A 72,089-nucleotide genomic window follows, 5' to 3' on the forward strand; every position below is an offset into this window, starting at 1 on the left:
ACCCTTATATGTATTTGTTTGTGTGTATGTGTGCGTGTTTATATATATATATATATATATATATATATATATATATATATATATATATATATATATATAGAGAGAGAGAGAGAGAGAGAGAGAGGTTGTAAAAAACATTCAATGTTATATAATTGATGGATTGGGATTAAAGGATTAACCGGTTATGCGGGTTTAATCGGGGGCCATTAATTGCTATTTTTTGAATTTTTAAAAAATTTAATATGAATAATATCATATGAAAGTTTGTATATACCACCAATATCATAATTAAAAAAGTTAATATGACCAATACAATACTAATAATAGCTCAACTAGTTTTTATTGAGATATAGCTTCTTTAAAGTATTAAAATTTCATCGTTTTCTACTGTTTCACTTATTTTTTATGCATGAATTAATCGTTATGCGCCCTCTAGTCGGTTGAGTAGCGCCTAGGGATTAATGGGGACATAGTCGAGATTTTTACAACACTAATATATATATATATATATATATATATATATATATGTGTGTGTGTGTGTGTGTGTGTGTTTGTGTGTATTCTAAGATTAATTACTATATGTATAAAAAAAGGCAGTCGAATCAATAGTAGACCTCTTTCAGAAAGCCATGCTATAACAGGGTATAATGAAACGACCTATAAAATGACCGTTGAATTGGGTGTCCTTTGCACTCACCGCTCCCTTGTATGGTGGATGATCGCTAGCCGAACGGATTCGATAGAAAATAATCTCATTAAAAGTACATTGATATAAAGTGATAGAAAATTCATTAAAATCCCAATCTACTTACTTTAGAAAAAATATGAAATTGTGTGCTAACCCATAAAAATTCATAACATTTGTTTATTAATCATTAGTGAAGCGTGTGTGTAACATTTCGTTTTAAAAGTCAATAAATAAGTAATAAACCCTAGAACCATGAGGCGTATTTTTTTATGTATTGTATTTTAGCCCTAAGTCGTACTAATTAACAGGGTGTACACTTTGGAGTGTTAAAAGCTACAATTTTTATTATTGAGTGTTAAATGGTAACTGTTGCACTTAAATTGTAATAAATTATTAAAGATGGGGGTTGTTTGGTAAATATGGGACTTAAGTTGAAAAGATTTTGTGGAGGAGGGGCCAAACTTGGAAAATGAGTAAATTTTGAAAGAAGGCACGGGAACAAACCCGATACTCCTTCCCTTCTCGTTTGAAGCTACATTACTAAGAAACCCTAACCCTAGATGGTCATTCTCCAACCGCCACCCTGACCTCTACCATCTCCGGCTCTGCCATCCCTATGTTTGCTGCCATAGCTGAGCATCACACCTGCCTCCTTCCAACGAGAGCAAATCGATGATGTGATTGTCGGGTGTGATCGTTGCTGTTATACCTCCACCTTTCTTCTTATCCTTCTTATTTGTCACCATCTGTAGCCGTTCATGGTAGTCGTCAGTATTGTTCCACCTGCCCTCGCCTCTAACTTTATACTGTAGCAGCTAGTCACCGCCATTGCCGCCTTTCAAACAAATTTCCATTTCAGTGCTCCGGTCGAGGTTCACCACCATTAAGAGCGACCAACTGCATTCGTATTGTGTTTTGGCTCACGGTAAGGTGTGTTGTTGCTTCACCATGAAGTGTATGTGGGTATTGTTGGCCAAAAACTGAGAAAAAAACCACCATGGCCACCAACCATGGTGACTGCCTTGTAACATCCCAAGAATGAGACCCTTTTTTTTTTTTTGCTTAATTGTATTATTTATGAAAACTGTTTACTGAAAACATCATTGTTATCATTTCAAACATCAAGTCACAAATCACAAGTCTCAAAAACCATATCATCAAATAGTAAAATACCAGAGTACAATCACAGGGTTCTCAATGCAGAAATCAGAAAATGCAATGCACTACTACCCTTCCGGCTCCTTCCCCTTAGCTGAAGAGGTACCTTAAACCAAAACTAAAAACTGTAAGAACGAATCTTAGCGCGTTCCCCCAACATACCACATACCATACAATCATACATATTGCTGGGAAATTCTGGGGTGCCCGACCTACCCATGTCAAGCCATTCTAGGATGCTGACCTACCCATGTCAAGCCATATTGGGGTGCTGACCTACCCATGTCAGCCTATTCTGGGGTGCCTGCCTACTCTTCGATCTATCTCACCCGGCCATGGGGACTATTTCACCCCTTCTACTATCACATAATAACATATCATAAACAAGCTGTCAGACATATCTAGGGTGTCCAACCTACCCTTCGGTCCTAACAACATAATCGGGGGACTATTCCCTTCCTACTACCTCTATTACATAGAACATTTCATACTGGCACATAGAATTCAACAAGTAACAACAAACCAGACAACTATCACAAAGACAATCATCTCAACTGTAATCAATTACTAGTGGGTCGGCCTTGGTGCCTTAGACCCACGTCTACTGAAGGGTAACTCACCTCAACGTCGTGTAGTGTCTGCACTGCCCTCAGTGTGAAAATCGACTTTCCCCAACTCCTCAATCCCTACACGATAACTTTTATAAATTATCAACTCATACTTACAACCCTTACAAGAGTTACTCATATCCAAGTCAAAGTCAAAGTCAAATCCTTCGTCAAAGCCAACTTTTGGTCAAAGTCAACATCTGGTTGACTCGACTCGCCGAGTTAGCCTGCCAACTTGTCGAGTCCTCGTATGCACAAAATGCCATAATTCCGTTAATACTCGTCGCGTTTAGCAAGAGCTCGCTGAGTTCGCCTTCAACAACACATCAAACTATCTTCAACCGACTCGTTGAGTTCGTCCTTGAACTCGCTGAGTTCATCTTCATCCATAAGAAGGTGTTCAACCTATGACTCGCCGACTTCCCTTTGAACTCGTCGAGCCCGCTTTCATGTGGCTAGGACATTGCGTTGAACTGTAAGGGTCGAAATTATGTTGTAATGAGTCGAAGTCTGTAGCCTTCGTATATTTTGTTATGTATTTACTAAGGTGTCTATTATTTGAAGCTTAATGTCTAAGCCTTACTATTTTTGGTATACTTCCATGTCACCTATAAATAGGGACATTACTAAGAGTTAGATAAGTGTCTTTTACAGAACTTGTCTTTTTACTCTTTGTAAAACTTTAGAAGTATAATTGAGCTAAAACAAGATTGTATTTATTCCCCGTGTTCATTTCATATTGATATTACTCTGATTTGATTTTATATACTCGATTATCACTTCATCAATTGGTATCAGAGCAGGAATCAGTTCTCTGATCTGATTTTCAGTTGAATCTTTTGTTTATGAATCATAAAATTTGGTTCAAAAGTTTCCACACTGTTAGATTCAGAAAATCATCTCTGATCAATAGGTTCAAAAATATTCTCGTAATTTTTTTATGAGGTATGGAAGTACCTCAATGAGTCTTTTCTGTTTTCATTTTTCGAAAAATGAGTTATATTTTTGTTTGTTTTGTAAAACGAACGGATCATTTATATACGATCTTTGTTTTCGACGTTCAGTTTATCCACAAATTCATGAGAGTATGACCTATCCAATTCTAGTGTCAAATGTTCACAAGTATACTTAATGCTCAACTTTTATTTTTATTGCATCAACTAATATTTATTTTTAAGAATATCGTTTTGTTTTCTACTGCTTCACACTAATTGGAGATATGAGAAGTATTCCTGATGCAATTTTGAGTAAAATAACTTCAATTGCATTCGACATCATATAGTACTAAACAATAGGTCATATTACATTTGTGTTCGTAATGGTTGGTCGACGAACTTTAACCTAATTTGACCGTTGTGTGACAATCCTTTCCTTTCTAATCAAAACCATATTATCGAAAGAGACTAAACAGACAAAAACGAAACATGGCACCAAACCAGAAGGTCTACGCTCCACTAGCTCCTTAATAACCTTTTCGATTCTCCTGATCCCCGTACGGATCATTTGCATTCAGTAGTAAGGGTTCATACTACCTTCCACACCTATTCGTACTCCTCCCAAAAATTGCCACCAAGTTACCAAGTCACTACCCATGACGACTTCTAAACCTTTTAATCTCGTGTACACGTGCTCATACGAGCGCATACCACTAATCTTCCTAGATTCTTCACCCATAATTCTTCTTACACATAAAGCCACGTTAACACATTCTAAATTGGTTTAAGATGTTCAAAACAAATAATTAGCCGTTATATGAGGACATGGTAGTATCTCCCCTGTTTCTTCTCATTTGAGTAATGTACTTTACTCTCCAACTTCAGATAACCATAACGTCTTTATATAAACTCAGATTTTATTGAACTTTATATCCACGTGTTGTATTCAAGTCAACTAAAACTTTCATTTAGAATTTTATGGCTGAAAATTTCTATATCTCAAATAATAATTCCATGATCATAGGGTGGTCCTACTTCCATTAACAACAACTAAACAAGATACCATTTTTGAATTGCCATAATTTCTTCACACAACTCCAAATGTGTTGATTCCTTTTTCTATTTTCTCATTTTTGTCTTGACTTCATACAAGGATCAATAAACACTGGATTTCGTATATTGGAATCACACTTTCACTAATAACACTCATACATCTTACTATAGAAGCTGAATACAAGTATATGTGTTTTGGTTTTGTGTTCCTAACACGTTTATATGTATTGTACCGTACACAAACAATATTTTTTTTGTTGTTTACACCATAATCCATCTACAAGTTTCTTCAACTTTATCTTGTTTTACACACCATAGCAACTCACTTTGTCCCATTTGCAAACCATAGCCACTCAATCTGCTATTTCTATGTATTTATGCCGAAGTGATTATATTGTTGTACAATTCGTTCCTTATAAATATGATAACATCTCTCAATATAGTTTCCCCCATAATATATACGTTTTGTCCAATTTTTACATACCTTAACGGCCTTGGCCTTTCCGTTCCTACAAGATACAAACATGTATCATTCGGTATAACATATACCAACATCCTAAACTAAAATTTTTTGGGGTGAAAATATTTATACGAAAAAAAAACAAAAATAAAAGATATAAATATAAAATATGAAATATACATAAATTACTGTTGAAACTAATTTGATAATACATATATAAGATTTGAAAACACAAAATATAAAAATCGATGCCCAAATCAAAACTATGTCACTCTTATTTTTATTATAATGGATCGAAGTTCTTAATATATTATTTTATCGGTTGTGGCAATACAATGGTCGTAAATATATTTATGGTGTATCATGGAAAGACTTACGGATGCATAATTAAGAATATATATTTAAGGAAAAAAACATCATACTTCTTTGACAAAACAAGATATAGCGTGTTATAAGTGTAAACACGAAAAATGTAAAAATTTATCTGTTTATATATATAGATAGCGTTTTCCATTAGTTTTACAAAGACATGGAAGCTATACCAACGAAAATACAATTTAATTGTTTATAGATATAATCATCTAGGAAAATCTTTATAAGTCATTATATTTTTAGTTTTTAATACAAAAATATTTTAGGATTTATTTTTCATGAAAAATGCTTTTTTTTTTCTCATGATTTACCAAAAATGAAAATTAACCATGTAATGTCCGAAATACTAAACCAAAAATTTTTATTTTTAAAACGGAATAAACAATATCATTAAATCATAAAAAGTAATATTCAATTATTTAATAACATAATATATCATAGTAATAAATTTATAACTGTGAAACATCTCAAAATCATAACAGCATATGCGATCAAGAACAAAACCAAAAATTTACAATAACGGGAGCTTAGATGATTTCATAATAATAAGACATTCTAATAATGTGTTGGTTATTAACTTTAATTTTAGATGCAAAAGAAAAAGGTTAATTTTGTTTAAGTGTTAATGTAAGCAAGCCAATGTATCATCCTTAAACAAGATGTATATTTGAAAATAACATGGTACGCATAAGGAAAATTGTTCTAATGGAGCAAAATAGATTTTCTACAATGAAATAACTAATTTATTTAAATATTATAAACGATATAAAGATTTTATAACTAAAAGTTTAATAATTATATCTAAAAACTTATAATCACGGTAGCAAACAAATTTGGTCTCCTAATGCGTAGTTATGACACCATTTGATTTATACAACATATCTTAAAAAATGATAAAGTGCAATTTATATATATATTTTTTATGTCAATCTATATAAAGCTAAACATTTAAACTAGAGAAATTTACAAAAATAGCCATTTACATTAATGATATTACAAAAATAGCCAAAAAAAATCGAAATTACAAAAATAACCACCCATTTCGCAGATGAGAAGGTCCCATCTGCGAAATGGGTTTCTCATCTGCGAAGGTACAAGTGCCTAAAGCACAACTGTGCTTTAGGCACTTGTACTTTCGCAGATGAGAATCCCATTTCGCAGATGGGACCTTCTCATCTGCGAAATGGGTGGTTATTTTTGTAATTTCGATTTTTTTTGGCTATTTTTGTAATATCATTAGTGTAAATGATTATTTTTGTAAATTTCTCTTTAAACTAAAGATAATTATAATAAAATAATATTACCATGAAAAAACTCCCAGCACATCAACACATGTAGGGCTAATACACACCAACACATGTAGGGCTCATATATAAAAAAATGGTGTTGGAACTAAAAGCAATCACATTTATCAAAAACTAAAAATATCATTTACCAAACGTATATTTCTTTTTTACCTCAAAGGGAGAAAGAGAGAGGCTTAATGCTCACTCTAATTGACTTTCTGAAGGCGAGCTAGCAAGAAGAACAACGATAGTCTTTTTGAAATGGAAGTTAATGGCAAGACGAGGTCGTGGCGAGACGAGGTCCGTGGCAACGGCGAATGTGTGATGACGAGGGCAGCGCAAACGGCTGGTAGAGACGTTATGATCCAAGGCTACGGCGGGAGGATATAAACGAATTATTTCTTTAAATTTTCTTCTTTTAATTTCTATCTTTCGCAATTTTTTCCATTCTTTTACCTTTTGCTTGCTACATTTTCTCTTATTTTATCTCTTCACAAGCTATAGTTTGTTAATTTCTTTTTTAATTCTTTTCGGAGTACAATCCACAAATATAACAAAAAAAAAAAAAAAAAAAAAAAAAAAAAACAAAAAAACAAAAAAAAAACTTCTCAAATTTGCTTGGTGAAAGGTTGTCTAACTCACCAGAGTAATGGTATGGAATGTTTGGATGGTTACACTTAACCAGTATGCAATCGCCTAAATTTCTTACAAATTCAAAAAAAAAAAAAAAAAAAAAAAAAAGTCAAGAACAACCAAAAAAATCCATGACTAAAATACTAGAATTAGACAAGTTCAAGGGGGTTGAGCACCGACCAACCCCCTATTGCCTCCATCACTGGGTACGATACAATCACGTCGTGCACTTCCTTTACTACTACAAGTACTTGAAACATTTAAATTTAAAAGCATAAACACAAAGCTTAGTGAGTTCCTCAAGATACCACATGCGAAACGTAATGAGGTGCCCTGCCATATAGGTATATTTCAACATTTGTGAATGCTATGGTCCACACATTGTCTTACAATCACTTTCGTTGTTTTCGTTGTTGTAGTCCATCTACAGTCTTTCCTACTATAGTCTCCCGTAGTCTTTCATATAATTTTTATGCCCCCCCATAGTCTTTCATACCATTACCACGGTCTTCCATATTCTTTCATACAATTATTATGGTTCCCCCATAGTCTTTCATGCAGAAGTCACAAAGACAATCTTGCATACAATAACACCTAGTGTCCTGCATTGTATAATGAAAAGACTCATATGAAACAAGAGCTAAATCCATGACCAATCATCTTTCTTCAACTCTTCTACCTACTCCTCATGTGACTCTCTCAACGTCACGTTTTCGTCAAGTTGAAAGATATGAAACAATTCAAGCCCTATTGGAATGTAAACAAGAAAATGGAAATTTTGTGTATACATGTTCGGAATGAAGTCGTACATTGACAATTTGGAAAGGATGGGTGTCATATTCCCAAATGAGCAAGCCAATGACTTGGTTCTTCTTTCGCTTCCAACGTGGTATGTTCAGTTCATTAAGAACTTTCATATTAGGAATCTAAATGTGATCCTAATTGATTTGACCCAAATGGCGATGGTTATTGAAGTAGAAATGCTTAAGAACACAACTGAAGTAGAAATTCTTAAGAGGTCTAATCCCAAGAATTCCATGGACTTTGATAGAGAAAATTTAGATGATCTAGAAAATATTTTTCTTCCCAATTGAAAAGGATCGGCCAAGATCAACCGTTTGATCGTATTGTAAAGGGAATTGTCCGTTCTAAGATCATTCCACATGAGTACATTTGTTTCTACTTCCAATTGAAGGGGAATTAGAAATGAAGATGCCTAACATACCTGAAGGGTCTTGAAGATGGTAAAGTCAATTCGTATGAATGTACTTCAGGTACATCCATTATCTAACTCCATAAATTCCTATTCTTAGACTCTTAATACATAATGTGATGATCACATTTCGGTGGTATTGCAGGATCTAAAAGAACAAAGGAAGCTGGAGTCGAGTGAGCTAAATCCGATCGTGGGAAACTGACTTTGGTCACATAACTCAATGGTCAGAATTTGGAGCTACTTTAAAGGAGTTACAATAGCTCTAAGAGATTTCTATTACTTTTCAAAGTTGTCTAGGAATATAGTCTTTCATTTTATGCATACAAGGGCAAGTTTCAATTTTCTTTTTATTTCAATAAAAATGATGTTTTGGTTTATCTAGTTTCCTAATTTTATATTTCCTTGCAAATGCATTTATGAAAGTGTTGCTTATGTTTCTATTAATAGTAATATTAATAATGGATATTAATTCTTCTTGAACATACTTGTAGTACTATCATAATTAACCAAGTGAAAAAAAAAAACTCATTAGTAAGTTTCAATTGAAAAAAAAAAACTTGGAGTCACGTAATTCGAATTGCATGATGCATGAGAATCTTGTTTATTTGAAAGTTATGACTAAATCATTGTGCAAATGTTTATGTGAGGCAAGTGAAGGACTTATCGATCTAGTACATGTTGATATGGAATCTTTAGGTCCACCTACGAGAATTCCATTCATCATAATTTACTAATGCTTCAGTAAATATGATTATGTTTATAAGATTAAGCATAATTTTAATGCTTTTGAAAAATTCATAAGTAGCAGAATAGATAGATGAATCTCTTAGGCAGAATGATAAAACATTCTTTAATTTGAAAAGAAAAGAGAGTACTTTAGTTTCATCTTTATGATCATCTTAGTAATTGTGGAATTGTATCACAATTAATCCTCTAATAACATCTTAGTTCATCTGTATGACTAATAAGAGGAATCGGACATTTTTTTGAAATGCTTCGATTATATATGAGTCACGCTTCCTTCCAAATCAAGTTTTAGATCCATGCTATATTAACTATAAATCGTATCTTGAAACTCATTTCAAACTAAGAAGGATGATAATACCTTGTAAAATGTGGAGTGAAGAATGCTTTCCTTACTCTAGCACATTTAGAATTGGAGTTGTATTGTTTTTCGTTGGTCGATAAACAAAAGATAAACTGATTACTATTCTATGAAGTGTTTTCTTGTTGGAAATCCACACAAACTTTTGAATATTTGTTTTAGCTCGTTAAGGAATGTTCCTTAAGAGAAAACTCATATATCAAGAAGTTAGTGGGAGTCGTGTTGACCTTGATCTTGCAAGATTCTACCAACAAAGATTCTTTTAGTTATCACTAGCACGTGACCTGAGTTTGAATAACTATTGTGTATGATTGACATATTCGGATTTCTATGCACTTCTAGTTGGTTTGGAAATAGTTATTAGTTCTATGTTCTTCATCTAACCACAAAATCAAAGCATGTTGGTTAGTGAACCTAAACTAGTCAACATTGGTAAGCTACTAATAAAATGGAAGCAATGGTATCCCCTTGAGCTGCCAGAAGACAAGAAATAAAAAAAAAATAGTGAAGTTCAGTCCATGAAGGAAAACTGAATTTGGTTTTGGTTTGTTCGAAACCTTATCTTATTACTGTAGGTTGGTAATGATAGATCCACATGGACATGAACTTATGCACCTTTAAATCTGCATGGCAAAAGGTTTCACTCTAATTCATGAAAATGATTATTAGGTAATATTTTCTATGATAGATTTTAAAGATTTAATAAAGATTAATATGGATATTGGTTGTGTTAATTGTGTTATAAAATTTAAAATATGATTACAACATTCCTCTTCACATTTCAAATTGTGAGGAATGGCAAGGAATTGGTTGAACTTTTGAAAGATAGATCTATCAGTCTTGAAGGGTTCAAACATACACACTATCCAACTAAGGTTTATACACTTAAGAAGTCGAGTTGGAGACTTATCGAAGCATCACATAATAGAAATCTACACTTTTGTAAGAAAGTCAAAGGGTGTTGATTTCTAGAAGTCCAATTGATTTTTGGGTACATGTAAAAGCTAGAGGGAGTATAATTTTTATGCTAGGATTTCATGTTGAGAATACTGTTTCTAGGAAACTATGTCTCTACTTTTGCAAATTGCAAAGTTTGGGAACTGTTTCACTATAGTGGACTTAAGGGATACGGCACTAATATTTCGTTTCGAATTTAAAGGTTTAGATTGTATATTTTAATAGATCTAGTCAAAGACATATATGAATAGAATGTTGAAATGTTTGAACATTTAAGATGCTATATATGGAAATATTATAGCAAAAAATTGAGCATGTATTAGACCTTTGTAATAATGAGTCGATTCTCATATGCTTCGAATATAGGATCGATTACATATGTTATAATATTTGATTATTCTGTTTTTCAAATGCTTCTATCATTGTATGAAAAGGATTAGAATTTTATGTCACTAACGTTGTTAAAAAATTTCAAGAACATTTTAAGGTTTATGGAAGACTGGTTGTTTCTGGACAGTGGGTGTATGGTATTGTTACGATAGACCATAGTGACACGTTCTGGATTGAGATGATTCTTGGTCAAATGTTGGTCATATATGAATACAAAAATGTTTCCATAATGGGAGATGTTTGTAAAATCTACATGTGAGTTGGAAACTTTACTGTAAGAGAATTGTTCAAGGAGTGTACCTTAAACTTGAAACTTAATTGCCATGGAATTGTTTCAAGAAACAAGTTCTAGTGGAACATTTTATAATATCGGAGGCTCAATCTCTATGACTTAAGAACCTCGACATCACAAAAGGTTAGTGCATGTAAAGATGAAATTCCACTACATCTTAGACAAGGATAAGAATTTGGAATTGTGAAATGAGCATTAGTGGAGTAATATCTAGTTGATCTATTCACAAAGGAAGGACCATAGAGAGGCATTGTATGCATGTTTATAATATGGCATGACTGATGTTATCTAATTCAAGTGGTTCGTTGATTACTTGAAACATTATACAATAAATAAATTTGTAATTGTTATGGTGATTAAATAATAGATATTTATTTATATTCAGTGGGTTTGATACTATAGTTAATTAATTTATTATTTTGTTTCACTTTGCATGTTTTACTTCCCTTAGTAATTTAAATATTATTCAAAATTCCACAGTCGATCATACTTTTGGAAGTAAGTAGTGAATTAAAACTATCATGAATCTAGTGTAGATCGTTCATAGATATTGGACATTGTGTGGGTTTGCTAAAATATTCATGAGGACTTCGAAAATAGGGATTTCAAGTATCAAATAAATCCATGCTTAGATATTACTTTATGGATTTAATCACAAGGAATTCTAAGACGCCAATATCTTCTATTCTTCAAACGAAGATACGTAAGTTGCAATTTACAAGCCAGTTGTGCACTGGTATTACAAAAATACATTTTTAACATGATGTTATAAAGCATAGTGACATGTATGATTTGCTAAGTAAAGGGTATAGTTATGTAGTAGATGTTTATTCGTTCCTTTTACCTTATCAGGTAAAGTAATATCTAGGCTACTCGGTGATTTAAGTTGATCTACGAAAACCAAGCGTCTGGTCCGGAGTAAATTGATGTGTTTGATTTTGAAGTCTAGATTGATCACAAATTAGGAAATTAGAAAAAAAATAATAAATGAACATGAGGTTGATCATTTAATCCATGACTCTATTGATACAATATTTTTTAGAACGAAGGAATAACTGATCACTTATCTTCGGGCCAACGTTTGATTTGAATGATAGTTCAGTAGTGGCTTTGGAAAGCATACTTTGCTATTTGGTTCAAGGTTATACTTACAGTTGTAGTTAGAGACTTATCCAATTGGGAGACTATTGGATTAATGTGTCTAAGCTCATAACTAAATTGGTATATTCTTGTAATTATAAGCAAAATCCTTTTTTTTGGTTTCCCTCTTAATAAACTAATAGGAAACTATAACAAAATGATTTGTGAATATATTATATGATTAATATATTTTTTTCAAATAGGTAGTTGATTTTTTTAACTTATTATGTGATTAAAAAATTAATGAGCGATCAATTGTTAAATAATTGGTTTGTTCATTTATATGAATAATAAATTAATATGAAATAAATTATAATGAATTGATTATTAATCATAATTAATTTGGAATTAATTAGAGTTAATTAAAGGTGCAAGGGGTGAATTCTAATTGTTTAATAGTTGAACAAAAAAGGCAATTTAAGAACCATCCAAGGGTGGACGGTTGTAGGAGGTCTTCTAGGGTTTCTAAAAGCCTCTTGGTTGTTAATTGGGAAATGATTCAAATTAAGATTAAATTCATTAATTAATTCAAATTTTGTTTTGCCTGCAAGTAACCTAAACTACAAATAGGACCCCTTTGCTAGCTGTTTTCGTTCATGACATTACCTACAAGAATATGAACGAAATTTCCCTCATATCTCTTCTCTCCTCCTCATTCTAGGGTTTCTGGTTTTAGGTGTGAGCCATTAGAGGCGTCATCCTTTTAGTGATAGGTTTCCAAGCTCCTCAAAAGAAAGATTGAAGTAACTTGTTTTCTCTAACAAGTTTAAGTTATGTGTCTCTACTTTATGATTTTTGAAATTGCTAGGATGCACATTAGTTTTGTTACTCAAAGTATGTTGTCGTAATGTGATGACATAAATCCTTTTAAGTTGCATGTTCCCTTCTTAATTGTTATGTGTTTTTCAGCATTGTGCATATTATTGTAACCTAATGAACCCATCAAAAAGTTATACCACAAATTAATTATTTCCCACATATACAATGGATGGAGCCTATATCTACGACAAACTACCTTGTGAAATCTTGTACATAAATATTCTTCTCGTATACATGTGTTGCCTCGCATGTATAGCCTTATTAATCCCCCTTTCAATCATCGTCGGAATATTAGGGTTGAGGACACTAAACATCCCCATACACATAAATTGTAACACCCATTTTTCATCTTACAATAGAAGCGACGAGTTATGTAAATTGGAAATTTTGATATAGGACTGTTTAAGATAAAGAGTCTTGATGAAAGTCATAGTAATTGTAAAAATGGGAGCGTCCAATAAAGAACGTAGAAATCTAACTTTATATGAGGAAGCTATGATTTTCAAACTAGCAGTGTGTGGCACAAAAACTGAAATTAACATCAGTTCATTATTGGGAATAACAATTTAAACGAGAGTTGAAGATGTCGTAAATACCTTTCTATCGATATAAAGACAGACAAGAATGGATGTTGAACAAAAGGGATATGATTTTTAAAAGGAGTTTAGTAGTCAAAGATTTCTAAAATAATAAATTAAAAATATATGATAATTAGCCGATGGAGTCTAAATGAAAGTTGTAGTACTTGTCGACCATTATGCATTAAAAAAAGTTCGAAAACGGAGGTCGTGTGAAGAAGTTACAAAATTTTCAAAATCAGCAATTTGCGAAGCGCACGAAATGTGCTTCTAGAACTTGTAACGTAGACCATATAGATTTTAACATGTGGCGAGCATCTAATGGAGATTCGTCACCCTAGTGCATGGCACGCTTCATACATGGCATGACACATGTACCCTTATTTTTGCTTGTAAATAGCTCATTTGCTCCTTTTACTTTCCACACCAAACTCTCTCTCATATCTTGCTCTAAGATCCGAATTTTGGAGTATTTTCAGGTGTCAGAAGAACCCCACTTTAGTGAAACTCTAAGATAGAGGGCGGAAAAATAAAATGCTCGACATTGAAGCTCCGTCTTCGATCTTCCCAATTTTTGCTTGAAACTCTCTTTAAGTTAGGTTACACTTACTACGCTTTACGTGTAACTTATATTTATGTTCATAGTCATTATTATGAATGTATAAATAATATTAATCAATGATTCCAATCATAATACTTATTGATCTACTTACGAGAGAGGTGCCTAGAATGGTCATGTTGGCTTGGTTGTTGGATATCAAAAAGGGTATATACCGAAATGGTCATACCTCTTAATTTTCAAGTCTGGCTGATCCATATTTGATATAACTCTCGGTATTCATTAAGATTAGTAAAATATCTATCTTTCATTACCATATGGTCATAGATATTAGTAAGTTATAGTATTATTGGTTAATACTTGTTAGGCATGTTACTCAATAGTTAGATCTCTAGTAGGATCATCCAAATGGTTTTCAATTGTCTAAATAATTGTCCAAGTGAGTTAATTCACTATACATGCATTACAATATATTTCCATGTATGTTAGGATAGAGAGCTAGTAGAGTAGACTTGGTAGTATAATCTATATGCCTTAAGTGTAAAAGTACTTGAAACTGGTAGAGTAGAAAGTATGAATGTGCATATACTAGTAGAGTCTAAATTGCAGTCTCAACGTGCGTAATTGTTGTGATATTAGATTTAGGGATGATGGCAGAACGAAAAAGAGGTGGGGAGCCTATAGGCCTGCATTTTAAAAAAATGGAATGTAGGCCATAAGTATAGATCCATGTTGATGAAGTGGCATGTAGGCCGTAAGTAAACGTACACCCGTGTTGAAGACAAAATCGTTGGGCCGTAAGTCTAAAATACACATATTATTGGTAAATCATGAGTCATTGTATGTATGCATGTATATGTATCGTGGTATATGGCATTTTGTGGAACTCACTAAGTTTTGTGCTTACCCCATTGATTATAAATGTTGCTCAGGTGCTTCATTGATTAGTGAGAAGGGCAAGGTTTGACCATCCACATGCATATTTGCAACATGTTTCCATATAATTTACCTATATTGTAATATGTTGGAATAAATAAAATAAAATTTTTGTATCGAAAACTGAGATGTAACAAGTTGGTATAGAAGACTTGGTTTGTGAGAACTAGATGAACACTCATGTGATTCCAGACTAAAAATAAGGATCCAAGTAATTAATAAATATTTTCAAAAAAAGAGAATAATACAAAAAGGAAAGAATGTGATGTGTATAGTCAGCCAAAGCTTAGAAAGGAAAGAGATTCCCAAAATATCCATATTTGTTTTGATTACTGATATGTGAAATGTTAGAAATATGTGATAGTATGTTAGCTAGAGATCATTTTTGGAATTGATGGTTAGGATTGCCTGATATTTAAGATACCTTATAGCGTTGGGTTTTTCTTTTTATTTTCTACTCAACACCTATACCAAAATTAATTCGTTATTTGAAAATTAAGTTTGGTTGCTTGTTTCCAAAATTAAATATTTTTAGACAGCTTGACTTGGCACTATTACATAGCTCTCGTTTGAGTCCAACCATTCTATTGTCAAATCTTTCAGTCAACAGACTATTTGATTTTAGTGGCATGCAATCGTATTTTTCTGGTAATTAGTTAATATTGGTAATATTTCTTCCTCAACCGATCCTAGAATGGAGTGGAAGTATAATTTGTACTTGATAGGGAAAATACCCACAAAGAAGGGCAATGGTTGAGATGCAAGATCCTAATAAATTCTAGGAACATGAAGGATTAGGCCCTTATAAAACAAGGTATGTGAAAAGGCCTATCGGCACATGAGGATTTGAATATCATTTTTAACCTATTCATGTTACACCTTCAGTATGGTGATGATCACTAGAGCAATCGGTTCGGGTTTTGGATCGGAAAGGTTAGGACCAAGCAAGACAGACATATGTGATTAGATAGAGGCAACGATATCAACAACTACAAGAGAGATTATTCGAAAAATGTTTGGAACTATTAATACTGAATTGATAGTCCTGTTTGATGAACAATACACTATTGTAGCTACTACTATTGCCGCTACAGCCAATGTTGCTACAACCCCGTAAGGAGAAATGGAAATGTCGTGCCGAGAGTTCAATAACACCAATCCTCCTAAGTTCGACGGCTTTAGGGATCCATTTATTGTCATGCGATGGTTCTTGGAAATTTAAGGATACTTTTACACTTGTGATTTGTCCAGTCAACCTGAAGTTCAAATATGCGTAGAATCCTCTACATCCACGAGCAAAGGATAGGTGAAAATTCGTCACTAAGAACTACTCACATGCGGAGAAGAGCATGGTGACTTGGGAACAATTTGTTGAGAAGTTCAAGGCAGAGTATGTTCCACGGGTAGAGAAGTAAGGGATCACTATAAAATATATGTCACTCAAACATACAAATGAATTTGTGACTAAGATCACCAAGATGCTCACCGTGAGGGCCCTGTTATGGCCAGAGTTTTCCTTATCGAAGAAAGTACATATGTCTCGATACTTGAGTATGCTGAAGACTGATATCGGGGAGTTCATGTGGAACAATCTTTACAAGACCTTAGCAGAGATGCGTGAGCATGCCTGGAGAAGAGAAGTTGAGTTGGAAACTTAAAGGAAGGAAGAGAGATAGACTCTAATTCCATCTCAACCAACGGCCAGGAGATCCAAGCATGACGAATCGAGGTCCAGTGGACAGATGGGTCCTCAGTGTAACAAGCATGGGAAGTCCCACGATGGAGTTTTTCATGCTTTGATATGCTAAAAGTGTGGAAAAGAGGGACATTACAGCCAAGACTATAAGCCGAGATCACAGTGAGTGTGTATTTGTTTCCAAGGCAACCAGATGGGCCACATGAATTCCGAAATTTATATTCTAAAACCAACAAACGTGATATAAGCTCCAACACATAAAAAAATGAGGTTAACGGATGGACAACAGGGAATAGCTGATGTTCTCCCAAGGTCCAAGGATCAAGCCTTTGAGCTTATGGAAGAGGAAGCCAAGAAGACACCAGATGTCATAATTGTTTGTTCTAATGATCGAGGAAAAGCTCGAGCAAAAATGAACTCGCATAAGAGTAGATTAATAGTGTTTTTAAGCTTTTGCTAAACGCATATGTTATATGAAATAAATGTATCACAATGATATTTTAATAATGAAGGGATGATAAGATTAATATTTTTAGATATTAATATCCTCTGTGTTAGGTCAAATGTGTATAGTAAGAAGTCGAAAGTAGTCTGTTTTCGTTAGGTGTTGAAAGTAGAATGGTGACACACGATACATTGTATGCGAAATTGAAGGAGGCAATAGTTATGCTAAGAAAGAAAGGATTTTATGCTAAGAAATAAAGGATAGAAGAAGGAGAGAGTTAAAGAAGAGGCTTATTATGTTGAGAAGATTGAGGAGATTCGATCTCTAACAAAAGGTGTTTCCCTGATTGCTAGAGGATATGACGAAGAAGAGGGTACTTATCAAATCTGTTCTTCAGGATCAGATGATGAAGAAATGCACCATCCCACACACGATGGATTGTATGCGAACCAAGATGCACATCCAAACCTCAAATCTATCATGGATAACCAAGATGCTCCCTACAACTGATCGAAAAGGTCATCTATCCTCGGGAGTGGATAACAGTTCTTCACCGTTAACTTGGTAAATTCCTGGTAATCAATGCACATCCGGTGTGAACCATCCTTCTTCCTGACGAAGAGAATTGGCGCTCCCCATTAAGAACTGCTCGGACGGATGAACTGCTTGCCCATCAGTTCTTGCAACTGACATGACAGATCCTCGGGTGGTACCAATTGGTACGACGCCTTGGTGATAGGGGGCGCACCTAGCACAAGGTCGATCCTAAACTCGACCTGCCTCTCTGGAGGCACTCCCGACAACTCCTCCGGAAACACATAAGCATACTCCTTGATAACCGGAACATATGAAACTGAGACCTGATCCCTGACCCGCATATCCACCATATACGCTAGCTAACCTGCACACTCATGCTTAATCTACTGTCTAGCCATGGCGGCTGAACAAAACCCTGAACCCAATCTAGTGCCCTCGCTGTAGATAACCAGTTCTCCCCCACTTGGGGTTCAAACTACCACCCACTGACCCTCTCAGTAGATTATGGCACTAGAACGACTCAGCCAGTCCATACCCACAATCACGCAAACATCCCCCATGGGTATCGGAATCAAGATAATCGGGAAGGAAACCCCGAAGATCTCCAGATTGCAACCTCAATAAACGGAAGAAGCAGAAATCTTGTGCTCGTTGGCAATGGAGACTTGTAACAGACAGTCTAGCTCCCCTAAAGGCAAATAGGACTCCCTATTGAACGATCGAGAGATAAATGATCGAATCGCCCCCGAGTCAAATAACACCAAAGCAGGTAAGGAGTTCACTAAAAAGCTACCTAACAAAGGTACAACATATAAGAAATAACAATTGTAATCAAAATATAAGAGATAGAAACATACCAACCACTACATCGGGTGCTGTCCTGGCCTCCTCGGTCGTGAGCTGGAAGGCATGTACCCAAGACCTTGGGGGCTCTACTCGACCCTGACTCCCGTCAGTAATCTGCAAGGTAGCCGATGATGGAGCCTGCTCCGGCCTGGTAGTGAGAAACGGATAGTTGGCCTTCACGTGACAAACCTGATCGCAATGGTAACAAATCCTCATATCCTGAACCGAGGCTGGCTGGCGGCAATCCCTCGCAAAGTGCCCATCCTTTCCACACTTGCAGCACCTACTACTAGATCGAAAAGCTCCAGTATGAACCTTCCCGCACTTCCCATAAGTTGTTACACCTTGAGTTCAGAAGTACAAGTTCAGGGTTCTAAGTGTAAGTATGGAAGGTCGACTCCACGAGTTGATGGATAGACTCGGCGAGTCGGGTCGTGATTCTGGACGCATGTTAAGTGATCAACTCGGCGAGTCGGTAGATGGACTCGACGAGTTGGTGCTGAAAGGAGAAAAACCCTTATCCCGGAAGTTATACCCTATATAAAGCACATTATAGCCACCCTCAGCCTCTTTAATGCCCATTTGAGTTCCAGAATCCCTAATTAGTGTGTGTGAAGTTTGAGTTTGGAAGAAGAATTAAGAGGAGGAAGTTAGAAGATCAAGAGGCTAGCATTGGGAGATCATTGTAGATCCGAAATCTACTCCTTCTTGGGCACATTTGTGAGGTAACAAGTCGTTCCTTAAGTTTTCTCCTTCTAAATCCATCATTGGATGTTGTTTTCGGAATGTTAGCTTGTTTGGGACCCATTTCGGGTTTAGAGATTAGATCTAAAGTTGCAACTTCAGATCTAGGTTAATAGTGAGTTGTAAAAGCTTAAAGCATCAGCCATGGGGTTTGATTTAGAGTATCTTTGTCCCAAAAACCTCCTTATAGCTTGATTGGAGTTTGTTGAGCCTTGAATGCACATAAAGTTGGAAACTTTACTTGTGAATCTGGCCCTAGGAGTCCAGATCTATGTATTGGAAGCAATGAAATGGCCTGAAATCGTCTGAATGAAGATGTTAATATGGACTCGGCGAGTCTGGGAGATGACTCGGTGAGTCGGATTTGATATCAGTCTTAAGTCGCATAGTAACTCGGCGAGTCACATGGGTAGACTCGGCGAGTTGTATGAAGATGGGCAGGAACTCGATGAGTTGGAAGAACAACTCGGCGAGTCTATTTAATATTGCCTTAAACTCGGCGAGTCTGTTCTTGGACTCGGCAAGTCTGGTCATGGAGTCTTAACCTTTTCTGGTTGGGCAGTGAATCGGCGAGTCGAGGGACGACTCGGTGATTTGATTCGCGATATGGGAGTTTTTAGAGCATAGGGACTCGATGAGTCAGCGGGTTGACTCGGCGAGTAGAGTCAGTCAGGGAGTTTGACTTTGACTGAGGACTTTGACTTGGACCAAGGGTTCACCAGTTTGACTTCCAAGGGTATGTTGGTAATTAATGATGTTTATTGGTTTTGGTTATTTGGTATTGATATGTGGTGGAGTTCGTGTCGAAGGTTGGAGCAGCGTGATCTTATTTCTGCAGATCGGCTTTGCGAGGTGAGTTATCCTCACTATATAGATAGGTTCTAAGGCATCAAGGCGGGCTCTTTATCGGATGGAAATACGGGTAGTTGTTATGTTATTGCTTTGCTATATGTTTGCATCCTAGTAGTTAGGACGATATATGTTAGAGACCTGGTTAAGTTCAGAATCCTGGTATATAGGATGATGCTATGTTAGTGACCGGTTAGGTTGGTATCCTGGTTAGAGTGTGCTAGATATGTGATCTGCTAGATCGGTTGATTAATGATGAATTGTTATATGATTATATGTTTATGTGCACATGTTTGTTTGACTGGGGTTGGGTTGAGGCGCGTCCTGCTTTCTGCTATAGGCCAACATACCCAGGGCAGACCAGATATCCCGAAGGCCCAGTGAGCGGTCCGGATAGGCTATAGGCCCAACGAGGGCGGACCAGACGTGTCGAGGCTCGGAGAGTAGACCAAGCCGACTGAAGGCCCGACGCGGGCAGACTAGTCATACTGTAGACTCAGAGAGTGGACCAGGTGGGTCAAAGGCCCAGTACAGGCGGACCAACCACACTGCAGACTCGATGTATGTTACTAGACTCGAAGGGTGGACCAGGTGGACTAAAGGCCCGGTGCGGCGGACCAGTCACACAGTAGACCCAAAGTGAATGGCTATTCTATTTATGATATGATATGTTATGTGTATGGTATACGTGGTTGGTATTTTGGGGGTAACTCACTAAACTTTCGGGCTTACAGTTTTCAAGTGTATTGTTTCAGGTACTTCAGGAGATCGTGTCAAGGCGAAGGCGTGATCGTACCGCTCCTCGTGTTTTATGTATTTATGATGTGGTTCTGAGAAATACTCTGATAATAAATGAATTGAAAACCTTTTTGTAATGAATTAATGAATATGGGTTGTTTTTGAAAAGTTTAAATTGGTTGAAAATTTTTCGATGTTACAAGTTGGTATCAGAGCCTTGGTTTGAGTGAATTGGAGGAACATTCGTGTGAATCCAGTCTCAAATCAGGGAGATTTTTCAAAGAGAAATTAAAAATGGTTTTTACAAATAAGTAAAAGAGGACGCAGAGGATACGATCAGTCGGAGCCAGTAAGTCACCCCAAAATTACCATACAAGTTATTTGTTTATGTGATATGTTAGAACAGCATGCTAGAGTTAGGCTAGGGATCTTCAGGATGTGCATGATAGAGTTGCCTGATTGTGATGCCTACTAGCCTAGGTTCTCCCTTTATGAGAGTTTTAGTGTTCCTCTAGGAGTGAGGATAGAGTGCTTTTTATGTTCGTTAGTGCTTAGGGTGTTGTGATGATACTTGAGACAAATATGGGTAGGTGTGGAAGGTAGTATGGGCCTGCACTACTGAAAGCATAGGACCCATACGCGTATCAAGGAAGTCCCAACCCCTGGGTGGTGGATTACAAAGTCATTCTGGGTGGTTATGCGAGGTTTCTAAGGATATCATGGTGTATTGCAGAATGGAAATTACGAAACCTTTCATGGCAGGATCCGGTTCGGGATTAGGAGCGGAAGAGGGTGGTTAGGAGGAGTCAGCACCACCTGAGGTCGTTGGCCTGATGAGTATAGACGAGTTGGATGCCAGGCTTCGTGAGATCCTGCATGATGAGGTTGTTGCTATGTTTCAGGCTGAGTTGCCAAAACTGTTTGGGTCGATCAAGACTGCTATGATTGAGTACTTTGATGGGCGCTATGCAGCTCTTACGGAGAAGGCTGTTGCGGTGGCTACATCGGCTATAGCAGCAGCAGGAGGAGGAGCCGGTAGAGGTTTTCAGTATCGGGACTTCGATAATACGAAGCCCCCTACTTTTGATGTAGTTCAGGATCTGATTGTTGCTATGCGATGGTTTTCGGATGTGGAGGGATGTTTCTTCACATGTTCATGCCCTGCTGATTAGAGGGTGAGATGTGTTCTTGTTACACCCCCAAAACTAAACGGCGAAAATATTCAGGGGCGGAGGAATTCATTTGTAGTATCACAACAATGCATAATAGAAACCAAAGTACAACATTTATTACATAAGATTTTAAGTTTACAACTGTGTTTCAAAAGTATAATTTACAAACATAAATATAAAGAAACTTGGTCTTCCTTTAAACGTGTTGGTACCTGTTTACTGCTTTCCTGAAAATACAAGTAGTTTTGAAAGGAGTGTCAACAATTAAGTTGGTGAGTTCATAACTATGTTATATAAATAAATTGTTGTTTGTTATATGAAATATGTATTTGTTCTTCTAGAAAATCCTATATTTTCTGTTGTATATACATTTGTTTTCATAAGTAGTATAGTCTTAACCTCCCATAAGACTTTGAAAAATAAGTTAGCTCAGATATTGTATAGTATTCTATACATATACTTGTAATAAAACTTGTGAAATAGTATTATAGTTTTAATATATTAAAACCATATGAAGTTGTTACTTATTCTTACACCAAACGTATTTATCATTTTCAAACATGTGAGTTGTCATAACCATACTTGATGACCTAAGCCTCCCCTGAAACACAACGTTCTACAAGTGTTGTAATACGGTACGACAATTGTCATCCCAAGCCTGCCGGCTTGACTGTAGCTAACAGTCAAGATGTGCGATTGTCAATCCCATGTAGATCTATAAAAAAGTGTCACGCTCTACCTCAAGGAGACTCTGGTTATAACTTTCAGGGCTTTTGTTTTATACTTGAATAAGTAATTGAAGTGTGTCTCACAAATACCTTATTGATAATTATGTGTAAAATATTGAAAAGTATCCTTGAAATAGTCATATCATAACTATATTATAAATTATATTTAATAAAATTTATATATATCTGATTTCATCAGAAACTCTGGTTATGTAGTGAACATATGTAGTTCCATAAAGTATATTAACAAGTTTGTATGAATCATAAATTATACCTATTATAATTTATATGTTTATTGTAGCAAATAGTTCCAAATGAGTGAAATAGTTTATTTATAATAATAATAAAACAAAAGAATGAGTTTTATCATTTATACGAAAATTCCTTGTATTTTACTTATATTTCCCCCCTAAAACATTATAAAAATAGTGAGAACATAGTGGTATAAACTCACTTGATAGATGGTGAATTGGATAGAGTTTTGACAGGAGAGAGGTTACTTCTCGGGAATCTCGGGGCTTCGAGGCTTGCTTAGGTTTTGAGACTTGATACCGGGGCTTTACGGGTTTTATATGAGCTTATGGAAGTCGAAAATATGAAAGAGGGTGAAATTTAGGGTGAAAAGTGTAAAAAAAGTTGGAACCCTCGCATGCCTTATATAGGCCGGAGCCTCGGATCAGAGGCCATGCGAGGTTGCCGCGTGTCGGATAGGTGGCGAAAGGTGGAAGGCGGCTTCAGACCGGATGCTCGCTGTTGGCTGGCTGGGATTGGACCAGAGTTCGGTCCAATGGGAAGAGGGCACAGGCGAAGCGGAGCGAGGGAAGGAAGGTTGTGTGGCTCGGCTTGCAGGATGCCACCGGTGCGAGGCACATCGGTTTCTGATTGGGCCTTAGTTTCGGACGAATCAGCATGCGACACTGGGCGGACACGGGGAGGCTGCTGATGCGAGATGATGTGGCCGGGTACTGTTCATGCGAAATTATCCGGATTTTTGCTATTTTTCTTTATTTTTGTGCCAAAAACTTGTAAAATTCATAACTTTTGCATATGAACTTCGTTTTTGACGTTCTTTATATGCACGCGTAGGTAAAATTATACTGTACGACTTTCGATTAAACATCGTTGGCTAATTTTGAATTTATTTTTAATATTATTATTTTTAACATACCGGGACAGGAAAATCCGTTAAAAATTCATAACTTCATTATCCGACGTCCGTTTTCGTCAGACTTTTTACCATTCTACTAGTATTAACGAGACCTTCGATTCTCGTTTAAGTTATTTTGGTTAAATCTTGCTCGATCTTTATTTCAAGTTGTTAGCTGTCTACCACTAATTCGAACTTTAGAAAAATCATAATTTCTTCGTACGAAGTCAGATTTAAATGTTCAATATATGAAACTTCATTATTTTTACGAGTTCTACAACTTTCATTAAGGTCACTAAGGCTAAAAAGTAGTTTATCAAAAACTTAATTTTTACGCAAAATAGCGTTTGCCGGATTTGTCGCGGATCTTCGGTTGGTCATATCTTCTTTGTTATAACTCGGTTTTGGGAATTCTTTATATTTTTGGAATCCTTGTTAAAATCTCTATGACTTGGTTCATCCCAATTGAGATTATTTAACACTTTAGTTTTGAGGTTCAATTATGTAAATATACACAATATGATAAAATTTCTCTTTATTATTTCAAAAAGAACTACAAATTACACTATTACATAGGTTTGAAATACGGTTTGTTACATTATCCCTCTGTAACAGAGAATTTCGTCCCGAAATTTTTACATTACAGATAGACTAGGGAAAAAGATGTGGGTGTTTCTGTTGCATTTGATCCTCCTGTCCCCAAGTGAATTCAGGTCATCGGTTTGCGTTCCAACGAACTTTCACTATCGGGATACGGCTTTGTTTGGTTTTCTTAACTTCCCTATCTAAAATCTCTACCGGTTCTTCCACAAAGTTAAGATTCTCGTTTAAATCGATTTCATCAAGTGGGATTACGAGAGTCTCATCAGATAAGCATTTCTTTAAGTTAAACACATGGAATGTAGGATGTATGTTACTAAGTTGTTGCGGCAGATTAATTTTGTAAGCTACTGGACTGATTCTAGCATGAATTTCAAATGGTCCAATGTATCTTGGGTTTAATTTTTCATGCTTTCCAAAGCGTATCGTACCTTTCGAGGGTGAAACTTTGAACATAACTCGATCACCAACCTGAAACTCCAAGGGTTTTCTTCATTTATCGGCATAGCTTTTCTGTCTATCTCTGGAAGCTTTTAATCTTTCTCGGATTTGAACTATCATCTCGGTAGTCTCTCTGATGATTTCTGGACATGTGAGAGTGCTTTCTGGAATTTGACCTCTAGCCAATTGTGTGTCTCCAACTTCAACCCAACATAATGGTGATCTGCACTTTCTACATTAAAGTTCTTCGAATGGCGCAACTTTAATGCTGGTATGGTAACTGTTGTTGTATGAGAATTCAACCAGAGGTAAATGAGTATCCCAAGCTTTACCAAAATCTATTACACATGCTCTCAGCATGTCTTCTAGTGTTTGAATGGTTCTCTCACTTTGCCCATCAGTTTGTGGATGATAATATGTACTCATATCCAGCATAGTCCCAATAGCGTTCTGAAGTGACTGCCAAAATCTTGATGTAAATCTACTATCTCGGTCTGAGATAGTAGATACTGCTACACCATGTAGTCTAACTATCTCCCTGATGTAGGTTCTGGTTAGCTTCTCCATTGTGTCTGTTCCTTTAATTGGAAGAAAATGAGCGGACTTAGTCAACCAATCGATAATTTACCTAGATGGCCTCGTGCTCACTTCCACTCAGGTATTTCTGGCTGCTGAAGTAGACCTGAGGGCTTCTAATATTCGACCTTCACCTTGGCACAAGTCAGGCACTTGCCTACGAAAGTAGCAATCTCTTCTTTCATGTTTGGCCACCAATAAAGTTTCTTTAGATCCAAATACATCTTATCTGAACCTGGGTGAATGGAGTATCGCATATTGTGTGCTTCGTTCATGAAAACCTCTCTGTAATCGCCGAACTTTGGTATCCAGATCCGATTCACGTGATATCGGGCTCCATCACTTTTGACCTCTAAGTTTTTATCCATTTCTCTTAAAGATTCACCAGTCACATTCTCAGGTTTTAAAGCTTCAAGTTGAGCTTCTTTGATTTGTGTAGAGAGATGTGAATGGATAGTCATGGTCAATGACTTTATTCGACGTCCTGAGTATTCTTTTCTATTGAGAGCATATTCTACCACATTGGCTTTGCCTGGATGATAACGAATCTCACATTTGTAATTGTTGAATAGTTCTACCCATCGTTGTTGCCTCATGTTTAGTTCTTTCTGGTTGAAGATATGTTGAAGGCTTTTGTGGTCTGTAAAGATTGTGCACTTGGTACCATACAGATAATGTCTCCAGATCTTCAGAGCAAAAATCACTGCTCCTAACTCAAGTTCATGTGTTGTATAGTTAACCTCATATGTTTTAAGTTGTCTTGAGGCATAGGATATTACCTTTCCTCGTTGCATAAGAACACAACCGAGTCCTTGGTTAGAAGCATCACAGTAGACTATAAAATCTTTCGTTCCTTCGCGTAGAGATAAGACAGGTGCACTGCATAGGGCTTTCTTTAGTACTTGGAATGTTGTTTCTTGTTTTTCTCCCCAACTAAAGGTTACACTTTTTTAGGTTAGGGTAGTAAGAGGCTTTGCTATTCGAGAGAAGTTTTGAATGAATCGGCAGTAATAGCCAGCAAGACCTAAGAATTGACGATTTTCGGTAGGTGGTTTTGTGTGCTAACCAGTTTTCAATTGCCTTTATTTTGGAAGGATCAACATGTATTCCTTCTGAACTGACCACGTGACCTAGGAAATCAATCCTCCTGATCCAAAATTCGCACTTTGAGAATTTTGCATATGACTTCTCTGCTCTTAACGTTTGCAAGATTTTTTTGAGATATTAACTATGATCCTCTTTGCTTTTTGAATAAATAAGGATATCATCAATGAAGACTATTACGAATTTGTCAAAATAAGGACAGCACACTCTGTTTGTTAAGTCCAGGAACACTGCAGGTGCATTCGTTAATCCAAAAGGCATCACTACAAATTCGTAATGACCATAACAAGTTCGAAATGTTGTTTTGGGAACGTCTTCCTCTAAAACTCGTAATTGGTGATACCCAGATCTTAAGTCAATCTTTGAGAAAAAAGCTTGCACCTTGAAGCTGGTCGAACAAATCGTCAATGCGTGGTAAAGGGTATCGGTTTTTGATGGTAAGTTTATTTAGTTCGCGATAGTCTATGCACATGCGAAAAGATCCATCTTTCTTCTTGAAAAAAAAACCGGTGCTACCCAGGGTGAGAAACTCGGTCTTGTGATCCTTTGTTAAGAAGTTCATTCAGTTGACTGGATAATTCCTGCATTCCTAATGGTGCAAGACGGTATTGGGATTTGGCTACAGGGGTAGCTCCAGGTACTAATTCGATTCTGAGTTCGACTTGTCATTTTTTTTGGGGGGGGGGGGGGGACTCCTGGAAGATCTTCAGGAAAGATATGAGGAAAGTCGCATACTTCTGGAATGGTCTTTATTTCTTTCACTTCTTTCTTTACATCAACTACGTGAGCAAGGAATGCATGATATTCTTTTCGTAAATATTTCTGGGCTTGAATGCTTTAAATTAGTCAGAGGTTCGTGCCTGGTTGTCGCCATAGATAATTATGGTTTCATCATTCGGTAGTTTAAGACAAATAGCTTTTTCTAAACATAGGATGTCTGCGTGATGGAGACTCAACCAATCCATGCCAATAATAACATCAAAAGTTTTAATGGAGACAGACATGAGGTTGATTTGAAATGAATAATTATCTAAGTGGAGGGTACATCCTATGTATATTTTATTTGTACTTTAGTCTTTCCATTAGCCATTTCTACTACAAATGTTTCTTTTAGTGCCTGAGGTGGTTGGTTGAGTAAATGTTCAAATTTTTGATTTACAAAACTCATCTCCGCTCCACTATCAATTAATATGCATGCGTATGAGTTATTGAGAGGAAACGTACCCGTGACCACCTTAGGGTCTGCCATGGCTTCCTCCTGACAGATTGCGAGTAATCTTCCTTTTCCACTAGCATTCCTTGCCTTTGGGCAGTTCCTTTTATAATGTCCGATTTCACCACAGTTATAACAAGCTTGGGTTACTCATTCAGCATATATTTGAGTAATATGTTGAGCTGGTGCTTTACAGAAGCGGGCAGTATGCCCCTTCTTCTTGAAATTTCGGTAGTACATCTCTTTACAATATCCTGTATGATGAAAATTGTACTTATTACATCTTGGTAGGGTTCCAGCATAGCGACTTGGAAACACTAGGGTAGTAGAGATAGTGGCAGGAATGGTTGCAGGAATAACAACTGGAATGGTGGCTGCATTAATTGTCATCGTTTGTTGTTTCTTCGAAGGTGCCTGAGATGATTGCCCTTTTCTTTTATTCTAAAAACTCTTCTTGTTGTCTCCATCTTTAGATGGTTCGAGGTTTGTTACTTGACATTTTCCATGATCAATAAGAGTTTGTGCCAGATGTTTGGCACTATTGAAAGTGAGAGGTTTTGCAGCTAAAACATTTCCTTGAGTTGGGGGAGTTAATCCCCAAATGTATCTTTCAACTTTCTTGCTTTCCGGAGTAACCATCCCCGGACACAAAAGGGCTAAATCACTAAATCTAGCAGTGTAACCGATGATGTCAGAGTCCTTCATCTTTAGATTCCATAATTCTTGCTCCAATTTCTATAATTTGCCTCTCGGACAATACTCGGCTAACATTTTCACTTTTAATTCTTCCCAACTCATAGCGTTTGCCGCTGGAAGAGATAAAGATTTGACGTAGCCATTCCACCGTGAAAGGGCCCTATCCGCAAAGGTACATGCAGCGTACTTCACTTTATTGGCTTCAGGACAAGCACATATTTCAAATACTGATTCAGTCTTCTCAAACCAGCACGACAAAACAATGACACCTCCCATGCCATCAAAGGACTATGGTTTTGCATTAGTAAAATCTTTATAAGTAGATTCTCTTGGTTGCCCATTTTATTTCCAGGATTAGGAAGATTGTTACCACTATTTGCATTTTATTGTGCTATAACTGCTGTTACAGCTGCTGCTACTGCTGCATGAAATGTTGCAACATCGAATTGAGCTGGTGGTGGTGGTGGATTATGTCGAGGCATCTTTTAACTATAATAAAACAAAGGATAATAAGTTATTCAATTTCAATTTAATTCATAACAAAAGTTTATAAACATTATGAATTCATGATAGTAGTATCTTTCGTGTGATTTGTCTTGTATATGGTATTTCTATAATCATTTAATGTATACAAATTGTATGAAGTTAAAATTTATAATATTCAAATTAATCATAAAATACTAATGTAAATAAATTGTGAGAACAAGATGGTAATATGAAATATTTGTCACTTTATTTATTTATATCATACATAAACATTGACTTGTTACAAAATATTTTACATAAAAGAAATTTTTACATATATATATTTAAAAACTTAATTAAAGTAAAACTTAGTAGTGAAAACACTATTTGCGGCGTGGGTTATGTCGGTTACCTGGCCCCGCTTCGTCTTGTGACTTCCAACGCTTTTCTTGCGCAGCTTGATACTCTCTCAATGGTCTTATTTCTTCTTAATCAGCATCAACTTGTCTTTGAAGGGCCATAGTGTGTTGATCAGTGTCTTCTTGCATCTCATCAAGTCGTAAGATATCCGCAATATTAACTTGTGCGGTGGCATTTACTTTAAGAATCCGATTAATAGAGATTCTAGCTTGATCAGTTTGGCGATTTATTCTCCATATGATAATTGGAAGGGCTTTCTCAGCTGTACCTCCATCAGTGAGGTTGTAATATTCTCTGGCCATTCCATAAGGAGGGCGTATACCTTCCTGTCTGCACCAATGATTTATATGCTAACCCCAGTCTGATATGGGTCGAGCATTACCCTGTATTAAATGGTGTTGTCCCGGATTAATAACTTGGGGATTTGTATCAGTACCACTTCATTCACTATCAGTGGCTTCCATAGGTTCCTCCTCTGAATCACTTCTATTACCGTGATCAGGGATATAAGGGTCCCCAGGGTAGTTTCCAGCCATGTTATTTGAACGAGATGTAGAGGTGAGAAAATATATTAAATATTTAGATGTATTATTTTATAGTATTCTAAAATACTCCTATAGTATTTCAATCTTTATGTTTAAATCTAAAATCTTCTGAACATGTATAGTTGGTAAGTTTTAGACATGTCACAATACTACAATCACTCCCAAACATATGTTGGTCATATCTTGAATTAATATAGTTGATCAAGCTATATTAATCCTAGATATGATTACATAATTTGCTTAGGTTAACTATAATATTTAACATTCAAATACTTTTAAGTTCTCTGATACTATATTTATAGATATTAATATTAGTATACTTCTTATAAAAATATTCAAATTTTTGAAAAGTATACTTGTAGTCAGAGCTTTCAGCCCCTAATGTATTTATACTTGTATATTTTTTATGGGTTGATATACTTAGTTTACTATAAACAATGCTCTGATACCAATCTGTCACACCCCCAAAACTGAACGGCGGAAATATTCAGGGGCGGAAGACTTAATTTGTAGTATCACAACAATGCATAATAGAAACCAAAGTACAACATTTATTACATCAGATTTTAAGTTTACAACTATTTTTCAAAAGTATAATTTACAAACATAAATATAAAGAAACTTGGTCTTCCTCTAAACGTGTTGGTACATCTTTACTGCATTCCTGAAAATACAAGTAGTTTTGAAAGGAGTGTCAACAATTACGTTGGTGAGTTCAGAAGTATGTTATATAAATAACTTGTTGTTTGTTCTATGAAATATGTATTTGTTCTTCCATAAAATCCTATATTTTCTGTTGTATATACATTTGTTTTCAGAAGTGGTATAGTCTTAACCTCCCATAAGACTTTGACAAATAAGTTAACTCATAAATTGTATAGTATTCTATACCTATACATGTAATAAAACTTGTGAAAATAGTATTATAGTTTCAATATATTAAAATTATATGAAGGTGTTACTTATTCTTCTACCAAACTTATTTATCAATTTCAAACTTGTGAGTTGTCATAACCATACCTGATGACCTAAGCCTCACCCGAAACACAACGTTCTTTAGGCGTTGTAATACAATACGGCAATTGTCATCCTAAGCCTGCCGGCTTGACTGTAGCTAACAATCGAGATGTGGGATTGTCAATCCCATATAGATCTATATACAAGTGTCACGCTCTCCCTCAAGGAGACTCTGGTTATAACTTTCAGGGCTTTTGTTTTATACTTGAATAAGTACTTGAAGTGTGTCTCACAAATACCTTATTGATAATTATGTGTAAAATATTGAAAAGTATCCTTGAAATAGTCATATCATAACTATATTATAAATTATATTTAATATAATTTTTATATATCTGATTTCATCAGAAACTCTGATTATGTAGTAAACATATCTAGTTCCATAAAGTATATTAACAAGTTTGTATGAATCATAAATTATACCTATTATAATTTATATGTTTATTGTATCAAATAGTCCCAAATGAGTGCAATAGTTTATTCACAATAATAATAAAACAAAAGAATGATTTTTATCATTTATACGAAATTTCCTTGTATTTTACTTGTATTTCCCCCTAAAACATTATAAAAATAGTGAAAACATAGGGGTATAAAACTCACTTGATAGATGGTGAATTGGACAGAGTTTTGACAGGAGAGAGGTTACTTCTCGGGAATCTCGGGGTTTCGAGGCTTACTTAGGGTTTGAGACTATATACTGGGGCTTTAGGGGTTGTATATGAGCTTATGGAAGTGGAAAATATGAAAGACGGTGAAATTTAGGGTGAAAAGTGTAAAAAAAGTCGGAACCCTCGCATGCCTTATATAGGCCGGAGCCTCGGATCCGAGACCATGTGAGGCTGCCGCATCTCGGACAGGTGGCGAAGGGAGGGAGGCGGCTTCGGACTGGACGCTCGTTGTTGGTTGGCTCGGATTAGACCAGAGTTCGGTCCAATTGGAAGAGGGCACGCACGAAGCGGAGCGGGGGAAGGAATCTTGTGTGGCTCGGCTCGCAGGACGCCACCGATGCAAGGCGTGTCGGTTTCTGATTGGGCCTCGGTTTTGGATGAATCAGCATGCGACACTGGGCGGACACGGGGAGGCTGCTGATGCGAGTTGATGTGGTCGGGTACTGTTCATGCGAAATTATCCGGATTTTTGCTATTTTTCTTTATTTTTGTGCCAAAAACTTGTAAAATTCATAACTTTAGCATACGAACTTCGTTTTTGACGTTCTTTATATGCACGCGTAGGTAAAATTATACTCTACGACTTTCGATTAAACTTCGTCGGCTAATTTTGACTTTATTTTTAATATTATTATTTTTAACATACCGGGACAAGAAAATCCGTTAAAAATTCATAACTTCATTATCCAACATCCGTTTTCGTCAGGCTTTTTGCCGTTCTACTAGTACTAACGAGACCTTCGATTCTCGTTTAAGTTATTTGGGTTAAATCTCGCTCGATCTTTATTTCAAGTTGTTAGCTGTCTACCACTAATTCGAACTTTAAAAAAATTATAACTTCTTCGTACGAAATCAGATTTAAATGTTCAATATATGAAAGTTCAGTATTTTTACGAGTTCTACAACTTTCATTAAGGTCACTAAGGCTAAAAAGTAGTTTATCAAAAACTCACTTTTTATGCGAAATAGCGTTTGCCGGATTTGTCGCGGATCTTCTTCGATTGGTCATAACTTCTTTGTTATAACTTGGTTTTAGGAGTTCTTTATATTTTTGGAATCCTTGTTAAAATCTCTATGACTTGGTTCATCCCAATTGAGATTATTTAACACTTTAGTTTTGAGGGTCAATTATGTAAATATACACAATATGATAGAATTTCTCTTTATTATTTCAAAACGAACTACAAATTACACTATTACATAGGTTTGAAATAATGGTTTATTATAGCTCTGAACTTGTTAAGGCTCGGGGCGAAGGATTGGTGGAGGTTGACTACGGGGTCTTATTCTGATGCGCAGCGGGCTGCGGTTACATGGGATCAGTTTCGGGAAATGTTCAACACTCGTTATGTTCCACGAGCTGAGAGAGAGAGAGGTTGGCTCAGGAGTTCCTATAGCTGAAGCAGGATACAGAGTGAGTGACGGAGATCACGAGGATGTTCACTGAGAGGGCGATGTTTTACCCTGAGTTTGCTTCAGAGCAAGCTCAGATGTCCCGATATCTGAGTATGTTTAAGAGGGACATCACGCAGTTTGTGTCCACGCAGAGATGTGATACCTTGTTAGAATTGCAGGAGTCCGCCAGGCAGCGTGAGTTGGAGATGGAGTTGCAGTTGAGAGAGCAGAAACAGGCCCCAGCACAGTCGCAGTCGGACCAGAAACGGTCCAAGACCGTTGATTCTAGGTTGGGAGATCAGGGCAACCACACTTGTGGGAAGTGCGGTAAGAGTAATCTCGGAGTTTGTTAGTCAGGTAGTGTGTGATGCAAGTACGGGAGAGAGGGGAATTATGCGAGGGATTGCCGTCAGTCAGTCTCGGTTTAGGATATGAGGATTTGTTATCAGTGTCATTAGGTTGGTTACATGAGGGCGAACTGTCTACAACATACTGTCGGATCGGTGCAGGATCCAACAACGGACACTTTGAGGATTACGGGTGGAGGTCAGGGTGGAGCAGAGCCCTCGAGGGCTTAGGGTCATGCTTTTCAGCTTATAGCAGAGGAGGTCAGGGTGGAGTCGGATGCAGCTGCGGGTATGTTTCTTTCTTGATTTCTTGTTATCTTATGGTTAATATGGAATATTTTATATCTGCTAGTCTCGTTTGCATGATTCATGGTATGGTATTTGTTCATCTTTTCGTCGGGCTTATCGTATGATCGAGGGTTTTGGTATTGGGAGTCTTAATTGTCTATCATCCTTGGGGATTGATGGTGGGGTATTAGGCTTTTTGGGTCTGAATGTCGTGTTTAGCATTTTCAATTTGAGGGATACTCAGCTGGGGGTCGAACTCCCTTAGACTTCGAGATGTGCAATAAAGTGATTTTGTCGAGGTTTCTCGTTTTAGAATTAGATCAAGTATAAGAGAATTTATTGAGTAGGATTGTGTAAGTGATGCCGGTTGGGTCACCGGTGGTTGGTAGTCAGCGCTCTAAGTAGGGAGAATTGGAAAACTCTCAAGAGGATCGATAGCATGCGAGGTCAATTAGCTATTTGGGTTTCAGCAGTATTTTAGTCAGCCAAGAGTGTGGGCTGCTATGAGTAGGTTAGACGAGTGGGACGGGATACAGACCAAGGTTGGGCCTAAGGTTAGGCCGGGATTTTGAGTATATAGAATGGAGTTAGAGTTCGAAATCACAAGAGGGCTAGAACAGTATGTACGGGAGAGATTCCTGGAAATGAATGGTTTAGGGTGACGTAAAACAGTTTTGTGCGGTCCGGATAAACTAAAGGCCGGAAGGCATACCTGTTGGATTAGTGTCTAAGTCCATAACTATTTTGGTATGTACTTGACCCGATGGTGCATGGTCCTTTTGGGTTGCCTTCACCAAAGCAACTTGATAGGATGAATTATGGAGACAAAGGACTAAATATGATTTATTAATATATTATGAGAATAATATATTAAAGGAGAAATCATATTGTTTAATTAATATTATTCAAGAATTAATAAGAATTAAGTTTGTGGCTAAAAGAGATTAATTAAACTTAAGGGACTAGAATTGTAATTATAAGATAATCGCAATTGGGCTATGGATTACCTTATAATATAAGGTTGGACGAATTCTATGGGGAAACCCATTGGAAATCGTCCAAGGCTTATTAAAGAAGGGTCCATGGGTTGCTTAGGGCTTAAGCATCCAAATTAGGGTTTCCTAGTTGAAAACCCTAATAGCCTACATGTATAAATAGAACCCTTAAGCCCCAAAAACATGGTAAACTTCTTCTCTAGGGTTTCCACACGTTTTGTGTAGCCTCCTCTCTCCTTATTCTTCATCCTCTTGCTCTTGATGTTTGTAAACCATTAGAGGAGTGACATTTGTGACTCTAAGCTTTCTAAAGTCTTTACAAGGAGGAATTGTGATTGTTATTGCTACATAACAATCAAGGAAATATCTTAAACCAATTCTTATGTTAATATTGATTATCATATACTAGATCTAGGGTTTATAGTCTTGGATGAATTGCATGTACAATAGAGAAACCTAGATCCAAGCATTAGGGTTTGTATGAGCACATAGGATGTTCTTATGGCCAAAACCCATCAGTGGTATCAGAGACTAGATTGGATTCTATTGTATTGATGTATATTTGATCGAAATCAGCACTGAGAATCGAAATTTTTTGCTACTGAGTGTTTGACTCGCCGAGTCACTTGGTGAACTCGCCGAGTCAGCTGTACTCGACGAGTCTAGGTCCATACTCGACGAGTCAAAGCGTCTGACAGCTCATATTCGCGATTTTCTTCCTGTTTTGGCTTTGGATAATTACTATAAACATGTTTTTGTTATAAAATCCGAATTTTATCAATATTTGGTAATTATCCTTACCTAAATAGAAGAGAATTGTCAAAATTTAGATAATCATTTGTTTATTAGATAAAGTTTGATTATTTGTAATTTAGATTTGAATTATCTTGTGAAAAAGTTTTAATTTTTCCCCTTTAGGTTATATAGTTTAAATTTGAACTTAATAGTTTTGTTTTTTGAAATTTAAATAGTTAAAACCCTAATGTTTTGAAAAGGGTTTCAAAACTTGCCCTCAAGTTTTGGAATTTAAATTTTGATTAAAAAGTTTGATTTTGAAATATTTAAATTCTAAACTCTAATGTTTTGAAATGTTTCAAAACTTGCCCTCAAGTTTTGGAATCTAAAAGTTGACTAAAAGTTTAATTTAGAAATGTTAAATTCTAAAACCCAAGTATTGTTTTGAAAAGTTCAAATCACACCCTTATGGTTTTATTAATTAATTAAAGTGTATAATTAAAAGAGATTTAGTAAATCCATAAAGTTTTGGTGTACAATTTAATTGAATTAAAAGTATAATTATTAAATTTGACCACATAGTATTTTAAAAGTGTAAAATACATCCTATACTATATATAACATTAAAAGTCTAACATTATATATATATATATATATATATATATGTATGTATGTATATATATATATATATGTGTGTGTGTGTGTGTGTGTGAGTAAAATTCAGTCTTACCGTTAGTAGGCCTCAATCACGAAGCTGGTCTATAAGGAGTGTTTAAGGAAATTGCCTATAACATGGCAATTGAATGGGTATCCACTCTTACCCACCGCACTCTTGACTAGTGGAGGGTCGTTAGCCGAACGGGTAGGATAGGACAAAACCTTCCATTATAAGTATAATTAAGTACAAAAGTAACTAAATGTTTTTCAAATTCCCCATCTTAGTTACTTTAGGCAAAAGTGAATTGATGCAATTCCATGAAATTACACTTTGTACCCTTGCGAAGACATTAATGGAGCGTGTGTGGTTTACCGTCATACTAAATGGTTCTAAGAAAAGGTATGAAAGGGTGACTCAATGTTTATCATAGTTTGGTGGAGCGTGTGTGGTTTACCGGCACATCGAATAAGTGACTGTAACATGTGGGGGCACTATGTAGATTTGCATGGTTATTCACACCCACTTTATGATCCTCGGCATCCCAGTCACAAACTAGAGGGGCATATCTAGATTTAAACATGCCATTGAAATATTCAATGAATCTCAAAGGATCTAGGAGTTTTCATAGATTTAAAACTTAAATTTCCTTTTTCGTTTTTAATGATGGAAATTAGTGAATCGTCATTCACTTACCTTCAAATATTCTGCAACTAGATTATGGCATCCTTTTTCTAGGTTGTAGCGTGTTGTGTTGGGTCCTAGCCTTAATATCTCATTTGGGTGATTTATTAAGGACTCAATCGATCAACTAACTTGAATTCGTTTTCTTCCATTTTGTAGATGTCCAAGTACGACAACTATGGTCTTCCCAAATCCCGTGGAACAAGCATTCCACCTTCAAATATTCTGCAACTAGATTACGGCATCCCTTTTCTAGGTTGTAGCGTGTTGTGTTGGGTCCTAGCCTTAATATCTCATTTGGGTGATTTATTAAGGACTCAATCGATCAACTAACTTGAATTCGTTTTCTTCCATTTTGTAGATGTCCAAGTACGACAACTATGGTCTTCCCAAATCCTGTGGAACAAGCATTCCACATGAAGATGATATTCCACGATTCGATCGAGGAACAAGAAATCATACATCACTTCCTCCTCCCTCCCGTTGTTCTCCCTAACCCACAAGATCGAAGAATTGAAAGGTTCAATGTCACTAAAACCCTATTAGAAATGAAACATGAAGATGGTAAACCCGTGTGTGCCCACGTTCTAGGAATGAAATCACACATCGATAGGTTGATAATGTTGGGTGCGTCATTCCCTGATGAGTTGGCTATAGGCTGGGTTCTACAGTCACTCCCTGAATCATATAATGAGTTCAAAAGAAAGTATTATATGATGGATCATGACGCAAACCTCATTGACCTAACTTACATGCTCATTGCCGCTGAATCAGAAATGGTTTGGCAAAGCAATGGAGCATATTTGTTGGGAAAGTCAACCAACCATGCTTCCGAGGACATTCTAGGAGAACCGACCTGCGTTTGCTGCCAAGAGAAAGGGCATTAGATACAAGTCTGCCCTAAGAGCCTGAAGAGTTTAGAATATGGGAGAGTCAAAGAGTATGGTTGTGTTTCAGGTAAAATCCACTATCTAACTCCATTAAGTTCCTATTCGTTGATTCTTAATACATGATGTGATAAGATTGCATTTGAATGTTTTGCAGGATCAGTGAAAAGAGAGGAAGCTTGATGAAAGAGCAAAATGAGTCTAATCACGAAGAAATGGATCTCAATCGCATGGATTCGAAGATTAGATTTTCAGCTTAGAAAGTTATCATAGAATTGTTAGAAACATTTGATTACATAGTTTTTTCAGTTGATTTTGCATTCTAAGGACAAATGTTTTTCCGCTGCTTTTATAAAATAATTTTTTTTGTCTCGCTTATTTATTTATTTATTTCTTTGCAATGAAATCGTTATGAAAAATTGATGTTCGTATATTTCTACAATGAGTGGATGTGATTCTTAATTATGTTATTTGTGGAAATGTCAAGAATTTGCTAAATAGGGAGAGTTTCTCATCACCCAAGTTTCAATTGGACAGAAACTTGGAATCATGCAACTTGGTTGCATGATGAATGAGAAATTTCATATTTGGAAATTAGACTAATTCATTGACAAAGTGTCAAGTGAAGGACTAGGAGATCGAGTACACAAAGTTGTGTGTTGATCAAGTCCACCGCAAGAGTAACAAAGATAATCATCATGATTTACTAAAGGTTTAGTAAATATGATTATACTTATAAGATTAAGTGTAATTCTGAATTGATTGAAAAGGTTTAAACCAATAGCAGAACGAATAAGAAGACTCAAGTAGGCAGAAAGATAAAAGGTTCTCTATTCTAAGAAGAAGGGAGAGTACCTTTTATGATGAGTCTTAATGATTAAGAACCATATCTCAATTGATCCTCTAAGTAAGTCTTAGTGCAATTGTATGTCTAAGAAGAGGAATCAAGAATTGAAGAAATGGTTAAATTAAGAAGTCAATCATACTTCGTTCCAGAAACAAGTCTTAAGAGTTAAGATTGTGACATTGAGTGACAAGTCTTAAGAAGGCTTATAACATTCATCAAATGTGGAATTGAAAAAGTTTTATTCTCGCAAATTTGAAGTTGGAAAGTTGTGATGTCTTTGATAAGACAAAGACCAACTACGACCAATTTTATGAAATGTTTTGTCTTGATAAAAGCTACACTAACTCTTGAATATTTGTTTGACGAGTAATGTTTACTGACAAGAGAATATTATATGTCAAGGAGTCAGTAGGAGTCTTAATGGTCTTGAAAGGTTTCAAGAAAAAATTAGGAATAAACCTTATCGATCATCACTAGCACACGAATTGAGGTTTACAACCTATCGTGTTGACATTATCATGTTTCTATGCCGTTCCAATTGAGTTAATTATGCATGTGAGCCCTATGAGTTCTCATTTGAATGCATAAAAGGCAAGGACATTAATCAATGAAAAGTACATTGATGGGAAAGGGTGAGCTGTTTAACTACTTGGAAGACATGGTGGGCAGCCGTGTTACCATAAGGCAAGAAATCAAGATTGAGAAAGTTCGGTCCATATGAGTTTGAATTTTTCGTAACCTTTGTTTTTGACAAGTTCACATGGATAGGAACACATACACCATTAAAATCTAAGTATCATAATATTCCCTCCTTCATGAAAATGACTGTGAGGAAATGCTTTCACTAAGAAAGATTTTAAGAAGATAGTGATTGTAAAATTGTATTCTCAAATTTGATTATGATTACGGTATCCCTTCCATAATTCGAATTGTGAGATTTGGTAATTAGTCTGAATTGTTTAAGACACACATATGAGCTATCTTGGATAAAGGTGTATGAGATTAAGAAGCTTGGATAAAAGATTATCAAAGTATTAAGTATTAGAAATATGAACTTAAGAAATTCAATAAGTATTGTTTTTCTGTAAGTTAAGCTGTTTTCTAAATACATATCAAAGCTAGTGGGAGCATAAATGTTATGTTTATAATAATCATCATGATAGTGGGAGCATAAATGTTATGATTGTATGATTATTAAGGCAGGTATTGCAAGTTAGCAATATTAATTATAGAAAACAAGAGTCATACTTTGCAAAGTAGTAAGGATGTAAAGTTGTTATTCTATAATTAAGGGAGAGAATGTTATGCTTCGTTTCAAATCTAAAGGATTAGGTTGTGGAATGTTAATATTTTTGGTCAAAGATACATAGTGTGTTCTTAAATTTCGACGATTATGATTACTGTATTCCTCTGCATAGTTCGAATTGTAAGAACGAGACACATAAAATATTATAGCAGAAGATTGATAAAGTATCATATCTTTATGTAAGACATTATGCATCGTGTCCTATACGCTTCGGGTATAGGATTGATTGAAAATACTATAATATTTGACCATTCTAAAATTTTTCAAAATATGAGCGCATTTAGAGGGAAAAAGGACTTTCAATATTGTGTGTGTCTATATATATATATATATATATATATATATATATATATATATATATATATATATATATATATATATATATATATATATATATATATTCGATGTCTTATGCATCAGCAAAGTAAAACTAAAATCACTGATAATATCATTATGATGGTTTTTTCACTCATTTCAACCAACTTAATATAATAAGGATGTTAATGATTACTCGACAATTAATTGGATGCATGTACGCTTTACCACTTTTAGAAAGTTTGTCATCTATATAACTCACGCTCTTCCTTCTGTTGTATTATGTCTCTTTGAACTTTCACTCACTAAGAATGGAGGCGATGTATAGGCTGGTGAAGGAGTACAAGTACGATGGCGCTACTATCACAGATGTTACGCCGGAGATGGTGAACTTGCATGTGGCATGTGGAAAATGTGGGAAGGGCATCATCGTGGTTCTAGATCTTAAAGATTTCAAAACGACTGGACCTGAATCAGTAAGTATTAGAGGTTTTGTTTTGTTTTTATTCGTTTATTAAGTATGTGGGTTTTTTATATAAGTTTTTTTTTTTTTTTTTTTTGTGTTTTATCATTTATGCAGTGTTGTGAACAACGCTTGAATATAAGTGTCAAGCCGCAGTTAGATGAAGAACAAGCTACTGCGGGAATCGTCTCTGTTGTAGGAAACTTTAATATTCAAGTAAAAGAGATAATTGACGACGATGTGGAGTGGAGTGTTGTAAGTCCTTATACTTGTAACTTGTTACAACTTCTGCAATATGTAACTTTCTTTATTTTGATCATGAAATGTTTCTTTTCATTTCTTTATTTGCAGACGTTTCAAGATGGTAGTTTTTTACGTTTTAGATCAAAAGATCAGTCATGGAAGCCTTCTGGCAGTGAAAAGAAAATGAAGAAGGTTGTGCGAACGAAGTTCCTACCAAAGATGGCTAAAGAGAAGAGGATGAAAGAGATGGAGAATGAGATGGTGGGGTGGGACGAGGAGCAGAAGAAGGCGGAGATGATGAAAAGGTTGAAGGAGAAAGTGGAAATGGAGGTGGAAGTGAAGGTGAAAGATTCTGCTCTTTCTTCTTTAAGCTGGAGTGACCTTGTCAACGAAGATGAAATAATCACTGCGATGAGCGTAATTGTGATTCCCATTTCCAAATAGTATTTTGGGTGGTGACCTAACTTGTTGAAGCCTAGCTAGGTAAATAGATGGTCGACTATTAGTAAAACTGTTAAGGTCATCTGGGTGTGTTTATTATATATGGTTCTTACTGTTGGTATGCTTAATTATTAGGTTATATGAATATGATATCTTATTAGTTAAGATTGCTTGTTACCATTTGGAGTTATATGACCTTATATGATTAATCGATGCCATATAATTAATTACAAGTGGCAAGAAATAATGATGAATGTAGTGATACCTGCTACGACATTAAACTGTGGAAACAAATTGCTATGTTAGCATGAGTAAAAACTATGTTGATGATGATTGAAGTTATAGGGGATCACGAAAGTATTATGATTATGAATGAATTTATGATTCCATAATCATTGAGAAATAAGGACTCCGGAAATTTGTAAATACGATTAAATGTAATGAACGATAATAAGTGTGACAATACTAATATTATGAGTTCAATGTGCATGCTCGCGAGTTATCTTGTGAACTGGAAACATGTATTAAATAGCTCATTTATCTAAGTCATCCTAATTAGTGAGCTTTGATGTGAATTGAAAAACATAAAATGCAAAGTGTTTATTGACAACCATAGCCCAAAGGTATGAAGTGTTGCTCTTCTTCTTTTAAATTGAAGTTCTGTGAGAGACATATGTTGAGGGTTACAAAAGCCCCATGTGTGAGAACATTTTAACTTGTTTAAAATGACAAGGAGGAGTAGAAAAATGTAATGCAAACAATGTGACGTGCTACTTATGGCAGAATGAACTTCGAAAATGAAACATCACATTGAAAAGTCATTTGTTGCAACAAAAGTCCAACAAACCACCACAAGCCCGTATTTCAATAACATGAGTAACGTCCGTTTTTGGACTAGGGTTTAGAGAAATTAAAAGACCCTTCACAGTTTGTTTCTGTTTTCCATCCTATCTTTTTTTTTTTTTTTAAGATAAGGACAAATGTATAAATTTAATATCTAATTAAATTTAAATAAAATTAAATAACACTTCTCAACATCTAAAATAAATAGGAAGAAAATAAATACAAAAAAGAAAAATAACAATGTATGACCAGTTAAATAGACGTTGTTATGTCGTTTATTTTTTCTTTAACACACCTTATTAACGGTATAAGACCGCTTAATGATTTTAAGATTGACGCAATAGGTTATTGTAACATATGTACAATTTTGAAATTAAATTTAACTTAGAAGCTAAAAATTTATTAACTTATAAAATATGTAAAATATCGCTTAAAGTATTCAAAAGGAATGTTCAGATCCAATATATAAAATAGTTTTTTTTTTTTTTTTTTTTTTTTTTTTTTTGAATGTCTATACTTTATTAGCAAAAGCCTCTAGGAAAGAAAACAAAATTACACCCAATCTTTCCCATTCAAAGTTTTAAGCCCTTTCACTCTACAACCAATCCAAAGAAAAGATGGGTGTTAGAGTGATTTTTATTGAAGTACACCTTTTCAAACTCTAACCAACACTTGTTTCTTGTGCACTTAATCTTCATGTCAAATTAACAAATCAATGAGTTGTGATGGGTGTTAGAGCCATTTTGATTTAAGTGAAACGTGTTATATGTCATTTAAATTAAAATATAATTGTTTACCTAATAACGGCTATACTTCGATATGAATTATATGTTCATGTAGCAAGATACAAATGAAACTAACGAAAACAGTCCATCAAACGGAAGCTGGGAAAAACTCAACGTTCTAGCTTGCAGTGTTTTAAAGGTTGTGAAGAACATCCGGTCAAGGTTGTTCATAAAGCTTTGTCAAATTTAAAGTTTTAAGATTAAATAAAATAGCAATGTCACGTCTTATTTTTACAAATAAAAATTTTCATTTTTATCGGTGGTGTAGGTAGGATTTTATTTTAGGATAGATTAAAAAATATATGAACGAGATATGAGATCTAAAATTTTGAATTAGAATAGACCAAATAATTTAGAAAGTATGAGTCATATATGGGATATGAAGTTTTGAATGAGATGAATTAATTCTTTTTATTTAATAGAAATATCACACACACACACACACACACATATATATATATATATATATATATATATATATATATATATATATATACACTTGAACTTCTAGAATGGGCCAAGGTGGCTACGCCACTGATTTTGATTAAGGTGAAAACTTTCGAATTTATAAATCCATTATTTAGAAAATCGTTTATTCCAAGTTACATTTATACAAAATCAGAGTTTTATAGAAAATGCGGAATCCTCAATGTTGTTGATGCGTGTGTACAGTCTCGTCTCCGCCTTCTCATAGACACCAATGATACCTGAAACAAAGCATAAAGCTTTGTGAGTTTCCCCGAAAATACCACTACACAAACGGATAACATATAACATCAAACATGTCAGTCCAATCAACAATCAGGTTGAATACCCTAAGCCTAGTCAACCTCCGGGTCTAATCATCCTCGGGATGGAATACCCCAGTTTGGAATGCCAATATACAACAGGTCCTAACAGCCATCAGGCTGGAATACCCATGATTTGTTGGCCTACTGCCTCAACCATACCGCTTTTCCCGAGCCTCTGTGCCCACGGCTTACCGCCGGCCCGTACCGGGTATCTTGGCCTACAGCACAAAGCAGGACCACCTCACCCCAAACCAAACACAACATGTCGGCATATAAACAATTAGGATAAATTAAGCACATAATACACGAAAACAACAATCATACAGCTCATTATCACCTACTAGTCCTCTCACAGTATACAATCCTGCTACCAGCCAACCTCCATAGATTGTGTAACCATAAGTAACTAGAGGTGAGATAGCTACCCGAACAGATGATCCAACTATAAAGCCACAATCAAACAATGAACGGGCAAGAGATCCAAGACCAAGAGTTCTAAGACTATCCTACATAACCACAGATAGTCCCTAAGGGCACTCCATATATGATAACAAGCAAGCACATATAACATACAGTTGTACAATTCACTACATCATAACAGCATACTCAATACCAGAACAAAGATCTAACAAATCACTACAGCATAGCAGCATATTCAATATCATCAATCCAAGGAATGCATGGCCGTATATACTCAGATGTAAGATAGTCACCCAGAAAGGTGATCCTACTCTACAACCACAACCAAACAAGGAACAAGTAAAAGAGCTTATATCAAGAGTCCTCATTCTATCCTACATGACTATATATAGTCCCTTAGGTATCCCTTCACTACAATATATCAGGGCCTTTACCCACACATGTTATGTTTTGGTAAAAGACTCGTATGTGTTACTAATAAGTTTTACCTACACATAAGTTAAGTGCCACTATGTGTTGGCCCATGCCTGTTGAAATAGATCATTACTGACACATAGTTTATATGTAGCTAAAGAGTAATATATACTTATGATGGGTTTTGGCCATATGAACATTCCTATGTGCACATACAAACCCTAATGCTTGGATCTAGGTTTCTCTAATTAAACATGCATTGAATCCAATACTTCTAATGACTAATTAGGTATAAGAACAATACAAAACCAGAGTTAGAAGCTTACCTTGAAACACTTGTTTGATCTTCTTCTTCTTGGAGCTTTAGAGTCACAATTGCCACTGCTCTAATGGCTTACAAACACCAACTAGCAAGAGGATGATTTAGGAGAGAGGAAAGGGAAGAAATCGGCCAGGGTTTCTTTTCTTTTTGAAGAGATGCCAATTTCCCTTCCCCAAGGGGTCTATTTATACTTGTAAGGCTCCTAGGGTTTCACCCTTAAACCCTAATTGGATAACTTAAACCCTAAGCAATCCTAATCCTTACCTTAGATAAGCCTTGGACGAATTTGAGGCTTATCGTAGCCCTAGAAATCGTCCAAACCCTATCCCTTAAGGATTTACAGCCCAAAGTGTAACTATCAAATTAATACCAATTAATCTCTTTAAGTCACCAAATTAATACCAATTAATCTATGACTTATATTAATCAAATAACAATATTATTATTTCTTATATTATTCTCATAATATATTAATAATATCTATTATCTCATAATAAATCATCTTGTCAAGTTGCTATGGTGAAGGCAACCCAAAAGGACCATGCACAATCGGGTCAAATACTTGTCTAATATAGTTGCAGCCTTAGACACTATTCCAACAACTTACACATGTATTTGTGGCTGAAAGTAATAAGTATATGTGGGTAGAAGTATTTTGATTTGTTTGAGATGTCAATGACGTAGCCATTGATGTGGCTGTAGACATGGCCACTGACGTGGTCTGCAAGGATGACGTGGTCTACAAGGATGACGTGCTCAATTATGTGTCTTAAGACTATGTGTGGGTAATAGTATTTTTATGTGTAGGTAATATTAGTATATGTGTAGGTATTGAGTCAGACATGTGTTGATAAAAATATATTTATATGTGGTATTAAAAACGATGTATGTAGGTAATATGTTAAAATATATACAAAATAAATACAAACATTTATTTAAATAGAAACATGCTCTAAAAATATCATTATAAATTAAAATTTGTCTAACATAATAATTCAAACCACAATAAAATTACAAGTTATAAAATTTAAAATACTTAAACTACCAAATATCAACAAAATGCTAAAATTTCTTTAATGTTCATTCCATATCATCATACCTATCAACATTTTCACCACATACATCACAAGATTATCCTAAATGAGTGTGGTTAGATACGACGCTCCGATGTATCACCGTGAGATCATCCTAATGATGTGCTTAGAGTGAAACATCACAAAAATACCGTCCAAAATTTTCGTTTTAAATCATTATAAAATCATAGTAATATGATCATCACATAAAAACGTAAGTGGTAATATCTCAAAACATCATGTCAAAACATTGTATCCAAATCATATATCAAAACATCAGAGTAAATCCTCCCAGGCTAAAACGCGGTTGTGTATGCAATGCAGTCATCCTGAGCCCTTACCTTTGCTACCGGAAGTACCTGAAACCAAAACTATAAACTGTAAGCACGAAGCTTAGTGAGTCTCCCCAAACTACCACATATCATATAACATATAGCTAGGAGATACGAGCTTCGCCCACACTCAAGAAGATACGGTCCCCCGCCCATACTCGACTAATTATGAGATACGGGCCTTACCCACATTCATCTATCTCAGAGATACGTGCCTCGCCCACACTCTGCTAACTAGGAGATATGGGCCTCACCCACACTCTGCTATCCAGAGGATATGGGCCCCCGCCCACACCCCGCTATCTAAATATACATACAAGTATCACACATACAAGTATACCATAATCTACCAATACATAAACATACTCAGGTAATACTAAGATACGGGGCCCGTCCATACTTAGCTACTAATCATAAATAAGTCTAAGATACAGGCCCAACCCATACTTGGCTACTAATCATAGACAATTCTAAGATACAGGCCCAGCCCACACTTAACTACTCTATACGGGCCATTATTGGTGCCTTCAACCCATTCCTACTGAAGGAAACTCACCTCGCAAGGTTGGCTATGAAATCTCACAGTGAGTGTCACACCCCCAAACCTGAATGGCGGAAATGTTCGGGGGCGGAGGTGTAGCATCTGGTTCCTAGTATGTATGATTTATCTGAGTATTTTACATTTTTAGCCTTGGACTCGGCGAGTCGTAGGCTAGACTCGCCGAGTAGGGACGAGATATTGAGCACGTTTAAGTTGGCGACTCGGCGAGTCCACCAGTCTGGAAGAAACCCTAATTTCAGGGGTTTGCACCCTATTTAAACCCCCATTATGCGCCCTAAGTTAGCCTCCTTCACCCTCAGAGCATCATATACCGAACCCTAACCCTCTCCTTGTGATTTAAAGTGTTTTTTTGCTTGTTCCTTAAAGATTGAAGAAGAAAGGGAAGGAAAGACCAAAAGAGAAGGTGAAGAGCAAGGATCTAGGACCTAATCCAGAGTTCATTGAGGTACAATTCGGATCTATTCTGTTTCTATGCTCAAATCCCCATTAGAACACCATTAAAGCTATCTTTGAACCATTTCCAAGCTTGATAGTAGTATAGGGATCATAATGGGTTGAATAGCCACTAGATCTGGCTATGTTCGAGTTCCAGGAGCCTAAATCTAATACCTTTATGGGGCCATATTGCATGAAAGCCTAGATATACCCCTTTTAGTGTGTTTTGAGCCTTAACAACCCGATTGATGATTATATACACATAAAGTTGGAAACTTTACGTGTTAATCGAGCCCTAGGAACCCATATCTATGAATGGAATGCACTGGATTCAAGCAGAATCGAGTGTATAGAAATTGCATGTATGCGACTCGGCGAGTTGTTCTTCAGACTCGGCGAGTTGAGTCATGAGTCCCCGATTTTTCCCCTTTCGATTATGTGAGTAGAGCAGTGAGCCATAGGTAGACTTAGTGAGTCGGAAGCCAGACTCAACAATTTAGGGACTCGGCGAGTCAATGCCCTGACTCAGCGGGTCCAAGGAAATCTTCTTGCCTCAAGAACAGACTCGACGAGTTGTTCATACAACTCGGCGAGTCACAGTCTAGAGTGTTCATCGGATGAAGATGAACTCGACGAGTTGTTCATACAACTAGGCGAGTCGGATGAAGGACCATTGAGTATCAGTTAGGAAGAGAACTCGGCGAGTCAATGCCTAACTCGACGAGCAGAGACGGGAGTAAGGACATCGAGTGGATATGAACTCGACGAGTTGTCAAGCCAACTCGGCGAGCCGGGCCAACTTGAAGTTAACTTTGACTTTGACTTGACTTTGGTTTGGAATCAGTCAGGGGTAAAATAGTCATTTTTACCCTGGGAATAGTATCAATGTCTGATTAAGTGTTTTATGGAAATATAGTCGGAGGATCACCGGAGCAGCAGTCACACATTTGCGGATCAGCTTTTCAGCGACCAACCTTTCGAGGTGAGTTACCTTCCAGTAGGGGTGGGTCTAAGGCCACAATGTCGGCCCACCAAAAATGAGTATCTAGTAGATGATTGTCTTCGTGATAATTTTCTTTGCTTGGTTATGTGCTTTGGTTGTGAGATATGCCTGTATGATATGTTGTGTGTAGTAGGAATTAGTTTTCCCTGATATCGGTCTCTAGGACAGTAGGGTAGGTCAGTACCTAGTTATGTCAGACTGTATCTTCATATATCTTAATTGTATGCTAGAGATAGGGGTGAGATAGTCCCCAGTACCGGTTGAAAGATACTGATGATGGGTACCGGTTGAAAGATATCGATGACGTTTACCGGTTGAAAGATATTGATGGTTGTTACCGGTTGAAAGATACCGATGATATTATATGTTATGTGGTATGATGGGGTAACTCACTAAGATTCGTGCTTACAGTTTTAGATGTGGTTTCAAGTACCTCTTTGTCAAAGGGGAAAGAGCCAGCGGCATAGCGGCGCATCACACACATGGTTTCCGTACTGGATTTTTCTGGGATCGTACTCTGATTTTCTTTGTTTCCGATGATATTGTTTTGAGACATAACCTTATATTTTATAATTAATGTAACTTTTACAATGTTTTAGTAACACGCTTTATTACATGTTAAATTTTAAAAATGAAATTTTTGGCCTTGAAATTTGGGATGTTACAGGAGGACGTCATATTCAGTATCATAACAATTGAATAGTAAAGAAAGTACACACCACCATATCATATATTTAGTAAAGTTTACATGATTGTATCTATTACATGTTCAAAAGTTAAATACAAAATCATGTTCCAAAAGATGTTATTAACACCGGAGCATTAATCCCAAAAAGTTATCGCAAACCTGGTTTTGCGGTTTCCTGAGAATACAAGTTATTTCAAAGAAAAAGTGTCAACAATAAAGTTGGTGAGTTCATAAGTAGTGTTTTGAGAAACTGAATGCCATTCGAAAGTTCGTGGATGTTTTCCAGAAAATCTAATATTTTCTAACAAATGTATGAAATGAGTATGAAAGATTATTGTATAAACTGTATGTATTTGAACGAGGAAAATCTCTTATGTTCCTAAAAATGAAATGTAGTCTCAAATGACCAAAACCGTAACCTGTAAGCAACTATGACATGCTCAAAAAAATGATGTATAGTCTTATTATAAAACAAAACTATAAGAAGATTGTATTTGAATGTGAAAAGAATTGTATCTGTTACTTTTCCCGTGAAAACGTAATACCATAATAATTGTCTATCCAGTGAGTTTTTATAACTGTATTATCATAATTTTCCTGTAGCGACGTTCTTCATGCGTCGAAATGAGATGGCACTTGTCACCCCGGGGACTGTAGCTAACAGTCAAGGCTTGGGATCATTAGTCCCGTATAGATATACACACACTTGCCACATTCTCCGGACGGGAGATTCTGGTTATAAACAGGACTTATAGTGGTACCTTAAAAGGTATATTGAAGATGAATGACTCATGAATTTTCAATTAAGTCTCGTATTAAAATGAATGCACTTGTTTTTGAAATGATTATCCTTTTACACCATATTAACAAAGGCATAATAAAGATTGATATGTATTTGTGAAAATACAATGTTGTAGTTGAAATGTTTACTCTATCATATGCAAACTTATAAACAAAACCTATTTCATTCATAAAGCTTGTTGTTTTTCCCAAGAGAGTAAAGTTGTGTTATAAGATATTTTACATGAAGATAACTTCGTAAGCTAGTTAAAACAATAGTACGAAAAGTATATCAAAGATTGACATTTCACACGGTTTTAGCCATGTGTTTACTTGTATTCCCCCCCCCCCCCCCATTAAAAGCATTTAAAAAGGTATTTAAAAACGTAGTGATAGGGGTATGAACTCACTTGGTTGAAGTGGTAGCTTGAAGAAGTTGAGACAATAATTGAGCAGAACTTCGAATGGAAAAAGTTGATTTCTTAGGAATCTCGGGAGCGTCGAGACTTGCGTTGCATGCTAGGGATAATACAGGGGCTTCCAGGTAATCTTATAGGGACTCGAGAGGTGTTCGGTGGAGGAAATGGTGAGAGAATAACAACCAAACCCGGAGTGACAGGGTGTTCCCTATAGGAACACATGGCGTTCCCCTGAGTCATCATGGATTACGTACTCTTGACTCGACAGACGGATGGGACTGGCTCTGTGCCCCGAACGCAGTGCGTTCCCTCAGACCTACCTCGGGTTTTGTGCCTCGATCTTGTAGAATGCGTAACTTTTGCGTACGAGCTTCGTTTTCGACATTTTTATATGCACGCGTAGGTGAGAATATAATCTACAACTCTTGTTTAGACTTCATCAGCTAATTTTGACATTATTTTTAATAGTATATTTTTTTACAGGCCGAGACTGGAAAGGTCTGTTAAAAATCCATAACTTTCTCATCCGACGTCCGTTTTCGTCTGTCTTTTTACCGTTTTACTAATATTGACAAGATCTTCGATTCTCGTTTAGGTTGTATCCACTAGAAATCGCTCGATCTCTATTTCGAGTTTTTAGTTGTCTATCGCTATATCCGAAACTTCGAAAAATCATAACTTCCTCATACGAAGTCAGATTTGGACGTTCTTTTTATGGATGTTTTCGGTTTAATGATATCTACGACTTTCATTTAGATACCTAAGGCTAAAAAGTATTTTATTGGAATTTTGTATTTTATGCTTAATAGTGTTTTACCGGTTTTGTAGCGGATCTTCGATCGGTCATAACTTATTCGTTATAACTCGGATTTTAGTGTTCTTTATATTTCTGAAAACTTTGTTATGATATCTACCCCTTGGTACATCCAAATTATGGTTGCTAAACAAATTATTTTTGAACTAATTTTTTTGCTGGTGTTACATTATCCCCCTGTTAGAGGGACTTTCGTCCCGAAATTCGCATTTTGACTTGGACTTCAATAGTTGAGGAAAGATGTGTATACTTCAGTTCCATTTGATCCTCTTGTTCTCGAGTGAATCCAAATTCCAGTGTGGGTGTTCCAGCGAATCTTCATTACTTCGTCTATTGCTTCGAACGATAGAGGTCGTGTGGGTTTAGGGTTTATTTACTTATGTTCATCTAAACGTTAGCATGTTCACTCGTAGCTTAGGGCAGCTCTGTCCTAAAGTTCATGGTTGAATTCACTCCTAGTTTATGTTCTTGAAGTTGACTCGTTGTACGCGTGCTATTTCTAAATGATCTGTTGGGAATACTTCAGGAAGGTTGCAAAAGGTATAGTACTCCTCGGATGAGTACTTTGGGATTTTGAACTAGAGAAGGTTTTGGAAGTTTGTGTCGGGTTTTTTGTTACAGATTAAAATAGTTCCATTAGTCGGCGGTTATCGTGAAGGGTCTTTTCGTAGTACATGCAATTGGTATGGTGAAGACCAAGCCAATCCATTTCTAGTAGCTATTTGGGAAATTCCTACCTATCAAGGATGAATTCGATTGGGACAGTGTTTGTTAGTGTGATAGTGCATTCTACATATGTGTTTACAATGCTTTTAATCTATCCTTGTTATTACTACCATGAAGGTTTTGCTTAATGATTGGGGTGTTTGGTTGAATAGGTTTTTAAATTTGTGACTCGCGAAACTCCTCTCCGCTCCTATTATCAAAATGAAATGCATGTAAATGAGTTACCGAGGAAAAACGTACCCGTAATAACCGTGGGACCTGCAATGGCTTCCCTTTTTCCCATTGCGAATACTCGGCCTCCTCCACCAACATTTCTGTTATTTGCTTTCGGGCAGTCCCTTCAGAAGTGCCCTGTCGCTCCGCACTCGTAGCAGGTACGACCTACTCCAACATTTGTGGCTGGAGCGTCTGGTTGGGCTAGTTCTCTACAGAAGTGGTCAGTGTGTCCCCTCCTGTTCCACCTAGTGCAATGCATTTCACGGCAGGGTCCGTGGTGATGGAAGTCGCATCTATTGCACTTTAAAAGGTCGTCGTTGTATGTGGTTGTTGGTACAGGGGTGGTAGGGATAGTAACAGCGTGAGTCATCACCATTTGCTGTTTCTCGGGGTTCTCTTGTAAGGTTTTTCCCCTCTCTTGTTGCAAGGTTTCCTTAGCCTCAGTATTTCCTTTGGTGGGTCGGCAGCAACTGGGATAGTGCCCTGTTTCACCCCGTGATCGATTAATCATTGTGCTAGGAGCTTTGCACTATTGAATTTGACTGGGTTGGAAGCCAAAACATGCCCTTGAATCTAGGGTGACAACCCTCATATGTATCTTTCCACTTTCTTTGGTTCTGGGTTGACCATGCTCGAGCACAGGGCTAAAAAATCGCTGAACCTGGCCGTGTAGGTGGCTTGATGAGTCCCAGTCATCTTCAGGTTCCATAGCTCCTATTCTAGTTTTTGAATTTCGCCCCTCGAGTAGTATTCTTCCAACAGCAGGACTTTTAAGTCCTCCCAGCTCATGGCGTTGGCGACTATAAGGGATACGGATTTCACATGGCCCTTCCACCAAGTAAGGGCTCGGTCTGTGAAAGTACAAGCGGCGAATTTGACCTTTCTTGTTTCCTAGCATGAACAGATCTCAAATACCATCTCGGTCTTTTCAAACCGTTGCATAAGTGCAATGACTCCTCCAGTGCTGTTGAACATCTTCGGCTTTGTGTTCGAGAACTCCTTGTAGGTGCATTCCCTAGCATGGCCATGGCCGGTGTCGTGGTTCACATGGCTAGTAGTGCTTCTGGATCCACCATTGTCATTAGTGTTTATTTGAGTAAGGGCAGCAGCTACTGCTGCAGTTATAGTAGCCTGAACTATGTTGGGGTCGTATTAGGGGGGGGGGGGTGTCGACGTTGCATTGTTGACGCGTCTATAAGATCTACGAGGAGGCATCTTTCTGCCAAAGAATTAATTATGAAAGACAATGAGTCTTTGATGATTGGAAGTCGACTGTTAATATGGTTGATTATTCTGGATTCCTCACGTATTAAGTTCTGACTTACACAGTGATTTGTGTTTATTTCAGAAAAATAGTTTATATAATAGTAGATAAACTTATGAATGTTGAGGGATACATAATGAAGGGTATCACCAAGAAATTTCTTATATATATATATATATATATATATATATATATATATATGTATGTATTTGATACATCATGATGTTGGGAAAATTTGACCTTATCTACAGGTCCAGTACAGAAAGTTAATGAAAGTAAACCCTTTTAGCTGCAGTCCTAGTTTACAACAAAATTTGGGCTTTGTAGTGTAAACACTACTCGCGGCCAGAATCGTTCGGACGAGCCTTTGATTCTGCTAACTGATGCTCCATCTTGAGCATACGCCTCTCAAACACTGCTTGATGTGTTCGAAGTCCTCTGACTTTGTTTTTTGTTGTAGTCAGTTCTTCCTGCAGAATCTCATTATGATTCACAGCTCCTTTAAGAGTGGATTCTAATTAACAGATGTGAACTGTATTGACTCCAGTGTTTGCTTCAATTTCCCTGGTTCGGTGGATTGTTGTCATTCCTTTCTCACCATTGCGAGCTATTCGGTGAACCGGTATAGGAAGGACTCTGTCTGCCGAGCCTCCCTCGCTTAGATTGTAGAAGCTTCGGTCTCCATTGTACATAAGGGGTTGATCATGTTCGCGACTCCACCTATTCAGGTTGGTCGCCCATAGAGGTGTCGAGCCATGAAATTCCGGTCGAGGATTAGGATTTTGGATCGGAGCCACTAAGGGTAGGTTATTGTTCTCGGGATCTGGGTCTAAGACTTCTTACATTTCTTCTTCTAGATCATTCTCCATCCACCCCCCATTGTCTTGGTTCGGGTAGTAGAGGTCTCCTGGTAGATGGGCTCCGGCCATTATATCTATATGAGAATAGGGATATGAAAATTCTCTAGAACTAAGGCACGTAACGTTGTACATTCAGGTTAAACTATCGTATGAATAAAATACTCCTATAGTATTATAGATGTTATTCTTGATTCAAATGTTTATATGTTTGGTAAGTTTTAGACTTGTTGTCCACTGTAGCTACTCCCTGGCATATGTTGATCGACTCTCGGATAAATATAGTTGATCAGGCGATATTCATCCTAGTCCCAATTACATGTCCCAAGGTATACCTATTGTGCACAACTCATTTATAATACTTCTATGTTGGTTTCATTATGATACTGACCCTATTATGTAATGCATGCATGTATACTTTTGTAAAAGATTTATTTAAAAAATATAACTCTTAGTGAGAGTGTTTTTGCCCAGTTGTGTTTATAGTTGTATATCAAAAATGGGTTTGATATACTTAGTTCACTATAAATAATGCTCTGATACTAATCTGTCACCCCCAAACCTGAACGGCGGAAACGTTCGGGGGCGGAGGACGTCATATTCAGTATCATAACAATTGAATAGTAAAGAAAGTACACACCACCATATCATATATTTAGTAAATTTTACATGATTGTATCTATTACATGTTCAAAAGTTAAATACAAAATCATGCTCCAAAAGAAGTTATTAACACCGGAGCGTTAATCCCAAAAAGTTGTCGCAAACCTGGCTTAGCGGTTTCCTGAGAATACAAGTTATTTCAAATAAAAAGTGTCAACAATTAAGTTGGTGAGTTCATAAGTAGTGTTTTCAGAAAATGAATGCCATTCGAAAGTTCATGTATGTTTTCCAGAAAAACCAATATTTTCTAACAAATGTATGAAATGAGTATGAAAGATCGTTGTATAAACTGTATGTATTTGAACCAGGAAAATTCCTATTTTCCAAAAAATGAAATGCAGTCTCAAATGACCAAGAACGTAACCTGTAAGCAACTATGAAATGCTAAAAAAATGATGTATAGTCTTATTATAAAACAAAACTATAAGAAGATTGTATTTGAATGTGAAAAGAACTATATCTGTTACTTTTCCAGTGAAAACGTAATACCATAATAATTGTCTATCCAGTGAGTTTTTATAACCGTACTATCATAATTTGCCTGTAGCGACGTTCTTCAGGAGTTGAAATGAGATGACACTTGTCACCCCGGGGACTGTAGCTACCAGTCAGGGCGCGGGATCACTAGTCCCGTATAGATCTATACACACTTGTCACATTCTCCGGATGGGAGATTCTGGTTATAAACAGGACTTCTAGCGGTACCTTAAAAGGTATATTGAAGATGAATGACTCACGAATTCTCAATTAATTCCCATATTAAAATAAATGCACATGTTTCTGGAATGATTATCCTTTTCAACGATATTAACAAAGGCATAATAGAGATTGATATGTATTTGTGAAAATACAATGTTGAGGTTGAAATGTTTACTCTATAATATGCAAACTTATAAACAAAACCTATTTCATTCATAAAGCATGTTGTTTTTCCCAAGTGGGTAAAGTTGTGTTATGAGATATTTTGCTTGAAGATAACTTCGTAAGATAGTTTAAACAATAGTATGAAGAGTATATCCAAGATTGACGTTTCACACAGTTTTAGCCGTGGGTTTACTTGTATCCCCCCCCCCCCCCTCCCCTTTAAAAGCATTTAAAAAGGTATTTAAAAACATAGTGATAGGGGTATGAATTCACTTGGTTGAAGTGGTAGCTTGAAGAAGTTGAGACAATAGTCGAGCAGAACTTCGATTGGAAAAAGATGATTTCTCGGGAATCTCAGGACGGTCGGGACTTGCGTTGCGTGCTAGGGATAATACCAAGGCTTCCAGGTAATCTTATAGGGACTTGAGAGGTGTTCAGTGGAGGAAATGGTGAGAGAATAACAACCAAAACCGGAGCCCTAGCCTCCCTTTTATAGTGCTGGGGGCACTCACGAATGTAGGGCGTTCCCCTGAGTCGTCATGGCTTACGTAATCTGTGCCGTGAATGCAGTGCGTTCCCTCATACTTGCCTCGGGTTTTGTGCCTCGATCTTGTAGAATGCGTAACTCTTGCGTACGAGCTCCGTTTTCGACGTTCTTTATATGCACGTGAAGGTAAGAATATAATCTACAAGTCTCGTTTAGACTTCATCAGCTAACTTTGAATTTATTTTTAATAATATACTTTTTTACAGAACGGGATTAGAAAAGTTCGTTAAAAATCCATAACTTTCTTATCCGACGTTCGTTTTCGTCAGTCTTTTTACCGTTGTACTACTATTGACGGGATCTTCGATTCTTGTTTAGGACGTGTCGGCTAGAAATCGCTTGATCTCTATTTCGAGTTTTTAGTTGTCTACAGCTATATCTGAAACTTCGAAAAATCATAACTTCCTCATACGAAGTCAGGTTTGGACGTTCTTTTTATGGATGTTTTCGGTTTAATGATATCTACAACTTTCATTTAGATATGTAAGGCTAAAAAGTATTTGATTGGAATTTCGTATTTTATGCTTAATAGGGTTTTACCGGTTTTGTTGTGGATCTTCGATCAGTCATAACTTTTTCGTTATAACTCAAATTTTAGTGTTCTTTATATTTCTAAAAACTTTGTTATGATATCTACCCCTTGGTACATCCCAATTATGGTTGTTGTACAAATTATTTTTGACCTAATTTTTTTGTTGGTGTTACAGTGAGGAATCTCTGATGGCTACTCCAACGACTCCCCGGCTTCATTAGCACAATAACACTTAGTTAAAATCTGATAATCCTGCTTAGGCTAAAATGATCATTTTACCCATGGTCAAAGTCAATATTCTGGTAAAATTTAATGTCTTGGGTTGACTTAACTCGCCGAGTTGACTCAACAACTCGTCGAGTTCTATAACTCAAAACCCTTAAATCGCGATCCAACTCGTCGAGTAATCCCCCTAACACGTCGATTTCCCTAGCTACTCATAGTCGCGGTTTGGCGAATCAACTCATCGATTCCCTGCATAGACTCGTCGAGTTCTTTCTTTAACTAAATCGGGACAAAATTGTTGGATTAATGTCTAAGTCCATAACTATATTTGGTATGTACTTGACCCGACCCGGCATGGTCTATTTGGGTTGCACTTCACCGACACAATTTATATGGATAATCTTTTGAGAATAGTATGTTTATGATTAATATTAATATATTATAAGTTCTAATATATTAATATGGAATCATATTATTTAATTAGTATTGATCAAGAATTAATTAAGTGATCAAAATGAACTAATTAAATATGGACTCTTGTATATATGGAATGGGCCAAGTTCATTTAGGTTGGGCTAAGCTTTCATGGATAGTCCATGGAGTGTTTAACCCATGGATCATATGAAATGAAAGGTCATGGGTTTAACCCTAGTTTCCATACTATATAAAGATGTCCTTGGTTGGTGAAATGAGCACTAGTGTGGGTACACTATGAAGGACTAGCCAATTTCACTAGAGAGAACCAAGTATCCATATTCTCTAAAGTCTTCCAAGGTGTTTTGGTGATTTGTGATTCCACTTGAGGCTTCCACACTATTGGGGCTAAGCTCTTAAAGCTTGAAGACATCAAGCTACATCAAAAGGTATGTCATCTAACTAGTACTTTATAGTATAAGTGCTTCATAATATGCTAGTTAGGATTAAAGCCTTGGAAAGTTCTTATTTGCATGTATTATAGAGAAAACATAGATCCAAGGTTTATAGGGTTTCATGTACACCATAGGAGTGTTAGAATGCTCAAAACCCAACAGCAGTATCAGAGCCTAGGCTTGTTTTCTTGTTATACTTGCAAAACTGCTTAAAAAATCGAAGTTGTTGCTGTCTGATCATTCGACTCGGCGAGTCCATCAGGAGACTCGGCGAGTCCATGCCTAAAAAGTGATCAGATCGATCCAACTCGCCGAGTTGGTTCATCCACTCGACGAGTTGGACCCCCAGACAACATAAATTCGACTTTTTTGGCTAGAATTGGACTAGGAACATTACCCTAAGTTGTTTTTGAACTTATATACTTGTTTTTGATGTGGTAATGTTCATGCTAATCCAATTTCAAAGATAATTGTCAATAGATTCATGTTTTGTATTAGTTTAAGGTTTAGACTAATTACATGAAAAAGTTTGATTTGAATTATCTTGTTCTTATGAGTTGCTTAGATTAATAGAAAAGTTAATTGATTATGTGTTTTCAATCCAAATTAATCTAAGATTTGATTCTAAAATGTGTTTTTGTAACTTGTCCTCAAGTTATATGAAAAGTCACGTTTAAGTTTCATAAAACTCATAAAAGTTGGCAATGATTACAAAAGATGAAGAGTCTTGTCCTTAAGTTATGGAGGTTCAAGAGTCACTTCATTAAGTAATAAAATATGTAACCTTAATTAATTCCATAAGTTATAAAATAAAGAAAAAGTTAATTCTTTTATTAGTTTAAAGTCTTCCATAACTTGTCCTCAAGTTATGGAACTTGAAGAGTTTTTGGATTAAAACTACTTTGAACACATAAGTTATGGAATTAATTAGTTTTTGAATAGTTTCAAAACTTTCCCTCAAGTTTTGGAATTTGAAAAGTTTTCACTTATGAATACTTTAATTCCAAGTTACCCCTTAGAATTTTAAAATTTAAAATTCAACCCTTATACTTTATAATATTATAAGTTAATAATATATATATATATATATATATATATATATATATATATATATATATATATATATATATATGTATAAGAGTAAAGTCAGTCTTACCACTAGTACGCCTCATTCACGAAGTCGGTCTATAAGGTGGGTATAAGGTTGTTGCCTATAAAATGGCAACTTAATGGGTGTCCACTCTCACCCACCGCTTGCTTGACTGGTGGAGGGTCGTTAGCCGAACGGGTTTGACAGGACTATAATTCTCCCATCATTAAAAGTATTAATGATAAATACTAAGTAACTAAACTCTTAATAATTCCCAATCTTAGTTACTTAGGAAAATGTGAATAAGGTGTTAATCCATGAAATTATACTTTACACTTTGTCTAAGTCGTTAGTGGAGCGTGTGTGGTTAACCGGCACACTAACTTGGACTTAACAAGGTAGGTAAAGGGTGACTTAATATTTATCATAGTATCTATGGAGCGTGTGTGGTTAACCGGCACATCGATTAAGGGGTAAACACTTAAGGGTACCAAGTAATTTGCATGTTTACTTCACACCTTGTTTTGTGATCCTCGGCATCCCAGTCACAAAACCTGAAGGGCACACTCGAGATTGAAACATGCCATTGAACAGTTCAATGAATCTCAAAGATCTAGGAGTTTCAAATCCAATTAAAACCTAATAATACATTTCGTTTATCTTGGTGGAAATTGGTGAATCGTCATTCACCTACCTTCAAATATTTTATAGCTTGGATTACGGCATCCCTCTTCTAAGTTATAAAATAGGTTGTTGGGTCCTAGCCTTAATATTTCATATTGGGTGTATATTAAGGACTTAAGATCAACTATCTTGAATATCTCCCAAAACATGTCTGGTTTAGACATTTATGATCTTCCCAAATCTCTTGAAACAAGCTTTCCTAATGAAGATGATGTCCCATGGATATCATACTTCTTTCTCCTCCTCCAATTATTCTCCCTAACCCACAAGTTCTTGAAAAGTTTCAGGTCACTCAAACCCTATTGGCAAGGCAAGATCTAGGTGTGATCACATCTTGGAGATGTAGTCACATATTGACAAGTCGGGAGAGTTGGGTGTCAAAGTCTTGAGAAAGTTGGTGGTTCAACTACTTTCTAAGTCACATAGTGAGTTCTTTTGGAACACCTATGAAACAGACTATGACAAGACCCTTAATGATCTTATCTATTTGCTAAGATTAACTTCCTAAAACTTTATGGACATTGACAATGATGGCATTGGATATCCAGTAAAGCTCTCTCTTCCCAGTGGAAAGGGATCGGCCATAGTCAACTCGGTTGACCAAATGGTAAAGAGAAAAGCTAAGTCTGTGATAGTCTCGTGTACCATCATCAAAGGGTCCATATGTTTATATTGCCAAAGAAAGGGGCATTGGTTGCGAAGCTTCCAGATTTACCTAAGGATGTTAAAGTCAATAAGTTTGACTATACTTCAGGTAAAGTCCACTATCTAACTCTGTTAAGTTTTTATTCTGAGATTGTTGATCATACATGATGTGACTGGGTCACATGGTAATGTTTTAAGAATCAAAGAAAAGTGAAGAAACTTAAAGAAAGAATATGTTGAATCTGATCGCATAGATGGATTTCTATCGCATAGTTTGAAGATCGGATTCTTAAGCTACTTCTTAGGAGTTATGAGATATTGCTTAGGAATAGATAACAACAAGTTTTCATATGGATTGTAAGGATAGTTTTTTCCGCAAAGTTTTTAAAATAAAAGGAAAAAAATATGATGATTTTATTTATTTTAAAAATATCCTTACAATGGCATTTGAGGAAAAATTGTTGCTTATATGATTCCATTAATAGCAAGAGTGGAAATATGAAATTGATTCTTTCATTTGTGGTAATGTCTAAATTTACCACATAAAGGAAAGATTCTCATCACCCAAGTCTCAATTGGACCGGAACTTGGAATCATGCAAGGTGTATAGCATGATAAATGAGAACTTTCAAGTATTGGAAAATTAAGACTAATTACTTGTTCACATGGATGTGTGAGTAATGTGAAGGACTAAGGGATTGAGTACACATTCTTGTGCACTGGTCAAGTCCACCACAAAAGATCGATAAGACTATTCGTCATATTTACTAAAGCTTAGTAAATATGGTTATACTTACAAGCTTAAGTGTAACTCTGAGACATTGGAAAAGGTTCCAATGTAAGGCAGAGTGAATAAGAAGAATCAAATTAGGCAGAAGGATAAAAGTTTCTCAAATCTGAAAAGATGGGAGATTACTTTAGTATCAGTTTTTGTGATCATCTTAATGATTAAGAAACCATAGCACAATTAGTTCTCTAAGGAAATCTTAGTGCATTCTTATGACTAAGAAGAGGAACTTGAATTGTTGAAATGGTTAAATCAAGAAGATGAATCATACTTCGTTCCAAAAACAATTTTAAGAGTCATACTTCAAGATTGTAACTTGAGTGATATGTCTTAAAGAAGGTTTAAAACACTTGTCAAATGTAAGTGTAAAAGTTTTCTACTCTTGTACATTTGAAATTGGTAAGTTATGATGTTTTGGATAAAACAAAGACCAACTTAGGCCAATTGTGTGAAGTGTTTGCCTTGATTAGAATCCACACTATCTCTTGGATGTTTGACAAGGAAGTCTTATAGGTTAAGAGAACAGTGGGAGTTTTAAAAGTCTTGAAAGTCTCGAGAACTAATCAAGAATAGAACCTGAAGTTCTTCACTAGCACACAACTTGCGGTTTATAACCTATTGTGTTGACATATTTTGTGCCCATTCCAGTTAAAGTTGGCTTTGCATATGAGTTCTTAGAGTTCTCAATTTGTTGCACAACAACTTGGAAGTAATGGCAGGCCCTTGAGCTGCCAGGTGGCAAGAAATTAAGATTGAGTTCAGTCCATATGAGTTTGGATTTGTCATTATCCTTGTCTTGTGACTATGGTTTTGACAATTCACATGGATAAGAACACATACACCATTAAATCTAAGTGTTATAAGGTTTCTCTCCGATTCATGAAAATGATGGTGATGAAACACTTTCACTAAGTAGATTTTAGCTAGATAGCAATTGTGATATTTGGATTCTCAAAGTCGTTAGTGGAGCGTGTGTGGTTTACCGGCACACTAACCTGGACTTGTGAGAAGTGGCAAAAAGTTCTAACCATTATGATTACGGCATCCCTCTTCATAATTGTTTAGACACACAAGTGTGCTATCTAAGGGAAGGTGTATGATTTTGATAAAGTTTTATCAAAACAATCTAGTATCAGAAATCTGAACTTTGGTAAGAAAGTCAGCTGATTTCTAAGTACATGTCAAAGCTAGTGGGAGCATAAGTGTTGTGTTAATAATCATCATGTTAGTGGGAGCATGATAATTAGGATAAGTATTGCAAGTTAGCAATGTTAATTATAGAAAACAAAAGATTTCAATTGGGAAAGAGTTGTTTGCTATAATTAAGGGAGAGGAAATTATACTTCATCTCAAATCTATAAGCTTAGATCGTGAGGTTTTAATCATTTAGTCAAGGATATATATATATATATATATATATATATATATATATATATATATATATATATATATATGAATTTCATGTTGGAATGGCTCAACATAAGGAAATTCTGTATATGGGTCCATTATTTGCGTTCTAAAATTCGATTATGATTATGGCATCCCTTTTCATAATCTGAATTATGAGAACTTGGCAAATTGAAATGGAAATATTATGGCAAAAGACTGGTTTAGTCTTTATGTGAAACATCATGAATCGTGTCCCATATGCTTCGGATATAGGATCAATTACATGTGCTATATTCATCCTTTCTAAAATTTTCCAAATGCCTGGGGCATTAAGAAAGGAAAAGGTTTAGAAGTGGATATGACTAAAAGGATTAAACAATTGTCGAGGACAATCTAAGGTCTACTAAAGATTGGTTGCTCAAGGACAGTTGGAAGTATAGTGATAATTCTGGAAGGACCATATTGACATAATCTGTAAGGAGGCAACACTTGTTCAGAAGTGATAGTCAAAATGGAATCTGGAAATGTTTCAAAGTTAGAATTTTCAATCTGTGTAAGATTAAGGAAACTTAATGCAAGAAGGATGTTTCCAAGGAGTTGATCTCCTTTGGAATGCTCTGTAATGTTTTTTGTCAAGTCTTTATGCCTTTGTGCATAATCATTACAAGAGGATTAATGCATATAAGTTTAGAATCTAACAGATTTCAGTAAATGGCATGAATTTGGAATTCTTGCATTTGCAGTAAGGATTTGGGAGTGTGAAAAGAGAATCATTGAAGTTATGTTCAATTGATCTAGTTCACAAAGTAAAGATCATAGACAAACATAGTATGCATACTTGGTGTGTGGCATGACTAGTGTTTAGAAAAAAAAAACATAGTGTACATGCTTGGAGCATGGGACAACTATTGTTTTAAATTCAAGAATAAAGTTGATAACTGAAACAGTATACAATGAATAATGTGTAATCATATGGTGATAAATAAAAGGTGTTTTATTTATGTTCATAGGTTTTGATACCATATTGGATTCAATTATTCCTGTGTTTCACTTTGCATGTTTTGACTTCCCGAATAAACTAGGTTATTCTTCCGGAATGACTAAGTTATTCAAACCATCCACAGTCGGTCATATGTTGGAAGTAGATATGAATTAAGACTGTCATGGGTTGGCTTGTAGAGGTCTAAGGTGTTGGACAAAGGGCTACAACACTAATGAGTGCTCATAAGTTCTGAGTATTGGATTCAACCCGTGCTCATTGGAATCACTTCATGGATTTTAATCACGAGTGATCATGAGACGATAATATCTTATATTCTTCAAACCTAGAGATATGAGTTGTTACTATGAGTTGGTTGTACATTGATTGCATGAAAACGCATTTGGTAACTCGGTGCTATAAAACGTGCCTTTGTGTATGATTCAACAAGTAGTAGAACAAGCCATATGAGTCAAAGTTTATCCATTCCTTTTACCTTCGGGATAAAATCGATATCTGTGGGCCCCTCGATGATTTGATGATGACAAATGGAAGTGCTCGACCGGGCCAGGACTGATTTGATTTGTTTAATTAGTTAGTCGTCATAAATCGAAAATCGGGAAACAACAAATGGACAGAGAGAATGATTATAATCCATGTCTCCGTCCATATGATATCTAGAATGGAGGAATATATGATCCCTTATCTAATGGACAAGTCATTGACAAAGGTCAGAGTTCATCGACAAGGTCAGAGTTTGACAGAAGCTTTTGAGAGCTACGATTGCCAGTCAGTTCCTGAAGTCATACGCAATAATAGTTTTAGACTTATCCAAGTGGGAGACTGTTGGATTAATGTCTAAGTCCATAACTATATTTGGTATGTACTTGACCCGACCCGGCATGGTCCATTTGGGTTGCACTTCACCGACACAATTTATATGGATAATCTTTTGAGAATAGTATGTTTATGATTAATATTAATATATTATAAGTTCTAATATATTAATATGGAATCATATTATTTAATTAGTATTGATCAACAATTAATTTAGAATTAATTAAGTGATCAAAATGAACTAATTAAATATGGACTCTTGTATATATGGAGTGGGCCAAGTTCATTTAGGTTGGGCTAAGCTTTCATGGATAGTCCATGGAGTGTTTAACCCGTGGATCATATGAAATGAAAGGTCATGGGTTTAACCCTAGTTTCCATACTATATAAAGATGTCCTTGGTTGGTGAAATGAGCACTAGTGTGGGTACACTATGAAGGGCTAGCCAATTTCACTAGAGAGAACCAAGTATCCATATTCTCTAAAGTCTTCCAAGGTGTTTTGGTGATTTGTGATTCCACTTGAGGCTTCCACACTATTGGGGCTAAGCTCTTAAAGCTTGAAGACATCAAGCTACATCAAAAGGTATGTCATCTAACTGGTACTTTGTAGTATAAGTGCTTCATCATATGCTAGTTAGGATTAAAGCCTTGGAAAGTTCTTATTTGCATGTATTATAGAGAAAACATAGATCCAAGGTTTATAGGGTTGCATGTACACCATAGGAGTGTTAGAATGCTCAAAACCCAACAAAAATAACTCAACTTGTCGAGTCCCTCTCTGGACTCGCTGAGTTCCCCAGTCTGATTGAGCCATCTTAACAGATTAAGCTCCTATCCTTTATATCCAAACTCCCTACTTCATCTACATACTGGAAATGCCCTTTTAAGGGTAAAGTTTCCAACTTTACCTTTTATTAGTCCTTCTTAATGGGTTTAGCTAAAACCCTAGTTCTCTAAGACATAGATCTTGGTCCAAAATCCATAACACTTTGTTAGGATTAAAAAGCCTAATTGTGATTTGATGAACAAGATGCGGAAAATAAGAACAAACACAAATATAAAGATATGTCGAATGATCACTCGATTTATTCAAAACATGAGGAATAGATTACACTTTCATAATAGACTAAAGAATCTAACTCTACATAAAAAACCTCACAACATGGCGGCAACATATTCCCTCACTCTTAACCCTAATTATGAATAATACATTACTATTTATACGGAAAAGACAAGTCTTGGGCTTTTAACCTACACTTCATCAAGGGAGGCCATTTTCATAATCCATGGAGTACTTTGAAACCCTACACAGAGGAAAAGTTATCATTCTCACCTCCGAGCAGGATTAGATTCAAGAATCCATTGTCATTAAAGTTGATGGGAAAAACTTTAAAATCAGGGCAGCAGAGGATGTGATGGAATCGTCAAAGCTTGCACCTTCCATGACTAAAAGTGACTTTAATCATTACGAATCAAAAGAGGATTGGGATGATCCCTTCAATGATCAATTTTCTTGCGAAGGAGAACATCACCATGATGGATCAAACCACAAAAAATTGTAGTGGATCAGCTCTCTCGCCGAAAAATGCTCCATTGAAGGGTTCATTAGTAGCACATGGAGACAGGAAATTTGTCTTAGGAACTGGTGACAATCTTGATACGTGTGACAGGAGATTTTCCGATGTTTTTCTCCAAGAATCTGACACAAGAAAAGACAAGACGATCGTAGGGATTCATAGTTGGATGAATTTTGAGCCTGATTGCCACCCGAGTAAATCTGTGGACTAGAATACTCATTTTGTTAGCAAGCAGTGCAACCCAATTTCCATAGACGAGGATATACAAGCCCATACTACCAATTTTAAGCCTATTTCCAATGATAGCAATATCCCAATTATGAAGAGCTTGGATCACTTCCAATCGATAATAGGATTAAATATCCCCCGACTCAAACATACACTCTCACCAGATCAATATTAATAAGAAGCGACTCGAAGATGACGAAGAATATCTCAACCTGGAGGACGACACATCCATCGGTGACAATTTAGATAAACAATTTAATATAGTAGACGAATTCGACCAAAATCAGAAAAATAACCCAAAAGAAAAGACAATAAGACTACTCAAGATGAAAAATCTGGCAAGCCCTTGTGATTACCCTAAAAGAAAGAAAAAATGAGGAAGATCTTGTAAACATGCTCTTTTTTCTAGAGGTGTCAACGAAAGAGCGTTTGTAATCCCTAGAAATGGCGATTGGTGGTCTGATTCGGAATCCTACATCATAAAGTCCAATAATAGAATTCTTGCCCACATTGAAAACATGGAAAAGGAAGACAACAAATACTCTGATGAAAGCTCGTTAATTTCAAAGAAATAAAAAGCATGACTCTTATAGGTAAGCTGATTGATTTTGAATTTGATGGAATGGAGGAAATGATAAAGAACACTATAGATGTGAACAGTGACTCAAAGACTCAATGTTAACGTGTCTCCCCATCAATATAAATGGCTTAGGAAAGATTTCAAGAGATATTAGATAAAGGAGATGGTTCTAAAAAAATAAAGACACTTATCTATGTATTCAAGAAACCAAATTAAGAGGGCTTAAAGAGGGATTCATCCGCTCTTGTTGGGGAAATAGGTGATATAAATATACTAATATAGATTTTATTGGAGTTCACGTGGTGGTGTTTCAATTTGGGATCCTAACTTACTAGATGTAGAAAATGTTATCAAACATAAAAACTTTGTAGCAGTTATGGTGTTTGGAAAGGAAGTAATACTTCTTGCGGATTTTTCAATGTCTACGCTCCACATAACACCACTCAAAACTGGAACTTTGGAATTCTATTATAAATGTTATCAGCAATAATACGAACAAGGCATGGCTTATCTACGGGGAATTTAATGAAGTTAGAAACAGTCATGAAAGAAAAAGTTCTTCCTTTTTGGCTAGGGGTGTACTCTATTTTAATCAGTTTGTTGCTTCTCTTGGACTTCTGGACCTAAATGTTAGAATGAAGATATCTCATATTCTTTCATGGCCTACTAAATCCGGGTGTAGATGGGATTTAAAGGGGGACAAGAACACTACCTTCTTTCATAGCCTACTAAATGTTAGAATGAAGATATCTCATATTCATCGGTTAAATGTCAATGGATCATGGGTCTCCTATCCAACCACTATCAAAAATAAAGTGTACAATTTTTTCAAGAACAAATTTAAAGAAACTATTCATTCACGACCTAGATTCCACAACAACAAAGTGAAAAAAGTTTCAGATTAACAAAAGTCGATTCTAAATGTTACTTTCTCCATGGAAGAAGTTAAATATGTTGTATGGGGGTGCAGGAATGACAATGCACCAGGCCCCGATGACATTACCTTTGCGTTTATAAAAATGTTCTGGGCTATTGTAAGGACAGACGTTTTTGGTGTTGTCAAACACTTTGAAGAACATGTTATTATAAACACAAGCAACAACGTGTCTTTTATCACTTTGGTGCCAAAAGTGAATGGCCTTTGTGATAGGATAAAATGTGGATCTAAGAGTGTGATTAATAGGTTCGTGAATTTGTTGTTAAAAAGTAGTCAGTCGAGGATGATTCTTATTAACAAATTCTTATACATATATGTATTTATACAATGTATTTATATGTATAAATATGTAAAAAGTGTGAAAATGCATAGAAATACATAAAAATACATACAAACGTATTTAAAACATGTTTTTATTTATACTTATATGTATAAATATATTAAAGCATGCAACAAGTGTAAATTCGTATAAAAATATATAAACAATAAAAAGTAATAGTGTTATTTCATGAGCCACAAACATAAAATAATTTTTATGGGTGATATTAATATATCTAAAGATTACAGTAACTCATATCTCGGAACAATTAACAATATACAAATTTATAAAAATAAAAAAACTAACACCCATTAAGCTTAATATCTTCAATAGTAAACTCACTCCCTACCATGGCTAACTTAGCGGAATTTGGTATTTGCGCAAGTTCTTGTTGTAAGCTTTATAATGGAAATGAATGGATGATTTAATCAACATTAAGACAATCAGTTCGTCAAGATGTGATACAATAGGATAATTGAAGCTCAAGATTTCAAATTAAAAGTACATATGTATGTAAAAAGAATTTTTATTCATCATCATGATAATCAAGCAAAAAAAACTCACTACAGATGAAGAACAGAGAGAAATCAATCAATCATAGATACAGAAAAGTATTCACACAAGATGATGCCAATTGCCAAATCAAAATCACAAACTCGATGTAACTGAACAAAAAAACTGGAAAAGAGCAAATCAAAATTCTACCTCACTCTGTACATAAGAGTATCATAATTCATTAGCAACACCAGGAACTCACGATGAGCGAAAACTAGAAGAGAAAGGCGAAAAAGAGTGCTGATAGAGATGCGACGGCGGTAGGGATGTAGATGGTGGTTGCGGCTGACATAGGAGCCGGAGTAGGAGGATCTGCGGCGGAGACGGCTGAAACGGCCATCATCATGATAATTGTCACCGAGAAAAGCCTCATCATCTGCATTGACTCCATGCGTGATGGATCTGATTTCTGAATAATCTCTGCAATTCCTTCGGTGGGGTGACAGACGATGGGGAAGAAGAGTTTTACGAAGTGTAGGCTTTATAGAGGAAATGTGTTTTCGACGGGCAGCGGAGAGAGAGGATCATGGCTGCCCGTTGCCCGAATGTTGGTGCTTTCTTCAGGTGAGATGTCGGTGGCACACACCTGTCGTTAGGTCGAAATGTTGAATTTTGACAAACATATTAAGAATATTTTCCTATTTAATGCAATGTTAAGGCTAATAGATTGTATTTTTAATTTGGTAAATGCAAAGTTAAGGCTAATATAGTGATTAAAAACGTTATGAAAAATGAAATAGCTTTAGACATTGGGATTGGCTGGCTCAGCACCATTGTTGGAACCTCTGCGAACAATGCCACTATGGTGGCGTGCTAAGGAGTGAGATGATGTAGGACATTTCACTTCGGGAGAGAAAGATGAGAAAGAAAGAGCATCTTGGCATTTTACTATTTTGGGTTAGACCTCAAGTTTGAAGATGAAACTTATGAAGTTACAAGACCCATATGGTTTATGGAAAAAGATCAATCCAACAGAAAACAAAAGGACGTCGAAGGTTCTTCGAGTCATGGTGATGATACGAGCGTGAGGTTTCAATGGTTGTAGAGATGGCAAAAAAAAACCCGTATATGATGGGTATTCGAAACCCTAACCCAAGTTGATCGGGTAAATCCTTGACTTGACCGGGTATAAGGACGAGGATGAGTATTACCCAAATGCAAAAAGCAGGGATGAGGATGGTACTACCTGTTGGGTACCTATATCCGTACCCGAAACACGCCCCAATGGGTACCCAATATATATATATATATATATATATATATATATATATATATATATATATATATATATATATATATATATATATATATGGGCTAGGTTATTTTGTTTCTTACATTTATTGTGTGCTAGAATGTATCAATAATAATTTAGTAAATTAAATATTTATTTAATTAAATAAATATAGATATTAAATGATTTCCATAATTATATATATGTTAAATAACATCCATAATTATAATTCTCTTTTTATGAAAACTAATTAAATCTATCATTAATATTAGCAATAGCATTTTTTCATAATGAATTTGCATCTAAGTTTTTATATATGAGTTCGTATTTTGTTTCAGGACTCACTTACTTAAAATACAATAAAGTTACATGGAATATGAAGAACGATAGTATATTATACTAAAATACACTCTCATTCTGCTGGAAGGCACTCTCATTCTTCTAGATGTGAATTCATTCTGAAAGAATATTATTGTTGATATTAATGACGAATTTAATTAGTTTCCATAAAAATGAGTTATAAGTATGGATAGCATTTACCAAAAGGCTTCTAGCCTAGCGGTATCCGGTGTTGTCCTCCCTCCTTGAGGTCGAGGGTTCAAGTCCCGTGAGGAACATAGGTGAAGAATTAAGAGTAGTGTAGGAGTAGATTTGTCGTTCCAAAAAAAAAAGTATGGATAGCATTTAATATACATATAATTATTACTAAATTTCTATTGGTGCATTCTAGCACACAATAGATATAAGAAATATATATTACCATTTTAAGTCATTATCCTTTTTTATTTTGCTAAGATAACCCATTACATGAAAACCTAGATATAAATCATATATAACGATTTAGGGGTGACAAATCAGACAATCATGTCATGTTTTTGTCTGACACAATACAACACGACAATGTTTTATGTAACACTAATACGACACGATATCGTGTTTTTTTTTATTAACACGAAAAGGAACCAATAAAAATGACTAACACGACACGACGCAGAAAAGATAACATAGAATTGATGGGTTTTGAGCATTCTAACACTTCCTAAGTGTACATGCAACCCTAATAACCTTGGATCTATGTTTGTCTAATTGTCATGCAAAGTTGAATTCCAAGGTTATATTCCTATCTAGCATACATGGGGAACAATTTTAACATAAAGTATAGATAGAATAACTTACCTTGTTGTTGTTTGTGTTCCTTGAAACCTTGTGAGCCTAGCACCCCAAGTGTGATGCCTCAAATGCTTCACACAACACCAAATGCTCTTGGAAGAACTTATGAGAGAATACTCACTTCTCAAAATCGGCCAAGCCCTCTTGTTTCTTAGTGTAGCCGATTTTGGGTGGAGAACATGTTACTTATATAGTGTTGACACACCTAGGGTTAAACCCTAATGTGTCATGACTCTTCATTTCCATGACCCATGGGTTTGTAACTCCCATGGAGCATCCATGGAGCATCCTATGGGTGGAACCCAACTTGATGGTCCATGGAGCCTTTTAGCCCACTATACAAGATATGGATGATTTACATAATCAACCCATATATTTAATTAGTTATCTTTTGATCACTTAATTAATTCTAAATTAATTCTTGATCAAACTAATCAAATAATATTATTAATATATTAGAACTTATAATATATTAATAATCTCCAAGTGTTATTTCTCTCATTTAGTCTATCCAATTGCATGGTGCCATGCAACCCAAATGGACCATGCCGGGTCGGGTCAAGTACATACCAGAAATAGTTATGGACTTAGACACCTTATCCAACAGTCTCCCACTTGGATAAGTCTAATAACTATTACTGCAAGTATGACTTCAGGAACCGATCGGCAATCGTAGCTCTTTTCAAGGTTTCTCGAAACTGAGAAAATGATGGTACGCCATTTAAGATAAGTGATCATATAATCCTCTGTTCTAGATATCAGTCGGACAAATACATGGAACAATGTCTTACTTATTGTCCAACAGTTTATTTCCCGATTTCCGATTTGTTTGACAAAGAACTTCATTGAACACATCAATTTAGTTCTGACCGGGCCCGGTACATAGGTCAAAACAAAATCATCGAGGGGCCCAGATATCAGCTTCTAATCCAAGAAGGAACAGATAAACTTCGACTCATATGTTTGTTCTACTACTCATTGAATTACACATAAGAGCGCGATTTTATAACATCGAGTTACCAATGCGTTTTTCGTACAATCAATGCATAACCAACTTGTAAGTAACAAATCATATCTCTAGGTTTAAAGATTCATATGATATTACTGTCTCACGATCACTCGAGATAGAATTCCATGAAGTGATTCCAGTGAGCGTGGGTTGAGTCCAATGCTCAGAACTTATGAGCACTCATGATTGT

The 72,089-nt window shown here is 36.0% G+C and overlaps 1 protein-coding gene across 1 annotated transcript; it reads left to right on the forward strand.

Annotated features, from left to right (window-relative positions):
• Positions 1 to 40,590: 40,590 nt before the first annotated feature.
• On the forward strand, positions 40,591 to 41,573 carry LOC144998686 (uncharacterized). The gene is made up of 3 exons (XM_078958423.1): positions 40,591 to 40,765; positions 40,870 to 41,007; positions 41,104 to 41,573. Exons 1-3 carry the CDS (start codon positions 40,601 to 40,603, stop codon positions 41,437 to 41,439), a joined length of 639 nt encoding a protein of 212 aa, XP_078814549.1. The 5' UTR covers positions 40,591 to 40,600; the 3' UTR covers positions 41,440 to 41,573.
• The last annotated feature ends 30,516 nt before the right edge of the window (positions 41,574 to 72,089 follow it).

Source organism: Lactuca saligna, chromosome 1, assembly GCF_052625555.1.
Source record: "Lactuca saligna cultivar CGN05327 chromosome 1, ASM5262555v1, whole genome shotgun sequence".
Lineage (NCBI taxonomy): Eukaryota > Viridiplantae > Streptophyta > Magnoliopsida > Asterales > Asteraceae > Lactuca > Lactuca saligna.

Bases quoted from the DNA above. Each gene is read 5' to 3' on its own strand.
- LOC144998686 (XM_078958423.1), top strand. From the start codon at position 40,601: ATGGAGGCGATGTATAGGCTGGTGAAGGAGTACAAGTACGATGGCGCT. The intron at 40,766-40,869 runs GTAAGTATTAGA...TCATTTATGCAG, and splicing joins AAACGACTGGACCTGAATCA to TGTTGTGAACAACGCTTGAA. The intron at 41,008-41,103 runs GTAAGTCCTTAT...CTTTATTTGCAG, and splicing joins ACGATGTGGAGTGGAGTGTT to ACGTTTCAAGATGGTAGTTT.